This window comes from Limanda limanda, chromosome 5 (assembly GCF_963576545.1).
Source record: "Limanda limanda chromosome 5, fLimLim1.1, whole genome shotgun sequence".
In the NCBI taxonomy this organism is placed as follows: Eukaryota; Metazoa; Chordata; class Actinopteri; order Pleuronectiformes; family Pleuronectidae; genus Limanda; species Limanda limanda.
The window spans coordinates 49,382-118,706 of NC_083640.1; the positions used below are offsets into that span (position 1 = coordinate 49,382).

A 69,325-nucleotide genomic window follows, 5' to 3' on the forward strand; every position below is an offset into this window, starting at 1 on the left:
TGGTAACACACCTGTGACAGGTGAGGTACTGACCAGTTTGAGAGACAGCTGTCCACAAGGAGCAAGAAGGAAAAAAGACAACATTAAAACATACAAATATGTGTGTGTGTGTGTGTGTGTGACTGTGTGTGAGGACCGTTTTAAACATAGACCTACAGAGTGGGGACATTTTGACTGGTCCTTCGCTTTTTCAATGTGCTAGGGTTAGTCAGAATTAGGGTTAGGTGGTTAGGGTTAGAGGGGGTTACATTATATTACATTATCTTTAGCTGACCCTTTTATCCAAAGCGACTTACAATAAGTGCATCAACCATGAGGGAACAAACCCAGAACAACAAAACATTACACTACATTAGCTTCAAAAAGACAAACTACAAGTGCAACTACACAGAACTTATTTTGTAGGGCTAGGGATTGCATTATGTCAATCAGCGTCCTCACTAGGACAGAATAACAAACATGTGGTTGTACCCCTCTCTTCAGGCTGCGCAGACACTGCTTCCTGGTTCTGGAACCAGAGGTCATGAGGTCATTCAGTCGCTGTGTGATTGGGTCTCTTGAGGCAGGGGGTGGAGACTGTGGACAGTTAACCACGTCCCCAGGTGAAGGTGAGGTTGGGGGTGGAGGGGGGGGCTGCCGGGGGGAGGAGAGCAGGGTCAACAACTGGAGAGAGAGAGAGAAACAAAGAGAGATTGAGAGACAGACAGGTTAGAGGGACAGGTATGTCTGTTTTACATACAACTTCACCAATGACGAAGAAAATAATGCAGATTGTATAATGCCGTTTACATACTTTGTTTTTTCGTAAGAAGGGCCACAACCTCCTGCCATGTCTCCGGCCCTCAGTCCGGTTGTCAAGGTAACTGGATTCAGAGATGCTCCTCCTCATGGTGGCGCTATAATCCTCAAACTCTACATCACCTGGAGGGTCAAAACCCGATTTGTACACTTCCACCACTTGACGGGTGTCCTGCGCGCACATAAACACACACACACACACACACACACACACACACACACACACACACACACACACACACACACACACACACACACAGACACACAGATGTGATCTCTGACCTCTCTACATTATTTCTCACCATCTTCTTCAGTGGTTGTATTACTCTGTCATGAAGATAGTTTGGTTGTCATAGGAACCTGATTTCATTCTCAACCAGAACCAGAACCTGAGAGTGAAACAAGCCAAACACTGAACCACACATTCAGAGCCAGTTCCTGATCTGGAACCAGTTGTTTGTTTTTTCACAGCCAAAGTTCTAAAGTAGCATCAACCTGTAGCTCATCTAGAAGAAAGAACCGCCTGCGTCAGAGGCGGGGGGGCGGGATGATTGTGACCAATAACATCAAGCAGGACTTCTTACCGCTCTGTGTGTATAGGTCAGAGTCAGGACATTTTGGCTGGTCCTCACTTTCTGACCCACTTTGAATGGACTGTTTGAGGTGTAAGATTTGGTTTTAGACTTAGGGTAGAATTAGAATTAGGAACACTTAGGAGCACGGACAACAATGTTACATAATATCTACTGTACGTCCTTTTATATATGGTTGTATTACGACCTACAGATATATCCTGATAAATGGGTTATCGGAAGGGTAGGGTTAGAATGAGGTTTAGATTAGAGTTAGGCATTCAGGTGTGGTGGTTTAGGTTAGGCTAAGCGGCTAGGGAATGCATTATGTCAATGAGTGTCCTCACTAAGATAGAAGTACAAACATGTGTGAGCAGCAAAGACAGGAGGGGCTGAATGAATGAGTTCATATATTTATAAATTTGATATACAATAAGTGCTGGTTTGTATATTCATTGATAGAGTTTAATGAATTATCTGATCATTATATCAGCAAAATAAAATGACACAGCAAAAAAAGACCAACCGAGAATGGCCAAACACCAGCAGACAATATATTACTCCTAGGTATCACCAATGTTTCTGAGAAAATCAGACATGTAGACGGTGACATGTACAGTGAGGTCATGACGAGGCTCTGAGGAAACAAACAGGCTCTTAAAAGCTTCACAGCTTGAACCGGCTCCAAAGCAGAACCAGCCCCGATCCTGAATCTAACAGCAGCAGGACCGACTCACTGAGAACCAGCAGAACAACCTGCAGGGACTCAGGTCAACACATCCCACCGAACACTCACCATCCTGGGCTGGATGCTCTCAGCGGCGTCCATCATGGCGTCCAAACAGCCACTGACCACAGGAAGAACTTTTCTTTCAGCTTCTGCTGACGAACGCATGGATTCACAGATTCTCTCGATCCGTCGCTCCTCCATGTCCTGGACACGCTACGAACACGGAACAGAACTCACATTGAAAAACTGTGCATGACCGCCCTCAAGATATCCATGGAATATAACTGGTACCACTATGTGGTACTGTTGGTTTACCTGGTATATGACTGGTACCAGTGTGTGGTAGTGCTGGTGCTGGTCCTGGTTAAACTGGTTTAAACTGGTCACGTAGTCTTTCCTGGACTCTTCAGCTGCTTGTTGTTTCTGTTGAGCCGTGTGACGAGCCTGAAACCAGCAGAAAACTATAATCACCATCCTGTGTTCGTTCACCTGGTCTCTGTGACCTTTGACCTTTGTTTAACATGTTAAAATTCATGCTTCTCAATGATTTACAAGAATGAAGTAAACTCACCTTTAGGGAACAACGCTGAGACAGACAGACAGACAGACAGACAGACAGACAGACAGACAGACAGACAGACAGACAGACAGACAGACAGACAGACAGACAGACAGACAGACAGACAGACAGACAGACAGACAGACAGACAGACAGACAGACAGACAGACAGACAGACAGACAGACAGACAGACAGACAGACAGACAGATTAATTTAGTTGAGTTTCATCTGTAATGTTGGATCATACAATACATGTTTTGATTGGCAGACATTAATTATGTATGAACACTCAATTGGTTTGAATGAGTAAAGTTAGAACAAACCTTCTGTCAGTCATTGCTTTTATATTTATATAAAATGGTAAAAACCTTTTCTCCGTCCGTCTTGTTGTCCAGGTCGATTCTGTCGGAGACCTGTTGAGCTCGTTCAGCTTCTTTACAGTCACGCTCAAACCGACGTTTACTCTGATCAACAAGTAAACAACAAATCAATGAAGCCATCATCAGTGTTTCTGTCGTTACGGCTGAATCTCAAGAGAGAATACAACATTTTTACTTGTTTCTTCTGAATAAACAATAAGGTTTCAACTTTGGGTTTTGTACAGTTTTGAACAAGTGGGCAGGGTCATAAAGGTCAGGTTTATGTGGGGTCAGAGGTCAGAGGTCACTCACAGACTCCAACTGTTTCCACGAGCTCTCAATGTGCTGCTGGGCACGGCGGCCATCTTGGAAATGCTGCAAGAGGATACAAACCATTAAGAAACTGGTGACGTTTGTACTTCCTGTTTGACAACCAATAAGAAGCCAGAGATCCACTGACCACCAAAGTGAGGTGTAATCAACTAATAAAAAGTCTAAATAAACATCAAATCTGTGAATAAAACAAATAATAACCTCATTAAACACTTGATTGATTATAAATCAATTACAAACTTTGAATCATATTCTTGTTTTTTATGTTAACTTTATAATATATTGTCAGTTTTATCTTGTTATTATGATTGATTGCCTATAATGAACATATGAATATATAATTAACCATTTCGGGTTGGGGTCAACCTGCCAACATGTTGTTTACTCACTGTTTTCCTCTCAGTCTTCAGCTCGTGAGTGAATCGAGTCAAATCACAGACGATCTGTGAGTTCAGGTTTTCAGCAAGTTCCTCTCTCTGAACTGCGACTTCACTCAGCTGATGGAGAGTCGCAGCGAACGCCAAACACCAGGTGTACCTGTAACAGCCAATCACACACCCGCTGTACCTTTAACAACAGTGTGTGTGTGTACGTGTGTGTGTGTGTGTGTGTGTGTGTGTGTGTGATGACTGACCTGCTCTCATCTGCTCTGCTTCTCTTAGGGTGATACTTCTTGGACAGACTCCTGCAGACAGACAGTGAGAAAGAGAGAGACACTGTTAGGATGGATGATGCCTACCGATAACCTCATGTGACCCTCATGTGACCCTCATGTGACCCTCATGTGACCCCAGGTGACCCTCATGTGACCCTCATCTGACCCCAGATAACCTCATGTGACCCTCATGTGACCCTCATGTGACCCCAGGTGACCCTCATGTGACCCTCATCTGACCCTCATGTGACCCCAGGTGACCCTCATCTGACCCTCATCTGACCCCAGGTGACCCTCATGTGACCCTCATCTGACACCAGGTGACCCTCATCTGACCCTCATGTGACCCCAGGTGACCCTCATGTGACCCCAGGTGACCCTCATGTGACCCTCATCTGACCCTCAGGTGACCCTCATGTGACCCCAGGTGACCCTCATGTGACCCCAGGTGACCCTAATGTGACCCTCATCTGACCCTCATGTGACCCCAGGTGACCCTCATGTGACCCTCATCTGACCCTCAGGTGACCCTCATGTGACCCCAGGTGACCCTCATGTGACCCCTGGTGACCTCAGATGATGCAGTTACCTGATTTGTTTAGCGTAGCTTAGCTCGATCTCAGCTCTCTCTTTAACAAACTTGGTGTATTTCTCCAGAAAGTCGATTCCCCAGCTTGTGTGTTTTTCCAGATTATCAAACTGATCCTGAAATAAATCAGAAAACATAAAATAAATATTTAAAATAATAACAATAATAAAAATAATCATTATAATTATAATTGCTGTGATTATATCAATAATAAAATGCATGATAACGATAATCACAATAATATTAATAGGAACAATAATAATCATCACAATAATAACAATATTTATATAATCACAATATTATTAATGTCAGAATAATAATTATATGTATTTTGATCCCGGTCTGTCCCGGGTCTCGTGCTGCAGCAGCATCATGGAGGACGCAGTGACGTCACTGATCGTGTTGCTATGGCAGAGAAGCACGAGGGCCTCGCGGCTCTGAACCGGCAGAGACCGGGACCGGAGGGTCCGGGTCCGGGTCCGGGTCCGGGTCCGGGTTCGGGTTCGGGTTCGGGTTCGGGTTCGGGTTCGGGTTCGGGTTCGGGTGCACGTGCAGCAGGTGTACGTACCCACAGCTCGGTTCCCCACGCGCTGCTCATCTCTCCGCTGCGCTGCCTCCGGTCCCGACTCACCGCATCCTCCTGTCTGTCTGACCGACCTGTCTGTCTGTCTGTCTGTCCGACCTGTCTGTCTGTCGGACTCCTGCTGTCTGTCTGTCTGTCGGACTCCTCCTGTCTGTCTGTCTGTCGGACTCCTCCTGTCTGTCTGTCGGACTCCTCCTGTCTGTCTGTCGGACTCCTCCTGTCTGTCTGTCGGACTCCTGCAGTCTGTCTGTCTTTCGGACTCCTGCTGTCTGTCTGTCGGACTCCTCCTGTCTGTCTGTCGGATTCCTGCTGTCTGTCTGTCGGACTCTGCAGCAGCACAACGCAGAGGACGCGTCTCCCCAGAGGTTCCTTTGTCATCAGTCAGAAGATGCTGAGAGTGTGTGTGTGTGTGTGTGTGTGTGTGTGTGTGTGTGGTTACTGCGCATGCTCATTATCAGCCCCGCCCTGCTGTCACACACACACACGGACGCACACACGCACACGCACACACAGATTCTACCAATAAATTGAGCAATCGTTTCTCTCTCTCTCCCTCTCTGTCTCTCTCTCTTGCTCCCTCACACTCTCTCTCTGTCTCTCTACCTGTCTGCCTCTCTCACCTGTCTCTCTCTCTCCACCTGTCTGCCTCTCTCTCTCTCTCCCTCTCTCGCTCCCTCACACTCTCTCTCCCTCTCTGTCTCTCTACCTGTCTGCCTCACACTCCCTCACACACTCTCTCTCTCTCTCCCTCTCTCTCTCTCCACCTGTCTGCCTCTCTCTCTCTCTCTCTGCTTGGAGTGAGTGTGGTGAGTGCTTTAGAGAACGTGTCCTTTTCTTTGCTCTTCCTTCTTTGCTTACAGTAGAGGTGTGTGTCTGTGTAAGTGGTATAGTGTGTAGCAGCAGTTTAGCTGTTTGTTGCTGGTGTGTTTGTGATGGCTGCTGCAGGTGAAGCTGAGGCTCTGTCAGGGCAGGCTGTAGGTGAAGTTGTTGGATATGATAGCGTGAAGTCGGCTTCAGAATCAGAATCAGTATTCTTTTATTGGCCAAGTATATTTTCACATACAGGAAATTGACTTGGTGTGGTTGGTGCATAGGACATAAAACAACAATATATCTAGGTATAAACAAAGCATTAACTGCACATTTGCAAAAGAGCAATTATTAACAAAGAGCGAAAAATAAAAATAAGAGATCAATAAAATAGAAAAATAAATTATTTGAGCACTTGCGGTACTAAGGTGCAGTGATCTGGAATTCCAAATTCCAGACTGAACAGCGCTGCGGTGATTTTTCTGGACAGCACATACAAAGCAAACCAGTTATTGGAGAGAGGAGTCGTGATTCAGGGCTCTTTCACACCTGAAACCCTGACCCCTGACCCCTAACCCATTTAGAGAAAGAGCTGGCAAGACACAGTCAGTTAAAGTCTCAGATAAAGATGATCCCATCAGCTGTAAATCTCCAAGCAATTGAATTTGGTTTACAGGGTTTAAAATTCAAGAATGTTATTACACTGTGCATATAACGTCAGAAACAATGAAATGGTTTGGCTGTGGAGATGAGGGACATTTGATTTGCTCGTGCCCGGGCAGACCTGGTGGGAGCCTGTCAGGTGCTTCTTGGTGCTCTGCTGCCTCCACAGTGGACCCACTGCCTCCGTATCGAGGGCGAACAATGTTCACAAGAGGAAAACAGTTAGGATAACTATCAGGAGGACGAGGTCTGAGATCATTCAATGATTCAAACACAAATGATATTCGAGAAAAAGTCGGTTGCACAGCCACTAGAGTGATAATGCTCACTGATGAAGAAGAGTTTATGATTGATGAGTAAGTTTCCAAACTGTCAACCAAAATAAAAAACCCAGAAAACAAATCAAACAGTGAACAAGCAAACAAAGTGTCAGATATAAACCCACCGTGTTCTTCCTCTCAGTCAGAGGACAGTTTGATGAACACACAGGAGAACCTGCAGGTGGATGAAGAGTCTTTACTCCTTCACCAGAACCCGGACCTTTCTACACGACACTAAGGGCACAAGACTGGTTCGAGTAGAGGACTTCTTTCCCGAGCTTAAACTGTTCATCAACTCAGTGAGAGTTTTCATGAGGAACACAGAAGGTACCGACAAACCCACCTTCACTGATCAGGAAGTTTTCCGCCTCAGGAAACTAATGTCCAAAGTCCGAGAACCAAATGGCCCCTTGGTGGTTAAACCCTGTCTGTTCTCCTCTGTCTGTGAGATCCTCTACGTTTGGTTTAACCTCTCTCTCATCCTCAACATGTGTGACATAAAGCTGGGATCTTTAAATATAAATGGTGCCAGAGGAGATGTGAAGAGAGCTGCCCTGTTCAGCCTGTGTAGGATCAGGAAGTTAAATGTTGTCTTTCTCCAGGAAACACACAGCACAGCTGAGAGTGAAGCTGCGTGGAGGAAGGAGTGGGATGGGCAGGTGTTCTTCAGCCATAAGAGCAGCAACAGTGCTGGAGTGGCCATTTTATTTTCCAGAGACTTTCTTCCTGTTTCCTCTATTACAGAGGAAGTTGTAGAGGGTCGCATGTTAAAAATACAAGCTGTGTTTGAAAATGTAAAAATAACCTTCATTAATGTTGATGCTCCGACTGTAGGCACAGAAAGAGTAACTCTGCTAAACACTCTAAACTCTGTGGTTAACTCGTGTAGTGGTGAAGGGCACATGTTCCTGGGTGGTGACTTTAACTGCACAGCTGATGCAGCTCTGGACAGAAACCATGCAGAACCTCATGGAGCCTCCAGGAGGTGTCTTGTCAAACTGATTGAACAAAATGATCTGTGTGACACCTGGAGGTTTCTTCATCACACTCAGCATCAGTACACTTGGGTTCATACTAGAGACAACACTCTATTTTTAGGCTCGGCTGGACAGATTCTATTGTTTGAAACATCAGGCCAATGCTCTTCAGAGCTGCTCCATACACCCAGTTGGCATTTCAGACCATTCACTGGTTCAGGTTTCAGTTTCTATTAAAAATATAAAATGCTGGTCCTCAGAGACAGATTCAACAAAGGACAGCTACCTTTGAGCTGCAGGAGAGCAGTCCTCACCCTTCTCCCCAAAAAAGGAAATCTTCAGGAGATACAGAACTGGCGACCCATGGCTCTGTTCTGCACTGATTATAAACTTTTGTCCAAAGTGTTGGCCACATATCATGGTCCTTGTTAACAAACAAGATGACATCGATATACTAGTTGGAAAAAGTGAAGCTTTAGAAGTGAGAACTTGTGTTACCGGGGGGGTTGACCTGGAGGTAAGATATTTTGAGAAGATGTGGTGCCGCAAACAAGTGTGATGTTCTGTGTGGAAAGATCAGCTGGTTTTGATCATATGTTGAGCAGGGTTAGGGTTTTTTTTAAAAAGAAATTAGATTTTTGGCTGCTTTGTATTATTTGTATCTCTGTTTATCTCTCTCTCTCTCTCCATATGTCTGTCTCTCAATGAGTCACATTGTTTTTGGATAAAAATGTTACAAAATGGAGAACCTGACTTTAACTTAACAAACTTTATAACAGATGATATGGACAGTATGAATAAAGTTTCCTGATTAAAACAGATCTGTTCAAAATACATAAACTAAACAAACATTTAAATACAAACGGAATAAAAATAGACATTGAGTAGATAATGCAGAAACATATAGTTTCTATTGACTTTTTTATTTGTTCGGTGGATATTTTTTCTTTTTTACTTTCGTTTATATGATGTTTAATGGTGATGATATTTATATTAATTTCTGATGATATTGTGAAGTATAACTTCAGGAGCTCAGAAGATCATATGAGGATTCACATCAGTTCTGTAATGTGTCAGAAAAATAAAACTTATATATAGAAATGTATGTATAAAACTTCTGCAGTGTTGGTTCTAAACCTGCTTGCAGCTAACGCAGAAGTGATGGATACATATTTGATGAAACATGAGATGAAGAGAAGAAAAGAAAATATGTAAAACTTTATAAATTTAATTTATGTATATTTAGCACTTTGTTTCATATATATTTAATCTATAAATAAAATATCATGAGACAGTAACAATATGAAGGAAATATAGTTCAAATAAGGGCTGTGATATTTATATTAAATAATTACTTCAGTGAGAATAGAAAAACAAAATAGTATCATTTCAAATGATATTTGACCTTTTGAGTTTCCTGTAGGAAACACTCAGCGGTCCAATCACCAAACAGCAGGTTGTCTGACTGGTAAAGGTCAGAGGTCATTAATCAGCTGAATATTAATATTAATGAGGTGATGTTTGATTTGAATGATAATAAAATGTGGTCAGACGTTTGCCTCTGATCAATAATTGATAAATGTCAGCGATTATTGGTCTCCGGAGCTTCAGACTCTGCAGGAAACAGACTTCATTAAAAACTCAAGAATCCTTTACGTTCCTGAGGTTATTGAATATTTGATCTATCATGATATCAGGGTAAACTCTAACACTGTGCTTTATTGGGACATATTTATCAACTATGAATAAAAAAAATGGCAACATGACTGAGGATCAGACCTTTGATTTCATTGATGAGACAAGAGACGACAGCAACGTGGTTCTGAATGATAATAATTAAATGACGTAGATAAACAATAAAACTTCCTGTTACTAAAAGCACCTCCATCATTAAAACAGTCATCACTTCATCTGTCAGACTTTTTCTTTTTAAGGTAAACTCTGTCTTTCCTCATCCTAAATCCTGATATTTCATTGATTCTGTTACTCGTGAGTCTGTCCTTCCTGGAGATGGATCCTCTGTGGTTTCTACTTTTTCCTGTTAAAGTTGGTTTGGAAGTTTTAATCTTGTTGAAAGTTGAGATCCGACGATGTTACATCTTTATCAAATTTGATTGATTGAACTCCCAATATCCATTTCACTGTGACCCCGGATGAAAGTCTTTAAATTCAGGGTCGATGATGGAAAAGCTTGAATACAAACATGGTGGACGCTGACAAGTTGCCTCCACCGTCACTAACATGAGACAGTTTACTGGGACAAGTCACATGATGTTGCCACTCTGAATTCAGATACTATATCATAACTAATGTTATACTGCTTCTAAATGGTCGGATAGTTAAATATCTTATCTGGATCATTTCTAGTCTTAAAGACTTAAACATTCAATATTCACTCAGAGAATCTATGTGCACAACTTGCTCGGTCACTCACTATCCCACCAAAAGTCACATTGGGGGTAAGGTAGGAAAACGGGGATCAAACTGCAGAACGTCGCGTTCGTGGTAAACTCGTCAGACCTCCTGAGCCTTTGGCCTCTTCTTGGGTTTTCCTTCAGAGGCTCCGCCCTCCTCACTGAGGAGTTGGCCTCACCTGCTGGGGGTCAGAAGTCAGTTTCAAGATGGCCCTCTCTCCTGATTGGTTTGTGGTTTGCTTGTGTTTAGTTTAGTTTTGGTTAAGGGGAGTTTATGTCAACAAAAAAATAAAAATAAAAAACTAGTAGCACTTTGTAGTTTGTCTTTCTTGAAGAAAATTGTACTTTCTTGATTCTTGTGGTTCTGGTCTGTTCATTAATGGTTGTAACTCACAGCTGCAGTTACACAACACCCACAACTCACTACTGATTACTGACCAAACCTGCTATGCTTTGCTTGAGTTTGATATGATTTTAGTGAATCATTGTTTATTTAAACGGCTGCTGTGTGGACCTCGGTTCTTTGTTGAGCTCTCAAACGAGCGGCATAGCACTAGTTATCAAAACCAATTAGTGAAGTGTCGTCTGATAAACTTAATTTAAATAATATTTTTGACACGTCTGTAAAAAATGAAACTTTATTAAAACTTGAAACCGAAACGTCACGTGTTTGTTTACATGCGACACGTGTCGTGAAACGCCTCCAAGGTCCGAAAGTCCCGCCACGTGGGAGGAAGTCCGTCCTGCAGGAAACGACCACAACGCTGACACGGCGACTGGAAGAGCTTGATGTAGCTCCGCAACCAGGTCTGAGGGTGAGACAGACAGGTCAGAGAGACAGACATGTCAAAGAGGGAGAGACAAAGAGACAAATTGGGGAGAGAGCAACATTCAGAGAGTCAGACAGGTGAGAGACAGACATGTCACAGAAAAGTAGAAGTTATGGGGGTTTAAGTTTCTCACCATGAAGGAACGCACCACGACATCAGGCATCTGGGGCAACTGGTAATGCAGCAGGGCGGTCGTGGCGTGGTCAGTTACCTTCTGGAACACTTGGTACTGAGACTTGGTCCAGATGTCCAGCTGCAGAGGGAAAACAGACACATTGCTATGGAGACAGCCAGACAGACGGGTTACCATGGAGACAGACAGGTATCAAGTGTTCCCTGTCCAGTGACCTCTCACCTTTCCATCCTCGTTGTAAACGTTCTCATTGAATCCTCGAACGACCGTTCTGTCAATGAACAGTGAACGCATCACAACAATCGCTTTTAACACCTTCCCCAGGGTCACCTGAGAGATAGACAGGTGAGGTTAGACAGGTCAGGAAGGTGAGGCCGGTGAGGAAGGTGAGACAGGTGAGTACCAGTAGAACAGCTGATGTCCCGTTAGGTCTGAACAACTCGATGGTCAAATCAGGAAACATCCTGCCGATCCGAGAGATGACATCATCCACGTACCTGTACACAGTATAACGCAGTATTACACAATACTACACAGTACGTATATAGAATAAACTAGGGTTGGCCAATCCGGAATCATGATCTGACATCATCCATTAATAAATAAATAAATGTGATCTTCAGTTTGTGTGAAGAGTGACAGGAACACACACACAAAGAGCTATACATAATAAATAATATATACATATAGAAGTTTGTATCTTCACTAGCCTCATGTTTTTTGCTTTAAAACATGTTATAGACCAGGGGTATTCAACTAAAATTCAAAGAGGTCCAGTTTGAGAATTTCTTGAAGCAAAGGTCCAGAAGATCATAATTTCTAACTATTGAGTGTGAAATATATATTTAAGTAGCTTAGTAGTTGTATCAGCAACTGCATGTACTCAATACCTGACAGTCAAATTAAATGAATTCAGTACGATTCAAAAACCTTTGGACAATATTTATTGTCATGTAACATAGAACTGAAAATATATGTATGATTGCAGATATGTATAATGTTCTCTCATTAACTAAATAAAAGTAGGACTGCATTTCAAAATAAGAAAAAATGAATAAAATGTGCAAATAAAGTGCATCATTTCAGAAAAATAAAATGAAGGAAGCAAAAGCTTGAATTATGTTTTTTCTGTTTCACAACTTGCCTTAACAGTCTTAATCAGTTTCACAGATAATAACAATTGAACTGTTTTAGAATGACTTTCTTCCCTTCTTATATCCCACTCCCCCACTTTTTGCTCAGTGAGAGAATTGAGCTCTAGCTTGTCCGGCCAGGATTTTAAATCTGGGCCGGAATGGAGTCAGGGCCTTTCTCATACACATGTGGAGGTGCTCATTAGTGAGCCTTGAAGGATATTTAGTTTTGATAATGTTCATTGTGGAGAAAGCTGCCTCGCAGTTGTATGTTGAGCCAAACATGGTCAAGATGTGCAGGGCTACTCTCCTCAGACCTGAGAAAACTGTCTCAGAAAGTGGAAGGCTCAGTTCTTGCAAACTGCTCTTTCAGGGCCACATCTGCTTGGAGATCAACCAGTTGCATCTGGAGAGGCCCAGCGTTTACCCATTTAAAGAGCTGTGTGACTTCCTTTGAGAACCCAAATGGGTTCTGAATGAACATGGTGAGAGGCTGTGCAAAGCTGAAGCTGTCAAAACGGTTTCTGAAGTTTACAACCAGCTTGTCAATAAAGTCAACATAATTTTAGTGCTCCCAGTGGGAAGTATGAACAGTAATAAGTTTGTCTATTCCGGATTAAATGCTCTATTTTCGCTGTCCACTTTTCTTTTTTTGAAGAGCGCCATGTGTTCCTTACGTTTCTCTCCTTTTCTCCATCTCACTCCTCTGTTTCTCTACCTGTATCGCTGTATCTGTCTGCACTGTAGAGTCGCAATGTTTACCGCCTGGAATGCACAGAGTTGATTGGCTGAGTAGTCACGTGGGATGCCTTAACTCGCATGCAATTGGTCAATGCGTTTCCTCATCCGCTAAACCACCGGTTAAAAACAGAAGCGCCCTGTCAGGTTTTAATTCATAACCTTCTGTTTTGGCTGTAGGTCCGGGTCCGTATGGGACTGCTTCTGGGTCCGAACCGGACTGGGTCCCCCTGTTAGTGACCCCTGTTACAGACCCCTGTTACAGACTGTTAATGTTATAACAAGTGTGCTGTAATTTACAAAATAAGGTTTTCAAATCAAAAATCAGGCCCCAGCAGTCAGTGTATGACAGAGGTCACTGATCTCATTCAGATACACAAACTGATGGATTTACTTATTAAACGTTGGTGTCGGATCATGAATTCGGATCCTTCTGGTCACTTTAATCCTGATGTCCTGGATGTGCACAGCATGTATTGTGTAGCAGATAAACTACGTACACACATTGTGCACGTGTCTCATAAACTCTGGATTTAATTAACAAACACAAAGTAAAGCTCAGTTCTGGTCAGGTCATTATAACTTGTGTTTATTGTTAAAGTGTAAAGTGAGGGAGGACACTCTGAGACCCTGACACGGTAAAAGACGACTGGACCTTTAATGTGCGTCTGTCCTGATCCTGAAGCAGTGCTTGTTATAATTAAGCAGAGTCGTCCATCTATGCAACACAATGAATCAAAAACAGTTTCATTTCCCCACCACTTAAATATACACATTTATAAAGTAAAGCAAAGATCAGCCACCTCCTCTCCATGGAGGACATCAAGTTGTATGCTAAGAGTGAGCGAGACACAGTCCAGGACAGTGTCAGGGATTCAGATTCAGGATGGGAAAGCGTTCACTGAGAGGAAGAATCGAGCGGCTGGGACAGTGTACAGGAACAACTGTGGATTAGAGGAACCCTAACCCTAACCCGTGGGACTTCAGGTTCCAAACAAATAGCTGCTAACCAATGGGACACACTGGTGGTGGACAAAGAACAGAAGATGGGAGCAGTGACAGATTTGGAAATTCGGGCAGAGAGTAGGGCTGCTCGATTATGGAAAAAATCATAATCACGATTATTTTGGACAATATCAAAATCACGATTATTCAAACAATTATTATGTGCCCTTATTCTGAAGTCAATTTTATTCTTGAAATGACTATAACCAGAAGTACCAGTCACTTCCGGTTCCGGTAATCGCCGATGACGGCTGCGTGTCTTATTCCTCAGTGAAACCAGGATATCGGTGCCCGGTTATTCAAACCCTTAATGATGGCAACCCCAAGACTCTCCAAAAAACACTTTGTAACTGAAAACTTTGAAATGTCCTCATTATTAAATGTCCCCATCTGCCCCCCCCCCCCCCCCCACTACAAGCACATAAGCAGACAGACAGAGAGAGAAAAAGAGGGGTGGGCTATGAGGACCATCATCATTTACCCCCGAACCCCGACATTGAACGGGTTCCATACAACAACAAGCGGAAAATCACGGGCTGATGGGCGCAGGGAAATGCGGGTCCGGAGTGAACAGCGCGGCCGCTGCACTGTGTGCTGCTGCTGCTGCTGCTGCTGCTCGTCAGATTCGAAGAGTCGCGCTGTTTTTGAAACACCGCCACTCTTCGACCACACACAACTCGCCTCCTTCACTTCGCAGCTGCTGGAGAGTGAGTGCCAGACGCAGATAGTCAGCGGCGCCGCGCTGAATGCTTTGGGGGAGGGACTGAATTGCGCATGCGCGTCTCTTTCGAAAAAAAAAGTCAAATAATCGTTTTATCTGGGTTATAGTAGTTTGGAGATCGTTTGACCCCATAATCGTAATCCCGATTATATTTCGATTAATTGAGCAGCCCTAGCAGACAGTAACATGAACAAGATCGAGAGGTACCAAGAACTGAAAGTACACAACAGACGTGGAAAGTGAAACACAATGCGATCCCTGTGGTAGAGCATTAGAGACCGTGACCCTCAAACTGATGTCCAACATCTGGAGAACATCTGTCCAGAAGAGCTTAGTCCTAGAAACACATACTGAACCCTCAAACTCCCAGAACTCAGGTAGAGAGGAGAGGACATACCACCCCATGTGGTGGAAGGGACATTATTACACAATACACACACACAGATATATATTTATATAAATACTATTAAATGAAGAGACTCACTGAGGAGGAAGTACCAGAGTACTGGGTTGGACTTTGGGTCGCCTCTTGGCTGAAGCTCCCATTTGATTTGCCGATCGTTTGAGTGACTGTTGGTTCAACAAACTGGAAGCCAGACCAGCATGGTACTGCAACTACAACAGATACACAACAGACACACACACAAACACAAACATACACAGAGTCAAGACTCATCTTCTGCAGATCCGCTGTGTGAGCGTGAAGTGGTCCTGAGATTGGTTGCCATGGTAACAATAAGTCTTAATAATAAGACACAATTTAAAGTAATAAATTCAGGTCAGTTGATTAATCCACTGAAATTATTTAACTTGTTTTTAGATTTATTTTATTATCATTATTCATTTCATTATTCATTTCAAATATCCAGATAGTGAGGGATGTTTTTTACTTAGAGTTGCAGGAAATGTTTTGGATGGAAATTATGCAATATTTCCCAGTGTCTGAATACTCACAGTAACTAACCCCAACCAGAAAGACTTTCACACCGTTTACTTAAGTATGCGTTTATCTATTGTAATTCATTTAGTCATCGCAAGATTCAACAATGTAATTACATATTACGTTTTCCTGATATAGTGCAGCCCGAATCAAGATGGATGCCTTGTTGGACCGCTTGTTAGCTGTTAGCATGGATACCCTGTTGGACCACTTGTTAGCAGTTAGCATGGATACCTTGTTGGACCACTTGTTAGCTGTTAGCATGGATACCCTGTTGGACCACTTGTTAGCTGTTAGCATGGATACTGTTGGACCACTTGTTAGCTGTTAGCATGGATGCCTTGTTGGACCACTTGTTAGCTGTTAGCATGGATACCCTGTTGGACCACTTGTTAGCTGTTAGCTGTTAGCACGGATGCCTTGTTGGACCACTTGTTAGCTGTTAGCATGGATACTGTTGGACCACTTGTTAGCCGTTAGCATGGATGCCTTGTTGGACCACTTGTTAGCTGTTAGCATGGATACCCTGTTGGACCACTTGTTAGCTGTTAGCATGGATACTGTTGGACCACTTGTTAGCCGTTAGCATGGATGCCTTGTTGGACCACTTGTTAGCTGTTAGCATGGATACCCTGTTGGACCACTTGTTAGCAGTTAGCATGGATACTGTTGGACCACTTGTTAGCTGTTAGCATGGATGCCTTGTTGGACCACTTGTTAGCTGTTAGCTGTTAGCATGGATGCCTTGTTGGACCACTTGTTAGCAGTTAGCATGGATACCTTGTTGGACCACTTGTTAGCTGTTAGCAGTTATCATGGATACATTTTTGGACCACTTGTTAGCATGGATACCTTGTTGGACCGCTTGTTAGCAATTAGCATGGATACCTTGTTGGACCACTTGTTAGCAGTTTGCAGTTAGCATGGATACCTTGTTGGACCACTTGTTAGCAGTTAGCAGTTAGCATGGATACCTTGTTGGACCACTTGTTAGCAGTTAGCAGTTAGCATGGATACCTTGTTGGACCACTTGTTAGCAGTTAGCAGTTAGCATGGATACCTTGTTGGACCACTTGTAGGCCTGAAGCAGTTGTGAGTATAAAGGAGTTTTGTCCTGAACTGGATCCAGACTGAGGAGACCACTGTTATGAAGAGGATGAGACTCTGATGGACGACCCACGAGACCACTGAGACGCTCCAGCTCACTGAGGGACAGAGGTGGGAGACAGGCAGGTCAGAAAGACGGAGGTGAGAGACAGAGGTGGGAGACAGGCAGGTCAGAGAGACAGAGGTGGGAGACAGGCAGGTCAGAGAGACGGAGGTGGGAGACAGAGGTGGGAGACAGAGGTGGGAGACAGATGTGGGAGACAGGCAGGTCAGAGAGACGGAGGTGGGAGACAGGCAGGTCAGAGAGACGGAGGTGGGAGACAGAGGTGGGAGAGAGGCTGGTCAGAGAGACAGAGGTGGGAGAATATCAGAGAGACGGAGGTGGGAGACAGGCAGGTCAGAGAGACGGAGGTGGGAGACAGGCAGGTCAGAGAGACGGAGGTGGGAGACAGGCAGGTCAGAGAGACGGAGGTGGGAGACAGGCAGGTCAGAGAGACGGAGGTGGGAGACAGAGGTGGGAGAGAGGCTGGTCAGAGAGACGGAGGTGGGAGAATATCAGAGAGACGGAGGTGGGAGACAGGCAGGTCAGAGAGACAGAGGTGGGAGACAGAGGTGGGAGACAGGTAAGAGAGACGGAGGTGGGGGACAGAGGTGGGAGACAGGTCAGAGAGACAGAGGTGGGGGACAGGTCAGAGAGACAGAGGTGGGAGACAGAGGTGGGAGACAGGTCAGAGAGACGGAGGTGGGGGACAGAGGTTGGAGACAGGTCAGAGAGACAGAGGTGGGAGACAGAGGTGGGAGACAGGTCAGAGAGACGTGGGGACAGGTCAGAGAGACAGAGGTGGGAGACAGAGGTGGGAGACAGGTCAGAGAGACAGAGGTGGGAGACAGAGGTGGGAGACAGAGGTGGGAGACAGGTCAGAGAGACGGAGGTGGGAGACAGGTCAGAGAGACAGAGGTGGGAGACAGAGGTGGGAGACAGGTCAGAGAGACGGAGGTGGGAGACAGAGGTGGGAGACAGGTCAGAGAGACAGAGGTGGGGGACAGGTCAGAGAGACAGAGGTGGGAGACAGGTCAGAGAGACAGAGGTGGGAGACAGGTCAGAGAGACAGAGGTGGGAGACAGGTCAGAGAGACGGAGGTGGGATACAGGTCAGAGAGACGGAGGTGGGGGACAGGTCAGAGAGACGGAGGTGGGATACAGGTCAGAGAGACGGAGGTGGGGGACAGGTCAGAGAGACAGAGGTGGGGGACAGAGGTGGGAGACAGGTCAGAGAGACGGAGGTGGGGGACAGGTCAGAGAGACAGAGGTGGGCGACAGGTCAGAGAGACGGAGGTGGGGGACAGGTCAGAGAGACAGAGGTGGGGGACAGGTCAGAGAGACAGAGGTGGGGGACAGGTCAGAGAGACAGAGGTGGGAGACAGGTCAGAGAGACGGAGGTGGGATACAGGTCAGAGAGACGGAGGTGGGATACAGGTCAGAGAGACGGAGGTGGGATACAGGTCAGAGAGACGGAGGTGGGATACAGGTCAGAGAGACAGAGGTGGGAGACAGGTCAGAGAGACGGAGGTGGGAGACAGGTCAGAGAGACGGAGGTGGGGGACAGGTCAGAGAGACAGAGGTGGGAGACAGAGGTGGGAGACAGGTCAGAGAGACGGAGGTGGGGGACAGGTCAGAGAGACAGAGGTGGGGGACAGGTCAGAGAGACGGAGGTGGGGGACAGGTCAGAGAGACAGAGGTGGGGGACAGGTCAGAGAGACAGAGGTGGGGGACAGGTCAGAGAGACGGAGGTGGGGGACAGGTCAGAGAGACAGAGGTGGGGGACAGGTCAGAGAGACGGAGGTGGGGGACAGGTCAGAGAGACAGAGGTGGGGGACAGGTCAGAGAGACAGAGGTGGGAGACAGGTCAGAGAGACGGAGGTGGGATACAGGTCAGAGAGACGGAGGTGGGATACAGGTCAGAGAGACGGAGGTGGGAGACAGGTCAGAGAGACGGAGGTGGGAGACAGGTCAGAGAGACAGAGGTGGGGGACAGGTCAGAGAGACAGGAGGTGGGAGACAGGTCAGAGAGACGGAGGTGGGAGACAGGTCAGAGAGACAGAGGTGGGAGACAGGTCAGAGAGACGGAGGTGGGGGACAGGTCAGAGAGACAGAGGTGGGAGACAGGTCAGAGAGACGGAGGTGGGGGACAGGTCAGAGAGACGGAGGTGGGGGACAGGTCAGAGAGACAGAGGTGGGGGACAGGTCAGAGAGACAGAGGTGGGGGACAGGTCAGAGAGACAGAGGTGGGGGACAGGTCAGAGAGACAGAGGTGGGGGACAGAGGTGGGAGACAGGTCAGAGAGACGGAGGTGGGGGACAGGTCAGAGAGACAGAGGTGGAGGACAGGTCAGAGAGACAGAGGTGGGGGACAGAGGTGGGAGACAGGTCAGAGAGACGGAGGTGGGAGACAGGTCAGAGAGACAGAGGTGGGGGACAGGTCAGAGAGACAGAGGTGGGGGACAGAGGTGGGAGACAGGTCAGAGAGACGGAGGTGGGGGACAGGTCAGAGAGACAGAGGTGGGGGACAGGTCAGAGAGACAGAGGTGGGGGACAGAGGTGGGAGACAGGTCAGAGAGACGGAGGTGGGGGACAGGTCAGAGAGACAGACAGTAAACTGCTCTGATCAACACAGATTTTCAGTAAAGATTGTGTTTACATCTAAACTAAACACACTAAATTAAACTTAACTAAACCAATTTCAGCTGAAATTTAGTGAGACACAAGCAGGTTAAAATATGATTGGATTATTTAAGTTATGATATGTAATTTTTAATTAAAAATATTACATTTTTATTATAATAGTATTATATCAAGTTATGATGTTAAATGTATGAGATTTCCACAGTACAGTGTTTCCTAATAATATATAAATCTGCATCTGCCAACCAGCCGCCACTCAACAACATCACAACTGTTTGCTGTCCTGTCCCCAGGGACATCAGGACAGAAAGTCCACACGTCTTCCTCTAAAGACTAAAGACACATCTCTCCAGACTAAAGCTTGGATAACAAATAGAAGAACACTATATTTTAGTTGCACATGTCACCTACATGTTGCACTTCTGAATTCATATTTATGTTCCTGGATAAACAGGAAGACGCTTCTTCTGCATCGAAGAAGTTAAAGTCTCTGTCTCTGTGTGTGTGTGTCTGTCTGTGTGTGTGTGTGTGTGTGTGTGTGTCTGATTTAAACTGTAAATGTTTTCATACATAATGATATATTGCTGATGTATTGATGATATATTGCTGATACATTAATGTTATATTGCTGATACACTGATGATGTATTGCTGATACATTGCTGATACATTGCTGATACATTAATGATATATTGCTGATACATTAATGATATATTGCTGATATATTGCTGATATATTGCTGATATATTGCTGATACATTAATGTTATATTGCTGATATACTGCTGATACACTGATGATGTATTGCTGATATATTGCTGATACATTAATGATATATTGCTGATGTATTGCTGATGTATTGCTGATACATTAATGTTATATTGCTGATGTATTGCTGCTGTATTGCTGATACATTAATGTTATATTGCTGCTGTATTGCTGCTGTATTGCTGATACATTAATGTTATATTGCTGATACATTGATGATATATTGCTGATATACTGCTGATACACTGATGATGTATTGCTGATATATTGCTGATACATTAATGTTATATTGCTGATACATTGATGTTATATTGCTGATATACTGCTGATACACTGATGATGTATTGCTGATATATTGCTGATACATTAATGTTATATTGCTGATGTATTGCTGATGTATTGCTGCTGTATAGCTGATACATTAATGATATATTGATGATACATTGCTGATATATTGCTGATGTATTGCTGCTGTATTGCTGATACATTAATGTTATATTGCTGCTGTATTGCTGCTGTATTACTGATACATTAATGTTATATTGCTGATATACTGCTGATACACTGATGATGTATTGCTGATACACTGATGATGTATTGCTGATGTATTGCTGATACACTGATGATGTATTGCTGTTATATTGCTGATACATTAATGTTATATTGCTGATGTATTGCTGATGTATTGCTGCTGACGGACCGGGACTCACTTCAGGTCTCTGTTGACCGCCTGCAGATTGTCCTGGAACTCGGATATAAACTGCTTCTCTCGCCCCTCCAGCGTCTCCCGGTTCTTCATCCCGTCCTTCAGGGACTCGAACACCCGGCTCACACTGGAGCGAAGGGCCTGGATTCCATTGATAGCGTGAGAAAAAGCGTCAAGATTCACCCCGACGTTCACCACGTCCGCCATCTTGTCTGTCTGCTCCTGGCGCTCAGAGATGACGTCAAAGAGCGAGTAGCAACCTATATATACAGTCTATGGTAGCAACGTCCTTTTGTACAATAATTTGATCAAAAGTTTTTATTTTAAAGATAAAATAAGTATTTAAAACAGTTAAAGATGAATCACAAGTCAAATAATATAGAATAAATAAAAATGTTTAATGTGTTTATTTAACTTTAATTGTTGTTTACTCATCACCCAAATCTGGGGCGTAACCTGGGGTTACCGTGTTCTCATTGGCTCACTGTTGTTTCTCTATAATGTTAACGTCTCGACCTTAATATGCAAAGAGCCTTGAGATAATGTATATTATGATTTGGTTCTTTTAAATAACCAAAAAGATAAAATTACCCTCAGGAAATAAATCTATGTCACTGTGACATACACTGAAGGGAGAGAGAGAGGGAGAGAGAGAGAGAGAGAGAGAGAGAGAGAGAGAGAGAGAGAGAGAGAGAGAGAGAGAGAGGTGGAGTTGAGACTGGGGGGAGAGTCAGTTAAGAGTAAGTCCACAAACCAATCAGTTTATCTACAGGAGAGGGAAAGACAGAGACAGAGAGAGGGGGAGGAGGAGGAGAAGAAGACAGTAAAAGAAAAGATAGACAAGAAAAATAGATGAGATGAAAAAAGAAGAAAAAGAGACGAAGACAAAAAATAGATTGTGAAAAGGAGGAGGAAGAACGACTTGACGTCTGTTTAATCAGCTTAAGAAAGAGAGAGAGACAGGTGAGTAACTCAAAGAGAGAGAGAGAGAGAGAGAGAGAGAGAGAGAGAGAGAGAGAGAGAGAGAGTTGTATAACAACCATCAGTGACTGTATATAAAGAAGATCAGTGACTGTATATAAAGAAGATCAGTGACTGTATATAAAGATGATCAGTGACTGTATATAAAGACGATCAGTGACTGTATATAAAGAAGATCAGTGACTGTATATAAAGATAATCAGTGACTGTATATAAAGATGATCAGTGACTGTATATAAAGAAGATCAGTGACTGTATATAAAGAGAATTAGTGACTGTATATAAAGAAGATCAGTGACTGTATATAAAGATGATCAGTGACTGTATATAAAGATGATCAGTGACTGTATATGAAGATGATCAGTGACTGGATATAAAGATGATCAGTGACTGTATATAAAGAAGATCAGTGACTGTATATAAAGATGATAAGTGACTGTATATAAAGATGATAGGTGACTGTATATAAAGATGATCAGTGACTGTATATAAAGATGATCAGTGACTGTATATAAAGATGATAAGTGACTGTATATAAAGATGATCAGTGACTGTATATAAAGATGATCAGTGACTGTATATAAAGATGATCAGTGACTGTATATAAAGATGATCAGTGACTGTATATAAAGACCAGTGACTGTATATAAAGAGGTTCAGTGACTGTATATAAAGATGATCAGTGACTGTATATAAAGATGATCAGTGACTGTATATAAAGATGATCAGTGACTGTATTCATTGTGGTTTTGTTTCAGGGGGCGGGGCCGAAGGACCCTCAGTTGGTGTTGACCAACAAATGGATGGTTCAGCTGTAGCCATGACAACCACCTGTTTATGTTGGACGAACCTGTGGAAATGTGACTTCCTGTCTAACGTCCTGTTGATTCTCCTGTCTGTGTGACCGTCAGTTCAGCATGTCCCTCCCCCTGCTGCTCCTCTCCTTCCTCCTGCCGACACCGGGCCGGACTCAGGCCGGACCTCAGTTCGACCTGTGTGGCTCTCTGCGCAGCTCGGAGGCGGGGCCAGGGTGGGAATACTACGCTTGTCAGCCGCCGCCCACAAACATGAAAGAAGTTATGCAGATCAGAGTCGACCCCCCAGGGATCACATGTGGAAACCCACCTGAGAGATTCTGTACACTGGTTAGTAACACGCACACACACACACTTACAGACACACACACACACACACACACACACACACACACACACACACACACACACACACACACACACACTTACAGACACACACACACACACACACACACACACACACACACACACTTACAGACACACACACACACACACACACACACACACACACACACACACACACATACACATTTACACATACACATACATAGACAGAGGGAGACAAAAAAAGATCACTCAATTTATTGGTAGAATCTGTGTGTGTGTGTTTGTGTGTTTGTGTGAGTGTGTGGGTGGGGATGTGGGTGTCTTTGTGTGTCTGTGCGTGTGTGTGCGTGTGTTAGTGTGACAGTTGGCAGCAGCAGCTGAAGTTAAAGGATAAACCTCTAACACACTAGTGATCAGATTAACATTAGTGTTAATCTGATCGACACACACACAAACTGACACACACACACAGACACACCAGTAAATATTGTGTTAAAACCTTTGTGAGGACGAGTCCGAGAACCATATGTTGATATTCGACATGAGTTCTCCACAGACTTGTTAAGTCTGACGTGTGTTTAAAGATAAATTATCATTTTAAATGAAACTAAATCATCAGTTCACACCAACATTATGAAACCACATTTAAATTCACTTGATCTTAATGAAAGAGGAGGAAAATAATCCAGATCCTATGATGATCACATGCTGATCTGTCTGAACTGTCTGTATTAAAAAGATCTTTTATAGTCTTCATTCAAAGTTCATCCAAGTTTTTAACCATTCACATGTTCACACTTTCATTCGCACAGTGAATCTAAGGGCAGCACTTTTTTTACTAGGGTCAATTTAGCACACTTCAGCATGCGTACTGGGGAAGACTGGGATCAAACCACTGACCATCTGGTAAGAGGATAACCAGCTCTACCCCTGAGCCAAGCCAGCCCCAACTAACCAATGCAGAGGAAAACATGCCGTCAATAGCAACATTAAAGAATATTTATTCTAAAGTTGTTTTTTATAGCATTGTCTGTGTTTTCTGTGTTCTCAGGAAAACCCGTATCTGTGCAGCGATGAATGTGACGCGTCCAGCCCTGACCTGTCTCACCCTCCTCAGCTCATGGGAGACAGGGAGAGGGGAGGACTCATCACCTATTGGCAGACAGTCACATGGTCCAGGTATCCTGAGCCACTATTGGCCAACATCACTCTGTCCTGGAACAAGAGTCTGGAGGTGGTTGATGACATCACCATCACCTTTGAGTACGGTCGTCCAACCAGCATGGTTCTGGAGAAGTCTCTGGACAAAGGTGATTGGTTGAATTAGCTCGAGTCTCACTGATGTTAAAACTGTTGACAGAGAACTTCACCTGAACCAGTCCCAAACATAACCTTCAGAACCTTGAAGGACTTCAGAACACACCAGATTAAAGAAATAAATTATGTTGATGTTAATGAGTCTTTACATTTTTCTATTAATAATAATAATAATAATACTAATAATGTTTGTGTTTAAGGGCTAACGTGGCAGCCGTATCAGTTCTACGCTGACGACTGTCTTGAGATTTTCGGCATGTCTCCTAAACGAGTGTCTGATTTAACTTGGAGTAATTTAACCCGGGTCATCTGCACGGAGCAGTACTCCCGCTGGGTTGGAGCCAAGGTGAGAAACTGCGCCTCACACTGGTCAAACTGGAAAACATTTCATGTGTTTTTATTATATCTACTGTTCGTGAAATGATCTGGAAAATAAAATTGCTTGATCAATAAGTTTAAAGTTTGATTGACACTTGCTCTGCTGCTGATAGATAGGAAACTGACTGATACTGTTTGACCAATAGGAAGAGAAGGTGGTGGTGTTTGAGGTGCGAGCTCGGTTCGGGGTGTTTGCAGGTCCGAAGTTGATCAACATGGACGCTCTGTACACCCGAATGGAGACGATAAAAGGTCTGAGAGACTTCTTCACCTTCACCAACCTCCGCCTGAGACTCCTTCGCCCAGCACTCGGAGGGACATACGTCCAGAGAGACAACCTGCTCAAGTACTTCTACGCCATCTCCAACATCGACGTACCTGCCAGGTAACGCATCTAACCACAACTAACCACAACCAACTCAAACTTACTATAACAAAGTAAAACTAACTATAACAAACTAAAACCAACCACAACCCACCACATACAACTGCAACATATTACAATTATCTATAACCACCTAAAACTAATAACAAGCTACTACATTTAACTGTATCCAACTTACCATAAGCAACTAAAACCAATCACAACTAACTATAACTAACTACATCCAACTAACAGTTACTATGTCCACCATCATGACCTGTGTGTGCAGGTGTAAGTGTCACCTTCATGCGTCTCGGTGTTTGATGCGTGACGCGACTCTTCAGTGCGACTGTGAACACAACACGTCGGGTCAGGACTGTCAGAGCTGCAGTGACGGGTTCAGATCCTGGAGACCTGGATCTTATCTGCCTCTGCCCATGGGCACTGCCAACACCTGTACGTACACACAGACACACCAGCTCCACCACTGGGTCTGAATGAAGTTCCAGAGTCAAACTATGGGACAGTACTAAATAATAGGTAGACCTGGGCAGATCTAATTGATTGACTCTGATTGGTTGAGTCTGTTACCATGGATACTAAATGTCAGACATTTTGTGTGAGAAATTTCAGTACGACCTAACATCATCTTCATAAATGATCTTTGATCAAACAAGAAACATCATCCTTCATGTCCAGCAGGGGGCGTGTGCTTCATCATCATCATCACCCCCCCCCCTGCTGATCAGAGGAACTGCACTCTCGTTATTCAATTCACGTTTGATCATAAACTTTGTTTTTTCAGGTGAAACAAGAGACACAACGGCCAGTAAGTCACCTGTCTGTCTTTCTGTCTGTTCACCTGTCCGTCTGTCCACCTGTCTATCTGTCCACCTGTCTATCTGTTCACCTGTCTGTCTGTCCACCTGTCTGTCTTTCTGTCTGTTCACCTGTCCGTCTGTCCACCTGTCTATCTGTTCACCTGTCTGTCTGTCTTTCTGTCTGTTCACCTGTCCGTCTGTCCACCTGTCTGTCTGTTCACCTGTCTGTCTGTCCACCTGTCCATCTTTCCACCTGTCTGTCTGTCACCTGTCTGTCTGTCACCTGTCTGCTCACCTGTCTGTCTTTCTGTCTGTTCACCTGTCCGTCCGTCCACCTATCTATCTGTTCACCTGTCTGTCTGTCCACCTGTCTGTCTGTCCACCTGTCTATCTGTTCACCTGTCTGTCTGTCTTTCTGTCTGTTCACCTGTCCGTCTGTCCACCTGTCTATCTGTTCACCTGTCTGTCTGTCTTTCTGTCTGTTCACCTGTCCGTCTGTCCACCTGTCTATCTGTTCACCTGTCTGTCTGTCTTTCTGTCTGTTCACCTGTCCGTCTGTCCACCTGTCTGTCTGTCCACCTGTCTGTCTGTCTTTCTGTCTGTTCACCTGTCTGTCTGTTCACCTGTCCGTCTGTCCACCTGTCTATCTGTTCACCTGTCCGTCTGTCCACCTGTCTGTCTGTTCACCTGTCTGTCTGTCCACCTGTCCATCTTTCCACCTGTCCATCTTTCCACCTGTCTGCTCATCTGTCTGTGTGTCCACCTGTATGTCTGTCCACCTGTCTATCTGTTCACCTGTCTGTCTGTCCACCTGTCTGTCTGTCACCTGTCTGCTCACCTGTCTGTGTGTCCACCTGTATGTCTGTCCACCTGTCTATCTGTTCACCTGTCTGTCTGTCCACCTGTCTGTCTGTCACCTGTCTGCTCACCTGTCCGTCTGTCCACCTGTCTGTCTGTCCACCTGTCCGACTGTCCACATGCCCGTCTGTCCACCTGTCTATCTGTTCACCTGTCTGTCTGTCCACCTGTCTGTCTGTCACCTGTCTGCTCACCTGTCTGTCTGTTCACTAAAGAGACTTAACTCTTCTTCTCTGACAGATGACGACTCAAACACAACATCTGCTGGAGACACTGACTTGACTGCTACTACTACTACTACTACTACTACTACTACTATTACTACTACTACAACTACTACTACTATTATTACTACAGACAATATTATATTGCCTGGCACTGCCACAACTGATGCCACTGCGACTGACAATATGCCGCCTAGTGTCAGTATTTCTACTACTTCGTCCTCTGACCCGGGTCCTACAGGTAGAACGTCTGTTCTTATGGACACTTGGTCAAGTGGTGCAGCGGACACAGGACGTCCTGGTTCTGATTCTCCTGCAGACACACAACGTAGTTCTACTGTACAAACAAGTAGCAGTGATACGACACCTACGTCATCACTAATGCAAACTACTTCTTACACTTCTCTCACTAGAGTTAGTGATACTGACGACTCTCCTGCAACTGGTGAGGTATCTACTACAATGTTTCCTGGAACTACTACTGCAGTCAGTAGTACTGTCAGTGCTGCAGTCAGTACTGCAGGCACACAGGACACAGTTCCATCTAACAGTCCAGCAGTGGACACAACAGACACTTTGTTCGAGTTAGCTCCCACAGAAGCAGACTTCACCTCTCCCCGTAACACTTGTAGAACCTCCAGTTCCACCAGTAACACCAACAACCCCACAACCCCTGGCTGCAGTACTGAAGCTGAGGTGTATACTTTTGACCCAGTGACTCCACTCTCTGACTTCACTTCCTCATCAGACAACACTGACTCCATACTTTTTGGGACGGATACTACCAACCTGATCACCAGCACTTCCCTATTTGCTGATGGCACCAGATCCACCGGAGTACCACCTCCCAATACCATCCCAGAAATAATCCCTCCCAGTGACAGGACTCCATCTGGAAGTTTTCCATTTACCACGTCAGCCCCAACCAGTCCAAACGGAAATGCTTCACCAACAGAGGGAGCTGACACAAGTTCTCCTGTCATTCCTCCAAACAATCAAATAGATATTCCACCCGTGGATGAACCTCCGCCTGATGTACCTCCACCTGATGAACCACTTCCTGATGAACCACTTCCTGATGAACCACTTCCTGATGAACCACTTCCTGATGAACCACTTCCTGATGTACCTCCACCTGATGAACCACTTCCTGATGAACCACTTCCTGATGAACCTCCGCCTGATAAACAACTTCCTGTTGAACCTCCGCCTGATAAACAACTTCCTGTTGAACCTCCGCCTGATAAACCACTTCCTGATGAACCTCCGCCTGATAAACCACTTCCTGATGAACCTCCGCCTGATAAACCACTTCCTGATGAACCTCCGCCTGATGTACCTCCCCCAGCTGTACTTTCTCCAGATGCGCCATCTCCAGATGCACCTCCTCCTAATGTACTCTCTACCAATCTACTTCCTTCAGATGTTCCCCCAGAGGTGCCATCCTCTAGGACTCCAGAATCTCTGATAGATGTAACCCCTACAAATACAGAAACTGTAGAGTCTTTGCCGTCTCCCTCTGAGGAAGGAGGCAGTGATTCTGCACCAGGAACAAGCACCTTAGGTCCGACTGATCCCGCTGGTAATTTTGCTCCTGTGGACTTTACCTTCCCATTTCTGGAAGATAAAAATCCAGCTAAACCTGGATCAGATTCCGCAGCAGAACGAGTTTCTGGACTAGAGCCTGTCGGTGATCCTGGGATCATTCCAGATGATTCTGGAGAATCTGTTAATGCTGAAAGATCAGATTCAGTTGATCCTGGACTGAAATACATCTCAGCTGATCCAGGCAAAGGAGAAAAACAGGATGGTGGACTGGAATCAACTGGTACAGATTCTTCTGCAACAGATCCTGCGAGTCCTGATCTGGAATATGGACCAGATTCTCCTCCAGTAGTGGATGATCCAGGAGTAGGTTTGTCTTCTTCAGCAGGTCAGAAGGAGGGAAAGTCTGGAGAGGATTCAGCTGCTGGATCACTAGGACGACCAGAGTCCAGTGGAAAGAATGACTCAAAACAAGAGAAAACAGGAGAGCAGGAAAAGGAAGAAGGTACAAAATGAAGAGCTGTGATGGTTCAGAATAGATCTTAGGAAACTCCAGTAAACAATATGTTAAATAACGCTGACAGCACATTCAGAGAATCTTGCTGATTTCATTTTACAGCTGTGTAGTTTTTTTTCTTTCATTTTTGGGCTTAGAAAAAGGAGCTTAACAGAAAAAGGGAGATATATTTACTTTCAAAGTTTTCAAACCTATGAATTAGTCTTCCCCGACAGGAGTACTTTTATTTGTTTCACTATAAAACAACATGGTTTCTACATTATAAGAATGTAGGTTCAAGTCTTTTGTAAGGAAACAAGATTCTTTGCTTGTTTGTAGAGTTTGTAAATTCACATTGTGAAGAAGCAGCAGATTAACTGTGAGGATAAAGGAGGTTTGATGAAGGATCAAATCAACTCTGCATTTATACACAAATGTATATCCTCGACTTCTTTGTTAAACCAAACAGCTGCTGAGACCAAAGATGAAACAAGGAAAGAAAAAGAGGAAATACCGAAGGAGAAAGATGACAAAGGCTACGAGAAAAAAGGTAGAAGATGTAGAAGTATCACAGTAGAAGAACAAGTAGTAACAGGAATACATCTGTATCTGCTCACTTGTTATGTGTAGCTCTAACTGGTAGTTGATTCAGACGTGGCTTCCATCAACCCCGACCGTAGAGTTAGGGTCTGTACCTTGCTCGTTGCCATGGTTACACACTTTTCTTTGTGTCCAAAGCGACCCAGAAGATTCTGATTCCAGGAGGATCAAAGTTCAGTCAACTGTCCAAAATCGCCTATGTCACCTTCCAGGGTAAGACTGCCTCCAACAAACAGAGTCCTCCCCGAAACTAGGGCCCCTCCTACAAGAAATGTGTCTCTTCCTCAAAGTGTCTGACTCCTCCCCCCGAGCTTCGCTACAGATGAGTCGCAAAGAAAAAAACGACACAAGCAAACATGTGACAAAGCGAAGGGACGTCACTCAAAGGATCAGCGTTTCCTTACATTACATTGAGTTACATTACTTTACATTACATTGAGTTACATTACATGAAACTGTGTTACATGACATCATGTTTAATGTTTCACTGCTGTAGCTGCAGGTGTGTTTGTGTGGTGCTGACGTCAGATGTGTGTCTGTGTGTGTCTGTGTGTGTTAGAGTGCGAGTGTAACGGACACTCCAACCGCTGCAGCTACATCGACTTCATCAACGTCGTCACATGTGTGAGCTGCAAACACAACACACGAGGACAGAACTGTCAGTACTGTCGCCTTGGTTACTATAAAAACGCTTCGCTGTCGCTAGAGGATGAGAACGTCTGTGGGGGTCAGTCACGTGCACACACACATACACAAATACACATACGTACACTGAACACAAAAAACACGCAAACATCATTACTGCTACTGTCACTACTAATGACTAGAACAACATCAATAATTATATTCTTATTAATAATAATGATATATTTGATCATAATAATAATATTGTCTTTGTCTGTGTCAGAGTGCGACTGTGATGCAGAGGGAAGTATTTCTCCTCACTGCTCTGACTCTGGTCTCTGTCAGTGTAAAGACCGAGCCACAGGGAGGCGCTGTGACTCCTGTTTACCTGGATACACATGGAGAGGAGGCGGAGCCATCTGCACAGGTACACACAGTGAAGGGGTGGAGCTTCAGTAACACGCCAAACAGACGGTTCCGGTCAAGATGGACCTGGTCTGCTGGGCAGAGTTAAGAAACACAGACGTCAAGTCAGACACTTCTGACTTCTCGTAGCTTCAGAGACGAACGATCGCACAGTGTTAGATATCGTTGCAGATAAAACAGATGTTTTTTCAATCCTTGTGTTTTTGAGCAAAGGTGGGTTCAAACTTTTATTAAAGAAAAGAAGATCAACTTATTGGACCATGCACAAACTCATAGGTTAAATCGATCAAACAGAATGACAACAGGTTGCGTGTCGAAGGTAAGCGGTCAACAGAAACAGGTGCTTAAATCAACTATGACCCCCACCCTATCCTTATGATATATTTCCTGCAAACTTAATAGGATCACAAGTAAACAATAAATAACAAATAAACCAAATAATACTCACAAAACACAAACCCATTACATCTTATATCATAACCAACCAAATAATAATAATATCCTTCTTATTTATCAATCAATCAATCAAATTTTATTTGTAAAGCCCATATTCACAAATCACAATTCGTCTCATAGGGCTTTAACATGGTGAAACATCCAGGTAGAAAATGTACCTGTAACATTATCAGGTACAAGAACAGGGTCTGGCTTTTGACACCTTACATTTATGGATATATATATTGAGCAGAAAACACAATAAAAACATACGACACGTTGTCCGCATCAGTGAAATTCAGATTGTGTTAAGAATAGCATAGATCACGCTAAATCAGCAGCGTCACATCAAGACAAACACGCGCAGTGTTTATTTAAAGTAGAAAAGAATCGAAAATCAAATGATTGATGAAACACTTCCTGTCTCCTTAGTGAACATTTGTGACTCCGAACGTTTGATTTGTCAAAACGGAGGAACCTGCGTGGACTTCCAGCGCTGCGTCTGTCTGGAGAACTTCACAGGTAAACACACACGGTGTGGGCGGGGTCTGATGATGTCATGGCTCAGATGTTATGGGCGGGGTCTGATGATGTCATCACATGTGCAGGTTCACTCTGTGAGCAGAGCATCTGTCTGAAGAAGACCGGTTGCCTTGACAACGCTGAGGGATCCTCCTGCTCTCTGACTTCCCACCTCTACCTGCTGGTCCTGAGTCTGCTCATGTCTGCCTTCTGATGACCACGCCCACTGTGGGCGTCACAATATTATTGTTTTTGTATTTTTTTACTGAACCTGTGGAAACAGGATATGACATCATAGTTGTATGGTGTCATCCTCATGGGCTGTGTGCGGAGTCCCCCATTTCTTCCCCATATAATGTATTTCTGTGTAGAGGACAATACACTGAGTTCATCAGTACGATGAACAACAACAACAACGTTACTTGGTGTCAAATCCCACAGTGAATTTTAACAGTGAACTCTTAGTATTAAAACTTTCAGTTTAAAACACGCTCTGCTCTTATTTACATTTACACGACTGCTCGTTCTGTTTCTGCTGACCCTTCTATACCGCAATGCATGATGGGACATGTTACCTTGTGATCAGATGGATCATGCTTTGTGGGAAACAATGACATTTCGTTACATTGTGTGTGGGGGGAAGAGGTGGGGGGGGGGGGTCAGTTTAGTTTTTCATAAATTCAATAAAGACCTGAATAAACACATACACTTATCTCTCTATAGTCATAATACACTTTGTCAGGCCTGTTCGTTTATCCTTAAATATGAGCGAAGCCGATCCAAGGTTTTGGTTCAGTCAAGTGTTTTATTAAAGATACAATGAAGAGTTATTCATAGCCATGGACAATTATCACAGCCTAGGCTAATTAAGTTAGCATTAGGAAGTTAACAATGGCCCCGAACAGCAGAGGTTTGATATAATTATAACAGTAGATTTGATGTGATTGGTTATAAAATATTGGAGGGGTGTCACCGCAAATCACTTTGGATCTCCCTTATTGGTCCAGCCGCAGTGCCACGCCTCTTGTCACCGAATCCAGGAAGTGACATAGCAGCAGCTCTCCGTCATGCTCCTACGCTACTCTGATAGTTGCTAGGCAACTCTCCCTACCCTGACAGTCTGATGTTGTCTCCTAACCTAGCCTTGAGTAGAAAATGTCCTGCTCCAGCCATCTCGGCTGCACCAAACTAACCATAACAAACTCTCTCTAGAGACTCTCCTATCAGACAGCTGTGAGACTGACCATCGTTGTGACGCACACACATTTCTAGCTAATTCCAAGTATTAAATATGATAAGAGAAAGGTTTAACATAATGATTTGTATACGGTATTATACCTGACTCAAACTGCTCCTACCTCCCCTCCCGCCTTTATTGCAAAGAGTGAGTGCCATTGTAATTGGAGAAAATATTATTGTGTTTTTGCTTCATCAAAACAATCCTGACTGTGTAAACATTAGGAACAACTGAACCAAACAATGTCATACTGACTTTGCCCCAGAAAGGACAGTTCCGTGAACTCTATCTGATGTCGAATGCAGCTAAGGAAAATATGCTTTAATATCAAAAAAGTTAATTATGAGGACAAGTAAAAGATTCATTATTGGCACTAAACAGCAACGGTTATTAAAAAAAACATTTCTAGCTAAAACTGTTCCTATCTTTATTTGGTTAAGACTTCAGTCAGCAAAGACTATAATTAAAAGTTTGAAATCCTCACAACTTCCCAAAGCAACACAACTTAAGAACTAACAACAAGTCTTTCAAACAGTCCATTGAATTTGTGATGAGACTAAATGTCCTCACAGAGATGGTATGAACCAAACTTGTCTCATAACTAAAGACAGACACACGTTCCATGTTGTCGTGTGACGTCATCAAAGCGCGCCAGCAGCTCGTCCAACATGGGGTGGCGGTGTCGGACCGGAGCGACCTTGGTGCTGGGAGCGGGAGTCGGAGCCGCGGTCTGCCGCCTGCTGAGCCCCAGAGGCCGGGAGGAGGAGGCGGAAGGAGCCGGTGTCCTGCACAGAGTCCCGGTGCTTCCGGTCCCGAGCGTCCTGGCCTCCGAGCTGACGGTGAGACAGGGACAGACAGGAGGGGGGGGGCACATGTCCACAGCTCTGTGCAGGACACTTGTTGCAGCCCAGGCTTTGTAAACACTGTCCCTCCGGAGCCGTGTCTTTTGTGTGTTTTGTGTCTTTATTGTGTTTTGTGTCTTCCACATCCGGCGCATTCATTTTGTGCCGTTAAGAGATTGTGTTTTTTACCTTTTCCGTGCATCTCTTATAACTTCAGCTGTTCCGCACTGCGCCCTCTAATGGCGCTATGCGGAACAGCGCCATTAGAACAGCGCCCTCTAATGGCGCCTGTCGGGTTAGAATGATTCTGATTTACAAACGTACGCATGGTGGTGAGAACAACGCACGCACTTATTTTCTGCGGAGAGTAAAGGCCGATATATGCTCCTCCGCGGTCCTCCCACCGCCTAGTGGAGAGGTCCGGAGGTGCGAGTGCGTACAGATCGTTCACTGTGCGTGAGGAAGCCGGGAGGAGGTCAATAAACAAACGTGGACTTCTTCTACATACAAAGACGTCATGAGGGCTTCTCTAAGCTCGTCTTCCGTTGCGCCACCTACTGTTCTGGCGGTGAATTGTTTTCAGCACCCCAGCCTTCGGAGAACCAAAAATGAAAAAGAGTCCGTGGGATCATGCGTCTCCCCCCCCCCGCGAGTCGGAGTAGCATCATTCGGCCTTAAGAACTTTTCTCTGTTATTCAATGAGGCCCATTATCTGTGGGCAGGGTTAGAGGAGTGTGTCAGACTCAGGCTCCGCCTCCTGGTCTCGTCTCTGGGCCGTCAAGGTTTTTAAAAGTTCTTTCTAGATCCGCTGCATCTTCTCCAGATCAGACCAGCTTTTCTTTTCAGGACGACTTCATCCAGCTGCTCTGATTGGTTAACAAGCGGATTGTGACTCACTACAGCTGTGTCTGATAATCCAGGTGAGTCCAGGTGCATCAGTAGCTGTGATGAAGTATGGCTTTCCCTCATTGGCCAACATCAAGACCCGAGAGTCCTACGTCACCTCCTACGACCCCCGCACACGCACTGCATCCTGGGTGATAGAGAGGCTGAACCCCGCCTCCCTTAGCGGGTCATCGAACAGGAAGGACTGTGAATTCAGAGCAGACGACAGGTGAGTCCTCAGCAGGAGACGACCAACAAACTCAAGTTCAGATTCATCACTTCTACTAAGACTTAACTCCGCCCTCTCCAGCGTGCACGTGTTTCACCGGTCGACCAATGATGACTACAGGGGGAGTGGCTTCGACAGAGGTCACCTGGCTGCAGCAGCCAATCACAAGTGGAGTCAGAAAGCAATGGACGACACGTTCTACCTGAGCAACGTCGCCCCACAGGTAAAACACACACACACACACACACACACACACACACGCACACACACGCACACGCACACTCTCTCTTACAGTTTGTGTGTGTGTGCTCAGAATCCTCACCTGAACCAGAAAACCTGGAACAATCTGGAGAAACTCTGTCGCTCTTTGACCAAACGTTACCTGAACGTGTACGTGTGCAGCGGTCCCCTCTACCTGCCCAGGTAAGCTAACTCTTCTTCTGTGGTGTCTTAGCGCTCAGGGGGAGGAGCTTCAGGATGACCCCATCAGCTGTGTGTGTGTGTTTTAGGCAGGAGGCAGATGGGAAACTCTACGTTCGTTATCAGGTTATTGGACAAAACCACGTCGCCGTGCCGACCCATTTCTTCAAGGTGAGTACTCGCCATGATGAGGATGATGTCACCTGTCTGTCAGCCAATGACGTCACCTGTCCTGTGTCTCCTCAGGTGCTGATCCTGGAGCAGGCGGATGGTAGAGGGGTGGAGCTTAGGTCATATGTTTTACCAAATGAACCAATAGATGAGAAGGTTCCTCTGGAGCGTTTCCTGGTTCCCATAGAAACCATAGAGAGAGCGTCAGGACTTTTGTTTGTTCCGAACATCATGAAGAGAACCAGCAGCCTACAGGCTGTGACTGACAGACCAACTACAGTACCCAGAATACATCAGTGACATGAACTACAGAGACTCAGTTGACGTTGTCCCGGAAATCAACAGGAAGTTAAGGAAATCAGACTGAATGTGAAAGTTCATCCAGTAGAAGGGGGGGGGGGCTGAGTTTATCCAAATTACTATTTTTATTGTTAATGTATTAATAAACATATTGTCTTGTTTGTTGACTGAATTTACTATTTTGTTCCATTCATATGTTTCTATATTTGTATATCTCTTTACACTTAGGTACTTAATAGATGCACTGTATTAATGTATGGGTGAATGGGAAACTACTGTAAAGTGCTTTGAGTGTCAAGACCAGAAAAGCTCCATAAAAGTACAAACCATTTACTGTTACTTATTACTTACTGACTCTTTCCGCTGTAATATTGCTAATTTCCCCAGTGGGACTAATAAAGGATTCTCTTATCTTAATATGTAAAACATTTTGCAGGTGGGATAGTTTAAACTACACAATGTCACATTTTTTTTTAAATTTCACAACAAAAGGTACTTGTACTTAACCTTTATTTGACAGCTTAAGTTCCTTCTTAAAATGACGATTTTAAACAATAGATAAAGCACCAGGTACGTACACCGGGAAGTATACTGCCTACTCTGCAGTTGGTTGGTTAGTAACAGAAAATACTAAGAACGAAGAACCACGATGTAAAGAGCAGTTTTACACGAATGTTAGACGTCAAAAGTTAGTTTTTCACACAAACATCGCAACAGGAGATTCTCTGCTCAGCCCGTGGGACCAGGCACCTTCACTGCTGGTAGATGTTCTGGTGAAGTGGCGACTGAAAATTATCACAGACAAAGAAAAAAGGTCCACGGCGATGGCCCTGTATTCCCAAAATGGGCAACACCCATAGTTTAGTCATCCAGTAGAACTTCAACCAGCAGAGCAGCAGACTGGAGCAGTGATGTCCACGGCTCAGGGACGTTCCTCTGAGTTCCTCTGAGTTCCTCTGGTTCCTCTGGTTCCTCTGAGTTCCTCTGGTTCCTCTGAGTTCCTCTGGTTCCAGGGACTAAAGGCCAGATCACGGTGACTAAAATGTTAACATGCAGCTAATATTTAGAAGTGTCTGCCCCCAAATCATGAATTTGACAAAGTCCTTTCTAAAATTGATAGATTTCAGAGAAAAGAAAATATCACTTGAATCAAAATTCTAACTAAAAATTTAGTAGCACTTAAATGTCACTTCCTTATAGCACTTTGTAGTTTAGCTTTTTTGAAGAAATTGTACTTTCTTGATCCCTCACGGTTGATACACTTTGGATAAAAGCATCAGCTAAATGAAAATGTAGTGTTTACATTTGAACAATAGAAACACCCTAAATATATATTCATCGTCTAATTTGAGTGTGTTTTATTCTTCTTATGTGGTCAAACATTTGACACAAATTATACTTTACAAAGTTAAAACATCAAACATCTGGTTACATCAGGCAGGAACTTCAAAATAAAAGCTATTCAGTTTCTTAGGTTGAAAGAATTCTAAGTAAAACTGGTTCAACTGTTAACATCCTATTGGTTTGCAATCTTTAAAACACTGTCAGAGGCTCTTGATATTGATCTACAGCCCAGTGCAGTAATGGCCATATTTGGTACTACTGATAGAAGATACTGTACAATAAGTAAAAGATATAAAAACATCATTGCTTTTACAACACTGCTGGCACGTAGAAGAATTGTACTTTATAGGTAAATGGGTACTTTATACAAAATGATGTGAGCATTGGTCTAAAGCTCTTTTGTGAATGTTGTATCATGTACAACTCCTGTGATATGAGTGCTCAATAAAAAATATATTCAAAAGAAAAAAAACTGGTTCAACTGTTGTGACTCAGTTCAGGCTCCGCCTCCTTCAGACCCTCTATTTAAAGATCCCTGCATATGTGCCAGCAGCAAACAGTACAAATGTTAAAAAACCAAGAGCCATTAAAACGTTAACCTTGTCCAACCTGCAGCTCTGTTGCTAGGCAATAGCAATAAAGGCGGAAACTTGTAACGATGTTCATTAATCCTCCGTCGATCAGGCCGTCTCTTTTCAGTTCAGCCTTGGCGTAGACCTGCACCCCCACGCCAAAGGAGATGGCCCCTGAATTTAGACACAGCTATAATTTTTCAGTCTGACAGGAAGTCCTGCCTAGTGGGCGGGGCCTGTTTCGTATGTCGCCGGCTTCTGACTTCACATCCGTCTCGAATTCCCCTCACTGTTGTTCACCTCCTCATAGTCGTCGTCCTGAGAGGCGATGATGTCACACAGCCGGTACCTTTTCTCCTCCTGATCCTGCTCCTCCTCTTCTCTTATGCACTTCTTTAGTTTCTCCTTCAGGTCGGGGAGTTCCCTCTGATACAGGAAGTCAATGATGTCTGAGGAAGAGGCGAGACTGACTTGAATTTAAACAACTTAAAAACTTTAACTTTTTTGAGAACAGGAAAGAAAATAAAACTTCAATTACCACACTGCGCTTGTATGCCTCCATCCACATTCACAGCAACATGAGGACACTGTGACCTTGACCTTTAACCTCAAGGCACCAAAATCACAAAAGGTCATCTTTGGGTCCAAGTGAGCTTGAGTACAAAAAGTGAAGATATTCGCTCCAGCAGTCAGGAGACATCACCTTAACAATGTGTGTGAGGTCACAGTGACCTTTGACCACCAAAATCTAATCCGATCATCTCTGTGGAGATTCTCAGTCCTACAGGCCACGGTATCTTCAGACGTTGCACAAGTGAACGTAACAGGACAGGACTTGTTTGTATATCACCTCTAATCCAAGAGGCTTCTTCAGTTTTGAGAATCACTGGAAGTGAATGTTTGTACCAAATTTGAAGAAATTCCCTCAACGCGTGTTTGAGAGGATGAACGAGCCGAAAACACGATGAAAACATGAACACATGTCTGAACAGACACAAAGTAAATGACCTTCCTACAAAAGTTATGTCTGACCACGACACTCGACCTGGTAGCGGCAGATCTGTTGTAGTGAAGAATAATCCTCCTCAGGTCTGATGACTGTATTCATGTCTCCTCCGTGTGAAAGCATCTGTAAACCTACATACTAACCTCCATATGGTAAACTGGTCCAGTTGGGAACTCTGGAGACTTTCAGTCTGTGAAAAGTCTTCTGTACACACACAGTCGTCACGTCACTGCAACAAAACAACACATTACTACACCTACTACACAGTACTTGATATGTACTACATTAGGTCTACAAAGTACTACACCAGTATGCATAAGTACTACATCAGTGCCTCAATGAGTCATAACTGACCAAATTAAGTGCTCAGACTCATGACCGGTCACTGTGACCTTTGACCTCACCCAACATTCTGCGCCACCTCGTCCCAGTCAATGTCTGCGGAGTCTTCAACACGCATGTTGTACAATCTGCAAAAAACAGACACGTAATTGGTTCACATGTGGTCTGGTTCAGGTGCAGTCAGGTTCACATGTGGTCTGGTTCAGGTGCAGTCTGGTTCACATGTGGTCTGGTTCAGGTGCAGTCTGGTTCACATGTGGTCTGGTTCAGGTGCAGTCTGGTTCACATGTGGTCTGGTTCAGGTGCAGTCAGGTGAAGTCTGGTTCAGGTGCAGTCTGGTTCACATGTGGTCTGGTTCAGGTGCAGTCTGGTTCACATGTGGTCTGGTTCAGGTGCAGTCTGGTGAAGTCTGGTTCAGGTGCAGTCTGGTTCACATGTGGTCTGGTTCAGGTGCAGTCTGGTGAAGTCTGGTTCAGGTGCAGTCTGGTTCACATGTGGTCTGTTTCAGGTGCAGTCAGGTAAAGTCTGGTTCAGGTAAAGTCTGGTTCAGGTGCAGTCTGGTTCAGGTGCAGTCTGGTTCAGGTGCAGCCTAGTTCAGGTGCAGTCTGGTTCACATGTGGTCTGGTTCAGGTGCAGTCTGGTTCACATGTGGTCTGGTTCAGGTGCAGTCAGGTTCACATGTGGTCTGGTTCAGGTGCAGTCTGGTTCACATGTGGTCTGGTTCAGGTGCAGTCTGGTTCACATGTGGTCTGGTTCAGGTGCAGTCTGGTGAAGTCTGGTTCAGGTGCAGTCTGGTTCACATGTGGTCTGGTTCAGGTGCAGTCTGGTTCACATGTGGTCTGGTTCAGGTGCAGTCTGGTGAAGTCTGGTTCAGGTGCAGTCTGGTTCACATGTGGTCTGGTTCAGGTGCAGTCTGGTGAAGTCTGGTTCAGGTGCAGTCTGGTTCACATGTGGTCTGTTTCAGGTGCAGTCAGGTAAAGTCTGGTTCAGGTAAAGTCTGGTTCAGGTGCAGTCTGGTTCAGGTGCAGTCTGGTTCAGGTGCAGCCTAGTTCAGGTGCAGTCTGGTTCACATGTGGTCTGGTTCAGGTGCAGTCTGGTTCACATGTGGTCTGGTTCAGGTGCAGTCAGGTTCACATGTGGTCTGGTTCAGGTGCAGTCTGGTTCACATGTGGTCTGGTTCAGGTGCAGTCTGGTTCACATGTGGTCTGGTTCAGGTGCAGTCTGGTGAAGTCTGGTTCAGGTGCAGTCTGGTTCACATGTGGTCTGTTTCAGGTGCAGTCAGGTAAAGTCTGGTTCAGGTAAAGTCTGGTTCAGGTGCAGTCTGGTTCACATGTGGTCTGGTTCAGGTGCAGTCAGGTGAAGTCTGGTTCAGGTGCAGTCTGGTTCAGGTGCAGTCTGGTTCAGGTGCAGTCTGGTTCACATGTGGTCTGTTTCAGGTGCAGTCAGGTAAAGTCTGGTTCAGGTGCAGTCTGGTTCAGGTGCAGTCTGGTTCAGGTGCAGCCTAGTTCAGGTGCAGTCTGGTTCACATGTGGTCTGGTTCAGGTGCAGTCTGGTTCAGGTGAGTCCTGGGATCTTACGTGTTAATGAGATGGATTTTAGCCTGAAAGCCTGTAGCTCCTCTGTTGAAGATTCTGCCGCCTGGAGACAGTTTGAACTTCAACATGCTGAACCTGAAACACAGAGACAGACATCGGAGAATCTGAGCACAGAAACCAGGTGCGAGAGAAACAGGAAACAGGTTTGGTTGAAGAAATCCAGGTTTTAGTCAAAATGATGCAACAGCTGTCACCACCAATCAAAATCACGCAGAAAATCTAAGTAAAAGACTGAAATCACAAGCTGATCCAACTTGTGGGAATTTCATCACGTGACTCAGTGGGTGTGGCCTCCTCCTGCCTGCATGTTCCCCTGACAACATCTGGACATGATGCTCCTGGGGGTTCTCCTCCCAGATCCTGATCATCAGCTCCTGGACAGTCTGTGGACGGACTTGGTCAGAGGCATCGATACATGACGTGGTGCGCAGCTGGATTCAGGACCAGGAGGAACCTGAGGGTCCATCACTAGCATCAATGCACCAGGAGGAACCTGAGGGTCCGTCACTGGCATCAATGCACCAGGAGGAACCTGAGGGTCCGTCACTAGCATCAATGCACCAGGAGGAACCTGAGGGTCCATCACTAGCATCAATGCACCAGGAGGAACCTGAGGGTCCGTCTCTGGTATCAATGCACCAGGAGGAACCTGAGGGTCCATCACTAGCATCAATGCACCAGGAGGAACCTGAGGGTCCGTCACTGGCATCAATGCACCAGGAGGAACCTGAGGGTCCGTCACTGGCATCAATGCACCAGGAGGAACCTGAGGGTCCGTCACTGGCATCAATGCACCAGGAGGAACCTGAGGGTCCGTCACTAGCATCAATGCACCAGGAGGAACCTGAGGGTCCGTCACTGGCATCAATGCACCAGGAGGAACCTGAGGGTCCGTCACTGGCTTCAATGCACCAGGAGGAACCTGAGGGTCCGTCACTGGCATCAATGCACCAGGAGGAACCTGAGGGTCCGTCACTGGCATCAATGCACCAGGAGGAACCTGAGGGTCCGTCACTGGCATCAATGCACCGTAGAGCAGTGCTCCTCCTGTTCCTCCTGCACAAAAGGAGCAGATACTTGCGGCTGGGTTGATGCTCTTCTTCTGTCTAGCTTTCCTGGTGTCTCGTCTCCTGGTGTCTCGTCTCCTGGTGTCTCCTTCAGGCACTAGAGACTGTGCTGGAAGACACAAACCTTCTTGTGACCACAGGTATGGATGTGTCCTCCTGGAGGAGCTGGACTACCTGTGCAGCCTGATGGAGCAGCAGGTAGCTCCTCATGCTACCAGCAGGTAGGAGGAGCAGGACCCAGAACTAGAAGGAGTCAGGAAGGAGGAGCAGGGAGCAGCTGTCTGTGGATACCACATTAATAACTGGTCCTGTTTGGGGCTCCTCCTGCTGCTCCTCCTCCTCCTGCTCCTCCTGCTGCTCCTCCTCCTGCTCCTCCTGCTCCTCCTCCTGCTCCTCCTGCTCCTCCTCCTGCTGCTCCTCCTGCTGCTCCTCCTCCTGCTGCTCCTCCTCCTGCTCCTCCTCCTGCTCCTCCTCCTGCTCCTCCTCCTGCTCCTCCTGCTGCTCCTCCTCCTCCTCCTCCTGCTCCTCCTGCTGCTCCTCCTGCTTCTACAGGGAGCAGCTGTCTGTGGATACCACATTAATAACTGGTCCTGTTTGGGGCTCCTCCTGCTGCTCCTCCTCCTGCTCCTCCTGCTGCTCCTCCTGCTGCTCCTCCTCCTGCTCCTCCTGCTCCTACAGGGAGCAGCTGTCTGTGGACACCACGTTAAGAACATGTCCTGTTTGGGGCTCGTCCTGCTTCTGCCTCCATTTCACCTGTTCTTACTTTGACCACTGGTTCTGAACCACTGGTTCTGAACCACTGGTTCTGGACCACTGGTTCTGGACCACTGGTTCTGAACCACTGGTTCTGGACCACTGGTTCTGGACCACTGGTTCTGAACCACTGGTTCTGAACCACTGGTTCTGAAACACTGGTTCTTCTAATGGACACATTGATCTCTGAAGTTTAACTTTATACTGTGAACATTAAGGTTCCATTCATTTTTTTGAGCAGTCTATTTCCCTCAGTGCTAAATAACAGTAATTGCCAGGTGTAATATTTTTATTCTGTGCTGGTTCTGTAAGATCTGGATCCAGATATAACACCAGGACCAGTATCAGACCGAGAAGGTGCACTGACCACTTGAGGCGACACTGGGTCCAGGACCTGGTTTCAACCTGCTGACTGATGTCCTTCCACGGCAGGTTGTTGAACAGCTGGTCTCTGCTCAGACCAGCACCAGGACTCTGCTGGACCATGACCTCCAAGTGAGCCTTCAGAGCAGACTTCAACCTCGACTCTTCATCTTCACTCCACAACCCATGACCTGCAGCTGTGGAGGAACACAGAGACACAACAGGAGTTCAGTTAAACCGTTCTCCAACTATGGGTTCCAACAAGTCCTGGTCTCCTTCTGAAGGCTTTCAGAGTTTGATCAGTCCTCAGTGGTTCCCTTGTTTAGCAGCAGGTCACATGAAGAGAGGTAGAAAACACATGTGGAGAAGGATGTTCTTTACAACAAGAGATAAAAGTTAGGATCTTTTAACCTGAGCCGTATTTCCTTATTTTCACTTTCTCACGTTTGAATGAAACTGAAGGGAACAGTGTTCCAGGATCAGGGAACCTTCACTGTCGGAACATCTTTTCATCTCCTCTGATCTCAACTAGAACAACTCAGATGTTCTCACAACCGTCCAGACCTGATGTTGTCATGTGTGCAGAGTGTTGTTATTTGAGAGAATCCGGTTCAGATTGTTACCGATGGTGGCGAAGCGTTTCTCTAGAGCGAACACGCTGCGGTCCATCTTCCCAGCAATCGTCTTCCAGTCATTACCATGAAGGGTCTGTAACTTGATCAGAGACCTCACTTCCTGCTCCGTGAACCTGAAAGACGACACAAAGAACATGAAACATAAGGTTCCACGGGTAGAACATAATGAGACAGCAGGTTCTACAGGTAGAACGCAAACAGGAACATTAAATGATGATTTGACCTCTGACCTTCCCATGTGATTCCTGTCATCAAAGATCTTCTTGGCTCTGGTGCAAACTTGTTGACATGTCCGAGGGATCCCCTCAGCTGAGAGAGAGAGAGAGAGAGACACAGACAGACAGACAGACAGACAGACAGACAGACAGACAGACAGACAGACAGACAGACAGACAGACAGACAGACAGACAGACAGACAGACAGACAGACAGACAGACAGACAGACAGACAGACAGACAGACAGACAGACAGACAGACAGACAGACAGACAGACAGACAGACAGACAGACAGACAGACAGACAGACAGACAGACAGACAGACAGACAGACAGACAGACAGACAGACAGACAGACAGACAGACAGACAGACAGACAGACAGACAGACAGACAGACAGACAGACAGACAGACAGACAGACAGACAGACAGACAGACAGACAGACAGACAGACAGACAGACAGACAGACAGACAGACAGACAGACAGACAGACAGACAGACAGACAGACAGACAGACAGACAGACAGACAGACAGACAGACAGACAGACAGACAGACAGACAGACAGACAGACAGACAGACAGACAGACAGACAGACAGACAGACAGACAGACAGACAGACAGACAGACAGACAGACAGACAGACAGACAGACAGACAGACAGACAGACAGACAGACAGACAGACAGACAGACAGACAGACAGACAGACAGACAGACAGACAGACAGACAGACAGACAGACAGACAGACAGACAGACAGACAGACAGACAGACAGACAGACAGACAGACAGACAGACAGACAGACAGACAGACAGACAGACAGACAGACAGACAGACAGACAGACAGACAGACAGACAGACAGACAGACAGACAGACAGACAGACAGACAGACAGAGATTCATTAAATCAGTGTATAATCAAGTTATTTTCATCAGTGAAGGACTCCAACATTGATCACGATGTTCATGTGGTTTTGTACCGATCTTCTCCAGGAAGTGATGTCGTGCCCTCAGCCTCCTGATCTGCACTTCCTCCTCTTTACACCTCTGAGGAAACAGCAGCTGTGTGGCTGAGTCGATGCCCGTCAGAGCCAGGAAGTCGGACACATTGGTTCTGATTCCCTGGTTCTCCTCCTGAGAGCAGCGCCCCCGGCGCAGCGTCACACCTGGAGAACCAGAGACGTCATCAGCAAGAACACACGACCACTTTCTACTAGAAAGATCTAGTAAATCCTCCAACCTCACTTCCTTTAAGACTCACACACTATGTGGGCGGGGTTAGTTCTATTATGTTAACTCCTTTGAGTCCCTGTTAAGGCCGATTTATAGTCGGATTTTACGCACACACGCACGTTGCTTCGACGGACTCGTTTTGGTTTATAGTTCCCCACGGTTGCACGTTTTATTCCCCACTAGGCGGAGTAACGTGTTTTGTCAAAGACAAAACACACAAAGAAGAGACGTCTTCTACTTCGTCGACTGTTTATTTACATCGCCACGGCGGCTCCTCAGAGCGCTTTTCAGCGACGGGTTATACAAGTGGTCATACTTTCAGATCTCTTCTGCCAAACACTTTTCTATTTGGTCCATATTCGTTCTTCTAAATCTTCCGTGCCGGCATTATGGGGCATGAAACCGGAAACTAGACTCCGGACGGGATGTAGTAGGCGGACCAATCACAGCCTTGTGGGCTGCGTGTTGCGTGTCTTGCGTGCGTGCGTGCGTAAAATCCGACTATAAATCGGCCTTTAGTATGAAAAGTTGTCAGAAGTGTCAGGACCTTGTCGTTTGAAGATCCTGAAGCGTTCCAGGTCGTATCTCAGAAGCTTCTTTATCTGATGGACTGATTTATTTTTGACATCTGGAACAAACTCCTGCAGCTCCTCCACCAACGCAGCGTCCAACCTGACAACACACACACACACATACCTGTAACATTACATTTCATTTAGCCGACGCTTTAACCGCGAGGGAGCAAACCAGCGAACAAGAATCAAGAAAACACATGAGCTTCAAAAAGACAAACTAACGTTTTCTAGTTGACGATGATTATTAGAGAAACATTTTCTTTACCAGCGTGTCACATGTACGTCATTGTTCATCAACATCTTCACTCAGACACACAGTCAGACAGCTGTTAAGGATTCAGAGAAGAAGAAACTCACAGATCTTCATCTCCAGCTCTTTTTGTCAAGCTCTTCTTCTCTTCCCTGACAGCGGAGTTTGTTTCCATGGTTTCTGTGTTGCTGTGGGTGGTCGTCATGACGACGATGGCCTCCCTTGGTCTGTTTTTGTGTCTCTTTTCTTTCTTATTTTGTGTTTCACAGTTTTCAACAGAGATCTCCTCATCCTCCGTTGTCTCCTTTCTCTTCTTCATATCGCTCTCACTGTTTATCTTTCCATCAGCAGGAGGAAGACCAACCTCCTCTTCCTCCACTCTTGTCCTTTTCTTCTTCTTCTTCTTCTTTTTTATCTCCATCTCACTGTCCATCTCTCCATCAGCTTGAGGACTAAGACCAACCTCCTCTTCCGCCACTCTTGTCCTTTTCTTCTTCTTCTTTTTTATCTCCATCTCGCTGTTCATCTCTTCATCAGCAGGAGGAAGACCAACCTCCTCTTCCTCCACTCTTGTCCTTTTCTTCTTCTTCTTTTTTATCTCCATCTCGCTGTTCATCTCTTCATCAGCAGGAGGAAGACCAACCTCCTCTTCCTCCACCTTTGTCTTCTTCTTCTTCTTCTTTATTTCAATGTCCCTGTCCATCTCTCCATCAGCTGTAGGACTAAGACCAACCTCGTCTTCCTCCTTTTGTCTGTTACCTTTCATCTTCTTCTTCCTCACTCTTCTCTCAGGTGTGCTGATGTCGAAAGGAACAGGAAGTTCCTCCAGACTCTGTGATGACCTCTTCTTCCCCTGGAGGGATGACTTCATGATGGATGGAGAGAGGATGATGGGAGGAGGCGAAATGATGAGTCACAGATCAATTTGTTGTTTGTAGCTGAAAAAGAAGAATAAACTTGAGTCAGTTCGGATTGAAACGAGTCAGGTGTGTGTGGAGGGTCGTCCTCCGACCTTTAGATTTAAGGTTGAATCCCCGGGGAGATGGAGCACGGCCTGGCCACAGCTCCACCAGTCCACAAACCAGAGAGAGAGAGATATTGGTATGAACATATAGTTAGTATATGTACTTTCTTGGTTCTTGTTGCTCTGGGTTTGCTCTCTCATGGCTGATGCACTTATTGTGAGTTGCTTTGCATAAAAGCTTCAGCTCAATGAAATGTAATGTAAATGGTTTTCTATATTACTCCTTTGATTTCTGTTGTGCTCGTTGTGTACTTTCTTCACAGCCTCTGGAGAAAAGAGTTCAGTCATTTATATGTAAACTCACCCGGACTCACTCAGACTCACTCGGACTCACCAGGACTCACCAGGACTCACCAGGACTCACCCGGACTCACCCGGACTCACCCGGACTCACTCGGACTCACTCGGACTCACCTGGACTCACTCAGACTCACCCGGACTCACCCGTACTCACCCAGACTCACTCGGACTCACTCGGACTCACCGGGACTCACTCAGACTCACCCGGACTCACTCGGACTCACCCGGACTCACTCGGACTCACCCGGACTCACTCATGACTCACCCGGACTCACACGGACTCACTCGGACTCACTCATGACTCACCCGGACTCACTCATGACTCACCCGGACTCACCCGGACTCACACGGACTCACTCGGACTCACCCGGACTCACTCGGACTCACTCATGACTCACCCGGACTCACTCGGACTCACCCGGACTCTGGTTTTGGATTCTCTCGGTCCCGCTGATACACGTGTAGGCGCCCAGTTGCTTGTTTACTTCCGGTTTGACAACAGCGCATGCGCGAGATTCTTCCTCCTCTTCTTCTTCTTCTTCTTCTTCTTCTTCTTCTTCTTCTTCTTCTTCTTCTTCTTCTTCTTCTTCTTCTTCTTCTTCTTCTTCTTCTTCTTCTTCTTCTTCTTCTTCTTCTCTGGTGTTTATCGGCAGTTTACTCGTCACGGCCCTCTGCTGGCTGCTTTGTGTCACTGGACTTTCAGTTCAGAAACCTTTGTGAACTTTGAAGCTGATGACGAGGATCTAAAGTGAAGCTGAGCAGAAGCTGCTGGACTGTCTCTGTTTAGATGAACCTAACCCTTTATGTTTGCTCCTGTTTCACCAATAAAGATGTTGGAACGTGAATGGTTTGGTTTCAGAACTGCCAAAAGGAAAAGGTTCTGTTTGAGTAAATGATGGAAGGCTTGGGACAGTATTGTTTTCCATTATGATTAAAGATTTGTTTGCTCTTTGCTGATAATGGAGTCTTGTGAAAAAGAAGAATATTAATCATATTATGGGAGAAATACAAGAGGCAATTAAGATGTGAGAAAAGTCATCAGTGAAAAACCTAAAGTGTTAGTGTATTCACATGAGAACAGAGCAGGTGAAGGCTTCAGGTGTTTGGTTTGACGCTCACATGGAATGAACATTTACAAAAAGTACTGTCCAAATATAAAAGAATATTCAATGTGATGAGAAGTCTGTGTGATGTTGAGCTGCACTCAACATCACACAGACTTCTCACGGAACTGTCCCATCTGGGGCAAAGCCAATGTTCCGAATGTTTACACAGTCAGGATATTGTTTTGATGAAGCAGAAACATAATATTCTTTGCTCCACTGGACAACAGTTGTGCCCTCATGGCATCTGCTGGGTCGAGGCCTTTCCAGAAGTGAACAGGTTGCCTAGCAACGATCAAAGTAGGAGCGTCATTAGGAGTGTCTCTCTGTTCACTTCCGTATCTAAAAGCCAGGAGGATGGAAACGCCTGCGCACGAGGAGGAGGAGGAACGAAGATCTACTGTTATAGAATGGACAGGCGCCGGATGTTCGTGGCGCTCTGATACGACTCGTGTACTGGAAGCCCATTGCTGATTCATAACCTGATCATTGCTTTGCTGATTCATAACCTGTTCATTGCTTTGCTGATTCATAACCTGTTCATTGCTTTGCTGATTCATAACCTGTTCATTGCTTTGCTGATTCATAACCTGTTCATTGCTTTGCTGATTCATAACCTGTTCATTGCTTTGCTGATTCATAACCTGTTCATTGCTTTGCTGATTCATAACCTGTTCATTGCTTTGCTGATTCATAACCTGTTCATTGCTTTGCTGATTCATAACCTGTTCATTGCTTCCTAAATAAATATTTGATTGAACAAACCGAGTTCGGCTCATCTTCTCTTAAAGGATAAACGAACACGCCTGACAAGACTCTGACACGTTGTTAATAAATATTTCAAATAAAAATCCAACACAAGACAGTTTCTTGATGTTACAGTTACAGTTAAAGAACTAAAAGAAGACAGGTCCAGGTCCAGGTCCAGGTCCAGGTCCAGGTCCAGGTCCAGGTCCAGGTCCAGGTCCAGGTCCAAGTCAAAGTCAAAGACCCCAAGGTTTCATCTCATGAGAATTTTTTTCTCCTTGACAGAATCAACTTAACTTTAAAAGTTGTGTTGTCAGTTTTTTTTCAATGAATTTCCACCACAGGTTCCTGTAGCTTCTCAGAGCCTAGTAGACCCTGACTCGTTCCCAGTCCTGGTTCATGTCCTGGTCCTGGTCCTGGTATTGGTCCTGGTCCTTGTATAGTTGATGCAGGTGTGGTCTACCTAACAGATCATGACCCAAGTTATTAAACTGGTCCGTCCTGGAGTCAGAACCAGATCCTAGACCTGGAGCCTGGCCACAGATCGAAACATATCAGCACAGTTTGGAACCTGGTTTCAGAAAACCTGTTCTATGTGCTCTCAGGTCTCGATCTTCATCAGTGATGATGGCGATGGGGGGAGGAGTCATCCTCATCCTCAGTGTGTGATGTCATCAGCGACGCTCTCTGCTCATCCATCCTCCTGGACTGGACTCTCTGGATCAGACTGAAGAAATCCTCCTGACCCTCTGGAGCTGATCCCACCAGGTCATCCAGGTCATCCAGGTCATCCAGGTCATCCAGGTCAGGGAGGGGGCACCGCTGGTCCTCCATCCTGTCGGACTACAGCGGTGGGAGATTTTAAAAATAATGTTATTTCATCAGTGTGTCAATTATTTATTATTATTTTTATCAGCGGCAGAAGCTTCGCTTTAAAATTAAGAACTTCGGGGAAAGGTCTTTGTTAACGTTTGTTTATAGAGCTCGTCTGTGTGTTAACCTCCTGGTGTCAAGTCCTGGACTTTGGTATTTCTTTGTGCTGGCGACATCTAGTGGCCGCAGATATGATGTTTTCAGGTTGTCGCCCCCACCACCCCCCCCCCTTACTGACAACCCGCGACCCAAGAGATTTACACTCAATTAGCTGCATTCTAATTAAAAACCAAAACGTTTTTCAGTTATTTAAGTAAACACGTTGGGTTTTACATGTTGAAGAAAAACAAGACGAGTCGTCACAGATCAAACACAGAATATTTTTCTACCTGGAAGTTAATTAACATGTAGTAGAAGTCCACAGTGGGCAGGGGGCGCTGTTCATGGCTGCAGGCTCCACACAAAGGAGCTGGTCCTGGATCAGGCAGGAGAGCAACGTTGGCTCTCTGGTCGTCCAGTCTCTGACCCTGAGACTCCAGGATCAGGTTCAACAAGGCCTCTGGCTCCTCCTGCTGGCCGCCCCTGCGCTGCAACACAAAGGAAAGTGTCGTGATGTGAGAGCAGTCGATCAGTGACTACGTCAGACATGTGTGATGTCGAGTAAATGTTAGAAGAAGTCGTGATGTCAGTCAGAGTCTAATAGACCTGAATATGAGGAGCGTAGGTTCTGGTCCTGGAGGTCAGAGCGGGACTCTGACCTCCAGGACCAGAACCTGGTGCAGGACTCACAAGACACCTGAAGAGTGAGGTGGAGGTTGGGGTGCTGGATGAAGAGGCAGGCTGAAGAACGGGACCCTGACGTCTCCGTCCTCTGTCCAGATGTCCGTTCTGATGAGGAGGTGAAGAAGAAGTGGTGGGAGCCGGCTGTTTGTCAGCCATGATGTGTGGGTTGGGCCAAAGTTGGTGATGTCATCAATGGAAAGAGCTACAGAGAAAAAGTCATCAACTCAGGATCATATCACAAGACGCTGAACTGTCACTGTGTCTCTGAAGCTGCTTCAGACATTAACTGAAGATTTTCCTGCAGGTCTCCAGAAAATGTGTGGAAGCTTCTCAGTGAGCGAGTGGACGTGTGGACGAGGTTTCTAACACGTGACGTGAAACCTGAAGAACACAAAGATCTCAGGATGAAGAAGAGGAGCCGGACACGTAGAAGACGAAGACGTCCACTTGGAAACACGAGGAGATTCCAGATCTTCTGGTGATGAGGCCGACGCCGTGTGGAGGAGCTGGAAACAACAACACTGATCTGTCCACAGCAGAGTTTATACGTCAGGTCCCGCCTCCTGCTGCTCTACAGGCTCCGCCCCTAGTCTGATGTTCCCACATGTTCCTGTTTGAAAGAGTCGGACCCGACAACCTGCTGCTGCTTCACACACACACACACACTACACAACATGTCTGACAGAATGTCTGAATACAACTTTATACTCCATCTAGTGTCTGTCAGGAGAATCTATACACACGGCTGGTATGTAACACACAAACACTTAAAACCTCAGAATATGAATAATTAATGAGACAAATCCAGGAAAATGTTTCACAACAATAAATCTAAATCAACTTCTACTTATTTAAATTTTTCTACCTAAAACCAGCAGCTTGATTAAAGACTTAGTTCACTGAAAAACAAAAAACAACATGTTTTTAGCCTTAACCTCCATATCCAGTGGGACAACTCAGTCAGACACATTGTTTGTTCTACACATGAAAACCTTCATCACTCAGAGACCAACAGAGTTAATCATTTGATGCTGCAGGGGGCGCTGCTGCTCAGTAACAGTTACATCGTGTTGATTTAAGTTCTGTCTTCAACTCTGAAATAAAACTCCACAAATCAAACAAACAACAAACAGCTGACATCACCAAGTTTGCTCAAACGCAGTCTGCGTTACTTCACCTCAACATCACAACTCTCGTCCAACGCTCGTCCAACGCTCGTCCAACGCTCGTCCAACTCTCTGTCCTCGTTACAGGACAAATTCTCCTTCTTCTTCTTTTTCAGGTCTGTGCTCTGTGTGAAGAGTCTCCGTCCACACACAAACTGGGACAATGGAAGAGAAAGAGGACAAACCCCCCCTCTGGGCTTACATCATGGTTACCCTGGTAACCAAAGAGAGGCTCTAAATCCTGCGTCCCTCAGTCCAAACACACACACACACACACACACACACACACACACACACACACACACCAACACACACACACACACACCAACACACACACACACATTCCTGATTGTTGAGAACTATTGAGTCGAGAGCTGGGTCCTTGTCCTACAAAGTTCAACATATCCACGATCTCTTTCCGAGATCCAGCTGAACTCAACAACAAATAACAGTCCGGTGCAGTGGTCACATGACGCTAGTTATCAACTCGTTATGTTTCCTCATCAAGATATGAGCATGTGCACATGAAAGGGGCGGGGTTTATTGCATATGACCAATCACAGACATGGACAGTTTGACTGACAGCAGAGCCTCATATTTCACAACAAGGATCAAACTGTTAAACTAGTTCTCCTCCACTAACACTCCCAGTCCATCAGTACCAGTAAGTGAAGCAGCTGCAGTCTGTGGGACTGGGAGCACTTTACGGGTCAGACTGGTTCTGTTGGGCTCCAGCAGCTGACAGAGGTTCATCCTCTGAGGAGAATCTAGATCTTTCAGGAGCTCATCAGAGGAGCTCAGAGGATCTCGTGGGTCTCTGAAGACCCTGGTCCGCCTCTGAAGACCCTGGTCCTCCTCAGAAGACCCTGGTCCTCCTCAGAAGACCCTGGTCCTCCTCTGAAGACCCTGGTCCTCCTCTGAAGACCCTGGTCCGCCTCTGAAGACCCCGGTCCTCCTCAGAAGACCCTGGTCCTCCTCTGAAGACCCTGGTCCTCTTCAGAAGACCCTGGTCCTCCTCAGAAGACCCTGGTCCGCCTCTGAAGACCCTGGTCCGCCTCTGAAGACCCTGGTCCTCCTCTGAAGACCCTGGTCCGCCTCTGAAGACCCTGGTCCTCTTCAGAAGACCCTGGTCCTCCTCAGAAGACCCTGGTCCTCCTCAGAAGACCCTGGTCCGTCTCTGAAGACCCTGGTCCGCCTCTGAAGACCCTGGTCCTCCTCAGAAGACACTGGTCCGCCTCTGAAGACACTGGTCCGCCTCTGAAGACCCTGGTCCGCCTCTGAAGACCCAGGTCCTCCTCAGAAGACCCTGGTCCTCCTCTGAAGACCCTGGTCCTCCTCTGAAGACCCTGGTCCGCCTCTGAAGACCCTGGTCCTCTTCAGAAGACCCTGGTCCTCCTCAGAAGACCCTGGTCCGCCTCTGAAGACACTGGTCCGCCTCTGAAGACCCTGGTCCTCCTCAGAGACTCAATCCACACCAGCGACTCAATCCACACCAGCTCCACGGATCCTCCAAGAACATGATGTCATGTTTCAAGGGAGTTGATTAGTCAGTGGGCGGAGCTTGATACTGTTTAATCTCTTAAAGCCGATATATGCTACTCCGTTTTGATGACGGACAAATGGGAACGCCCCCCCCCTTGGCTGTGATTGGTCCGCTAACAACATCATTTCCGGAATCTCACATTTCCGGACCTCACACTTCCTGTTTCATTCCCTATATCACAATAAACCCAAACACAACTACGATCCTAATATGGACAACAACATTGAAGAGCCCCTAGTGGAAGAGGTCCGGAGGTACGAGCACCTACACAACCCGTCTATGAGTGTGTACAAAAACGACTTCTACATACAGAGACGCCATGAGGTAGGCTTCTCTAAGCTAGTCTTCGACAAAAAAAAGGTTGCACCACCTACTGTTCTGGCGGTGAATTGCTTTCAGCACCCACAGCCTTCGGAGAACCATGAATGAAAAAGAGTCGGTTGCGTCCGTAACGGAGTCGGACAAATATCATATTTCAGCCTTTACCTCCAACTTAACCTGGAGCAGGTCAGCTGCTCAGCATGAGTTACCATGGTGATTTACCCTGATAACAAGTGAACAGGTTTCATTGAACTGAAAACTATGAATTAAACTTGAGTAATCAGTAAATACTGTGAACAGAGTAATCTGATTACTCTGGATATTCTATATATTCATATTCGATGACCATAGACAGAACTTAAGTCTCTGCAACCACATGCAGGGATACTGCAGTTGATCAAATGTATTTTAGTGTTCACAGTAATCTGATCATTCAAAATAATAGATGGTCATGTAGTTACAGTATTTTTCTATTTTTAGTCCCAGTACATGGTTCTGTATCTCGTACCTCAACAAACTTGATGCTAAAATCTGCCGATTCCACACAAACACTGACGCATGCGTAGGAACATCGAGCCGACGTGAGGAGGTGAACTGAGGCAGATTAATGATCCACTTCATCATTGACAGTAAAACCAACAGCTTCAGTTGTGCTCGCAGGACAAATCTGTTCCACATGAACCTTCAATTGATAAAAGTATAAAACAATTTACAACAAATTACGTTCAGATGATAATAAACAGCGGAGTTACACAGCTGAGTCGTTATAGTTCTTAACAATATCTAATAACACTGTGCGTGTATCATCAAGTGCGAGTTTGTGAGAAATGTCAGTAGTGCACAGAGCGACGAGGAGATCACTATGAAGAAAAACGATTCACTTTCCAAATAACATCCCAGAGGAGCTGAGGATCCACTGATGTGAGGGAACCGCTCCGATGCTCTAAATGAATAAATGCTGACGTGACTCTGGAGCGTGAAGCTGCAGGTGATGATGAGGAGGAGACCAGGGTTCAGTGGTGATCAGCTGATCTAGATTCTATAGATCTGTGATCTCTGAGTCCAGCATTAGATCGACTGACGGAACCGAACCATCCCAGGACCAACACCAGCTTATAATGATAATTCAGCTAAATTCTGTAGATTGAGGACATCGTGTCTGTCTCTGAATTTAATAATCCTGCAGTTTTGGATAATTAAAACATAAACATGAGATACAACAAGTTCCCTCCCATTCTGACAGGGTGTGTTTCTGCCTCCACCTTTGAATTGGATCTTTTCTTATTTCCGGTTCTTTCTCTGGTCTTCTCTCTCTCTCTCTCTCTCTCTCTCTCTCTCTCTCTCTCTGTGTCACAGCAGCAGAGGATCAGTGAGTTTAGTTTATTAATCACATCACTGCTGTCTGTTTTGCAGGTTGTTTTTGTTTTCTGTATATTTTTACTCTCATTATGTGTAGTTTAGTAGTGTATATATTTTGATCTTTCTTTTTTATTGTTGCTTCGGCACTGTTATTTAAATTCTGTTTTTCTCTTTTTGCTGTAACAAGTGAATTTCCCCGTTGTGTGGATAAATAAAGAAATCTAAATCTAATCACATGTGTCTTCACCTCCACCTCACTAACAAACACCTCATGTCAGTGTCAGTTTCTCTTCCTCTTCTCATCTTGATGCTCTGACTCCGTCAGGACTCACGGTGGAAGCCCATTGGTCAGCTGCATCATTTAATATTCATGAGGTGCTTTGCATTGACCATTTATGGTTGAAAGTGGGCGTGTAGAGGAGTAAGATGCAGATCCACATGGGAACGTTTCCAGGTGAACTGGGATTTATAAAGTGAACTTTGTGTTCATTGTCCACGGTTTTATAAATAGGAATCTTCTTTTGCATAAATCATTTCTGGCTTTTGTGTGAACGAACACTTTAGTATGAATCTACGCACTGTTTTATAAATGAGACCCCAGTTCTTTACCTCACTGGGTGTAGGGTGTAGTGTGTGTGTGTGTGTGTGTCATGTGTGATTTGAAGGGGGTGTGTATATATGTGTGTGTCTGTATGTGTGTGACATGTGTGTAGATGTGTGTTTTTGACTTTGTGTGTGTGTGTGTGTGCATGTATGTATTTGTGTGTGTGTGTGCGTGTAGACGTGTGTGTGTGTGTTTTTGAGTGTGTGTGTGTGTGTGCGTGTAGACGTGTGTGTGTTTTTGAGTGAGTTATATAATTTCCCCAACCCCCCTTTGAGATATTATATATTATTTTCACTTCGTGTCTTTGATGTTTTTGTTTTCACTTGACTGTTTTAAAGGTTTTGTCTTAATAAATTGATTCTAAATATTTCTTTGAAATGAAGATGATTTATTTAGAAGAGTTCATTAAACATGTTTGTCAATAAACAACAACACTTGGTGATAAAAGGAATGAAAGTGACGACACATGATTCAGACACATTGACGTTTATTTCCCGTTCATCCGGCCAAGATGTGTTTGACGAACTCGGTGTAGTTGATGTGTCCGTTGGCGTCTTCCTGTCCCACCATCAGTCGGTCCACCTCGTCCTCTGTCATCTTCTCTCCCAGGGTGGCGAGGACATGGCGGAGCTCCGCCCCCATCACTGTCCCGTTTCCCTCCTTGTCAAAGACCCTCAGACCTTCCACGAAGTCCTCGAACGTGCCCTGTTCTTTGGATCTGGCCACGTGCTGCAACATGGGCAGGAAGCTGTCGAAGTCCAGCAGCTTGACGTTCATCTCCTCCAGCTTCGGCCTCCCCAGCAGCTTCAGCACCTCGTCGTTGGTCGGGTTGTGGCCGAGCGCTCGCATCACGTCGCCGCACTGAGCGTAGGTGATCTTCATCTCGCCAGTGGGCGTCTCGTCAAACAGCGTGAAGGCGTCTCGGAACTCTTCCACCTGATCTGGAGAGAACTCGACCACGACGCTCTGCAGGTCGACCTCCGGAGGTTTGGTCTCTGGAGCTGCCGGAGCAGGAGGAGGCTCCTCTTTCTTCACCTCCACCTTCTTCACCTCTGTCTTCTTCGGTTCCACTTTCTTTGGAGCCATCGTGCTGCAGAGCGGAGGACGGACGGAGGACGGACGGAGGTGGATGAGGTTTTATGAGAGCCAGAGGCGGGGCGAGTGAGGCAGGAGAGAATGACAGAGAGAGAGAGAGAGAGAGAGAGAGAGAGAGAGAGAGAGAGAGAGAGAGAGAGAGAGAGAGAGAGAGAGAGAGCAAGTGCATATGACCAAATATGGAAAAACTGGAATAGAAACACTCAGACAGAAGATAAGAAGTTTCCAGAACAAAGAAGCAGTTTGAACCAGAATTCAGGTTTAATAAAAACTCTTTGATAAGTTTAACTCTGAGTCAGTTACTATTGCTAAACTGCGTGAAGATAACATCACTCAATTATCACATTTTAGTTGTGAAGTCCATATTCACCAATCACAGTTTGTCTCATATTCACAGTTTGTCTCATAGATGTTCACAAGGATCAACTTCCTGTTCTCAACTCAACACGAGTCCAACAGAAACTTAGTGATCAGTGAATAAAGCTCAGTCCCATGTGAGGATCCTCTCCCAGGACACACACTGAACACATCAACACAACAACACAACAACACAACAACACAACAACACATCAACACATCAACACAACAACACAACAACACAGCAACACAACAGGATTCACTACATGACAAGAACCAGTTTGTAACTTCATGTTTAAAGTGTTTATACATAGGATGTGTGTGTTTATGTTTGAGTAGGTGTGTGTGTGTGTGTGTGTCTGTATGTGTGTGTCAGTGTGTGTCATGTGTGTAGATGTGTGTGTTGGAGTTTGTGTGTGCGTGTGTGTGTGTAGATGTGTGTTTGTGTATGTGTGTGTGTGTGTGTCAGTGTGTGTCATGTGTGTAGATGTGTGTGTTGGAGTTTGTGTGTGTGTGTGTGTAGATGTTTGTTTGAGTGTGTGTTTGTGTTTGTGTGTGTGTGTGTAGAAGTGTGTTTGTGTGTGTCTGTGTGTGTAGATGTGTGTTTGAGTGTGTGTTTGTGTTTGTGTGTGTGTGTAGAAGTGTGTTTGTGTGTGTGTGTGTGTGCAGAAGTGTGTTTGTGTGTGTGTGTGTGTGTGTGTGTGTGTGTGTTTGTGTAGAAGTGTTTTTGTGTGTGTGTGTGTGTGTGTGTGTGTGTGCGTGTTTGTGTGGATGTGTGTGTGTGTGTGTGTGTGTCTGTATGTGTGTGTCAGTGTGTGTCATGTGTGTAGATGTGTGTGTTGGAGTTTGTGTGTGTCTGTGTGTGTAAATGTGTGTTTGAGTGTGTGTTTGTGTTTGTGTGTGTGTGTAGAAGTGTGTTTGTGTGTGTGTGTGTGTGTGCAGAAGTGTGTTTGTGTGTGTGTGTGTGTTTGTGTAGAAGTGTTTTTGTGTGTGTGTGTGTGTGTGTGCATGTTTGTGTAGAAGTGTTTTTGTGTGTGTGTGTGTGTGTGTGTTTGTGTGGATGTGTGTTTGAGTTTGTGGCTGTATGTGTGTGTGTGGGGGGGGTCTCTTTGTGTGTTGCTCTTGTTGCTCATCATTAACATTCCCTACTGTGATAAGGACTGTGATTACCCATGATGCTCTTTGTCTTTTAGTCTTTAAATAACTTGACATTGTCCAGAAGTCAAAGATAAATTCAACTGAACTGTCACACACACACTTAGCAGACACACACAAAGACACACATGCACGCACACAAATACATCTGCGACAAATAAACCAACGAAGAAGGAGGAAGACAGTCATACATCACATTTATTGTTTCTATTAAAAAACTAGACACGACTAAATCTGAATAATCTGTTACCTCAGTGTATTCACATGTAGTACACAGAGTGCACACAAGTAGTACTCTGTACACATATAAGTACTCTTTGTATTATATGTGTGTACTCTACTCACTTTTGTAATTGTGTGGATTAGATGAGGACACGAGGACAACAGATCAGATGTAGTGAATCCTGTTGTGTTGTTGTGTTGTTGTGTTGTTGTGTTGTTGTGTTGTTGTGTTGTTGTGTTGTTGTGTTGTTGTGTTGTTGTGTTGTTGTGTTGTTGTGTTGTTGTGTTGTTGTGTTGTTGTGTTCAGTTCCATCAGCATGTGTGTGTCCTGGGAGAGGATCCTCACATGGGACTGAGCTTTATTCACTGATCACTAAGTTTCTGTTTGACTCGTGTTGAGTGAAGAACAGGAAGTTGATCCTTGTGAACATCTATGAGACAAATATCATGTGGTAGATTGAGTGACATGTAGTACACATGTAGTACACATGTACTACATGTGTACTAACTTGTACTCTGTCCTTTCATGTTGTGCAGTGTACTCATGTTGTACTATCTGGACACACGAATAGTTATGCATCAATGCATCATCTACAACTGAGTCAATCACCAGGTAACATATCCCATCATGCATTGCGGTATAGAAGGTTTGTATAAATGTGAATAAGAGCAGAACAACCTGAGACAAACATGTTTATTTCTACATTTAAAAATTCAACGTGTTTTTAATTGAGTTAAGTTTTAATACTAAGAGTAAAATAAACAATTAAAATCACTGTGGGATTTTACAACGAGCAACGTTGTTGTTGTTGTTGTTGTTGTTGTTAGTCATGCTCCTGTGAAAATGAACAGATGCAGAGAAAACATATGAAAAATATATAGTACATAGTCATCTACACAGAAGACATGATATAGTGATGACCTCAATATATATAGTATATAATCCTCTACTGCCAACTTTAATATTCCATTAGCTCTGCAGCTCTCTGGTCATGTGGCTTCAGGAACATGAATGTTTATACAACTAAAAAATAACAGAACTCAAAGTCAGAGCAACAATATGTAGCCTACAGTTCCCATCATGCACCTGGATAGATACTAGGGGTGGGAATTGACAAAAACGTGACGATTCGATAGTATTGCCATATTTGGGCCACGATTCAATATTATTGCGATTCTTAACATATTGCGATACAGCAAGTATTGCGATTCGATTCTGCGATATATTGCGATTCATGTCGCCCATATTATTCAAAGGCATTACAAAACATGAGGAAAATAAGACTGCTCAACTCACTTCAAATGTCACATTTAATTCCGGTTGCGATGGTGAAGCCATTTTCATTTAGTTAGTAATTTGTTGTCTTTTTAAGCGTAGCGACTCACTAGCGTAAATGCCTGTAGCTCTCACGGAGCGGACAGATATAATTAACACACCAAATCTCTCTCTTCAGGTCCGATATACAAACACCTGCCGTACAGCTGCGTCCTGATGATGGAAACGGCGGAAACGACGGGACGCCAGATGCACGGCGATTCCATATCTTACGGACGTTTTTAATCCTCGTTGCACATCCTCGCCGAGCGGAAGGAGGTAGGAAGCTGGTTTTTATTCCCTTTGCAGCAGGAAGCGCGGAGTGGGAGTCGCCATGTCACATTAACCCGTCAGACTTGTCTCACATGCTTATTTGTTTGTTTAGCTGATGTTTAGGTATTTTAACGGTTGTATTTGTCTTTTACTAAATGATTATGTTGTACTTGTTGTCTTCTAGTTTCACGGTGTTTCTACGGCGCCTCAATGTGATGTTTAAATAAAGAGCCGTGACACATCAGTCTGAAACTCGCCTCGTCATGCTTTGTCAGCCAGGGGCTGTTACATATATAATTAAATATTGCAATACTTTGTGCTACTGTATCGATATAATTGCGTGTGCAAAATATGGCGATACTGAACAGAATCAATTTTTTCCCTCACAATTAAAAGATACGGTCTTTTATTGTTTTGTTTCTGAATGGATTAGAAAACCCTACAGCCAATCAGATCATCAGATCTAAACTTTGAATGAGATCCGTTCCCTCTTCACTTTGATCCACCTCCTCTTTCTCTCATGATTGACTGACAAGCCCAGCTCCGCTGTGATTGGCCAACTGAGCATAAAGGTGGGACTGTAGGAATCGTGGGTAACTGTCAGTCTCAATCAGGCCGAAAATCTGATCCTGGGCCAACTGGAAGGAGGCGGGGTTAACTCCGAGAAGCAGGCTTTGATTGGTCGATTCTCTGACAGTTGAGTCCAAGTTGACCTAAAAACAGAGGTAAGGGAAAATCACATGACCAATCACAGGACAGACAGACAGACAGACAGACAGACAGACAGACAGACAGACAGACAGACAGACAGACAGACAGACAGACAGACAGACAGACAGACAGACAGACAGACAGACAGACAGACAGACAGACAGACAGACAGACAGACAGACAGACAGACAGACAGACAGACAGACGGTACCTGTCTTGCTGCAGTGGTAGACATAAACTCCTCATAGATTTTCATAGCTCGGACAGCCATGAGGGGGCGTTTCCTTTTGAATCTCTCTACAGCCAACCAGAAATCCAGATTTTCCTCACTGAACTCTGACCTCAAGAAGTGTCGGAACACTGCCAGACCATCTAACCAATGGAAAAAGAGCAGGGAGACTGTTCAACCAATAGGAACACACTGTCATTGTTCAGGCTCCTCCCCTCACTGACAAACAGGAAGTAGAATGCCTTACACTGATTGGTCAGCAGAGCCTCCAGACTCTCCGCCCACCTCAGCACTTCCCCTGGAGATGGTCTGAAAAACAAACGCACCTCAGACGTATGAAACATGAAGATCTGGACTCACATGAAGCTGAGCAGCTGACCTGCTCCAGGAACAGTTGGAGATAAGAGATCAAACGTATAAAACCCTAAGCCATAAATATTTATTTTGGGGACCGATAGTTTCCAGATTTACCTTGTGACAGCCCCCCTCTTTTTTTACACAATTATATGTACTTTTACTTAAGTAAAGAAAAGCAAAACGTACTTTTGCCACCTCTGGTGTGTCCACATCACGTGATTCTAACCAAGACGCTTCTTCACTTCCACTCGTCTTGTTAGTAAACAACACTTTCAGATCTCGTGGCCTTGAGTTATTTATCCCGTTCCCACACGTTATTTTATCAAGGACACGTAATTTATTTTTACCAAATGTCACCAGGGGGCGCTGTAACATACACATTGACACAATCAGATGTTTTAACTTGTTCTTCCTGCTTTAAGCAGCTGTAACTGTGTCCTTTATTCTGGATGTTTCTTCTCCTCTGATTTTGATTATCAACAGTTTGATCCTCAGCTCTGCTGTGACTCAAACTGTCCATGTCTGTTATTGGTCATATGCAGTAAACCCCGCCCCTTTCATGCGCATGTTTTCAGATCTTGATCTTGAATACCTGAGTTAAATTAACAAGTTGATAACCAGTGTCATGTGACCACTGAGCCAGCCTGTGATATTTCAGTGAAGTTCGTCTGAATCTCAGAAAGAGATCCTGATTGGTTGAAACGGATTCTTTGAACAGGGACCAGGTTCTAGAGTCCAGGATGCGGTGCTGGTCCATGGTTTCAGTCTGGGAGTGGGTGAACCTACCTGTTGTTTCTAAGAGCTTTCTCCAAACTGTTTCCATGGAAACGGGTACAGTTTTCTGGAAGCCGTAGAAATGACCGATTACACCGAACATCAGCAGCTCTGAAGAGACCAGTCAACAAGTGAGGCAAACAGGAAGTGTAAACAGGAAGTGTAAACAGGAAGTGTAAACAAGAACCAAATCAAAGTGTGTGTTTACGTACAGACTCTCAGTCTTGTTCGTTAGGTGAAGGTTCCTGAACTCAGAGTCCTGAAGAAACAAAACAACGGTCAGATTCTGATAGAACAGGTTCCCTCAGGTTCCATCAGGTTCTATCGGACTCAGTCTGGTTCTGGGGTCTCATTTATAAAACAGTGCGTAGGATTCATACTAAAGTGTTCGTTCACACAAAAGCCAGAAATGATTTATGCAAAAGAAGATTCCTATTTATAAAACCGTGGACAATGAACACAAAGTTCACTTTATAAATCCCAGTTCACCTGGAAACGTTCCCATGTGGATCTGCATCTTACTCCTCTACACGCCCACTTTCAACCATAAATGGTCAATGCAAAGCACCTCATGAATATTAAATGATGCAGCTGACCAATGGGCTTCCACCGTGAGTCTTGACGGAGTCACGGCTTCAAGTGATGAGAAGAGGAAGAGAAACTGACATGAGGTGTTTGTTAGTGAGGTGGAGGTGAAGACACATGTGATGGGACAGCAGTGATGTGATTAATAAACTCAACTCACTGATCCTCTGCTGCTGTGACACAGAGAGAGAGAGAGAGAGAGAGAGAGAGAGAGAGAGAGAGAGAGGGAGAGAGGGAGAGAGAGAGAGAGAGAGAGAGAGAGAGAGAGAGAGAGAGAGAGAGAGAGAGAGAGAGAACCGGAAATAAGAAAAGATCCAATTCAAAGGTGGAGGCAGAAACACACCCTGTCAGAATGGGAGGGAACTTGTTGTATCTCATGTTTATGTTTTAATTATCCAAAACTGCAGGATTATTAAATTCAGAGACAGACATGATGTCCTCAATCTACAGAATTTAGCTGAATTATCATTATAAGCTGGTGTTGGTCCTGGGATGGTTCGGCTCCGTCAGTCGATCTAATGCTGGACTCAGAGATCACAGATCTATAGAATCTAGATCAGCTGATCACCACTGAACCCTGGTCTCCTCCTCATCATCACCTGCAGCTTCACGCTCCAGAGTCACGTCAGCATTTATTCATTTAGATCATCGGAGCGATTCCCTCACATCAGTGGATCCTCAGCTCCTCTGGGATGTTATTTGGAAAGTGAATCGTTTTTCTTCATAGTGATCTCCTCGTCGCTCTGTGCACTACTGACCTTTCACACAAACTCGCACTTGATGATACACGCACAGTGTTATTAGATATTGTTAAGAACTATTAACGACTCAGCTGTGTAACTCCGCTGTTTATTATCATCTGATCGTAATTTGTTGTAAATTGTTTTATACTTATATCAATTGAAGGTTCATGTGGAACAGATTTGTCCTGCGAGCACAACTGAAGCTGTTGGTTTTACTGTCAATGATGAAGTGGATCATTAATCTGCCTCAGTTCACCTCCTCACGTCGGCTCGATGTTCCTACGCATGCGTCAGTGTTTGTGTGGAATCGGCAGATTTTCCCGTCAAGATCATTTAAAAAATCCCAACGTTTGCGTGAGAAGTGGCGCTCGCACGTTTCAGGCCGTGTGTACGCAACAGTTCTACATGAGACCCCCGACTGACACCCTACCTTGTTGCTGTTGAGCAGCAGTAGAATTTGTTGCAGAGACCCCCCCTCACTGGTCAGCTGCTTCCTCAGAGTGCAGGGGGAGGTGGGGAGGGGGTCTGGGTCAGAGGTCAAAGGGTGGGTGAGTTGGTGGATGGCGCTTTCCGACAGGAAGTGGGGTGATGGAGGTTCCCTCAGCAGAGAACCCTCGGAGAGCGAGCGACGCAGAACTGAACAATAATCAATCAATCAATCAATCAATCAATCAATCAATCAATCAATCAATCAGGAAAGAGATGACTCATCAGCATGTGACATCACTGATGACATCACTGTGACTCCTCAGCTGACTCACCTGCAGCTCTGTGGGCGGAGTCGAACTCCTCTACTGTTTCGTCCCTGTCCTGTGAGGAGAGGTGGGCAGGGCTTAGCAGGAGCCCGCCCCCTCCCACACGCTCCGATGTTTCAGAGGCACTCTCCCCCTCCCCCTGCTGCCGCTCTTCCACCAACTCATCTTCCTCCTCCTCCTTCCTCTTCCTCCTCTCGTCTTCGTCCGCTTTCCCCTTCTCCTTCCACACTGCACTCTGGGTGGAGGAGGAGGGGAAGGAAAGGGGGGGGGAGAGAGGCAGGCCGTTGATCGTCCTGGAGGGGGTGAAGGAGGGAGGAGGAGTAGTGGAGGAGGAGCTGGGGGAGTGGGGAGAGAGGGAGGGGGGGATGTCACAGAGGGGGGAGTAGGGGGAAGAGGGGGGGAGCAGGGGAGGGTCAGTTGAGGAGAAAGGAGAGGACGAACGATAGAGGAGGTCCGACTGATGAAGAGAGAGAAGACCGAAATCTTGGGGGAGGTGCGAGAGCTGAGGGGGAGGATGGGAGGGGGTCACAGAGGTCACAGGGGTCACAAAGTTCATAGAGGTCACAAAGTTCACAGATGACACAGAGGACACAGAGATAATGGGGTCACAGAGGTCACAGAGGACACAGAGGTCATATAGGTCATAGAGGTCACAGGGGTCACAAAGTTCATAGAGGTCACAAAGTTCACAGAGGACACAGAGGTCATATAGGTCATAGAGGTCACAGGGGTCACAAAGTTCACAGAGGACACAGAAGACACAGAGGTCATGGGGTCACAGAGGTCACAGAGGTCATGGGGTCATAGATGACACAGAGGTCACAGAGGTCATATAGGTCATAGAGGTCACAGGGGTCACAAAGTTCATAGAGGACACAGAGGTCATAAAGGTCACACTTGATTTCTATTGACCCAAATAACAATATTTCCTAAGAAGGTGAAACCTTAAAAAAAACAAGAGGTCGTAGGTCACAGGTGAAAAGTCACCAGTTTTCTGTACCTGCTGACTCGGCGCCATGGCGACCAGCTGGATGTTGTCGCGGAGACAGAGACGGATTCGGATCTTTTGCTCGATGCTGAAACACTCGAGTATGAAGGCGAAACGAAAACACGTCTGAGACGACGGCACCAGGTGGATGAGGAGGGGCTCTGACGACACTACAACACATCAACAACAACACAACAATAACAGAACTCCTTAATAACACAACAACACCACAATACTACAACCTTCTTACCCTCTCTGAGCTGCAGTGTGTTCAGGAACACTGGACTCTGCAGGACGTTACAGCGCCCGACCTCGTCCTCTCTGGTTAACAGCAGCACGTCGTTGTAGATCAACACTGTCACCTGAAACACACACACACACACACACACACACACACACATTGGAGTGATACACACGCGGCCTCTTGAGTCCATGTGACTCTGAGGACTGTGAGCTGGTACCTTTGCAGGCAGCAGCCCAGCTTGGTGCAGGACGAGTTCCTCTGACATCAGTAAGGTTCTGTCGGCGCTGCACAGATCAAGAGGCTGAAGTCAACGAGAACAAGAGCAGAAGATACAAACAATTACAATTTATACATCAATCCACAAGAAATCCTGAGTGCAAACAGAATTTACAGCTCGAACATGAAACTTGAAAAGTTTGGTTGTAACAGTTAAACATTTTGTTAAATATTTGAGTTCAGGGTAATGTGTTGAGTTGTTGTTGAACTGATTCTCCGTTCGGTGGCCGCGCTTCATGTTGGTTCTTTGTGAAATCTTGGGAGTTGATTTTCCTTTTGTCCACTTCCCTGTGTCCGCAGTACAGAGCTGTTTCCTTCCACTCGTTCCATCCTTGGTATCCAGCAATAAGCTCTTTATTTATCTCCCGCTGTATTCAGTCTCTGCTTTGGGGTCTGAACTAAGAGTGTAAATGAAGTGTTCATTCATTATTTTACATTTCTTCAGCCTTTGAGTTTATAACTCAAAGGTTCTAGAAAAATTAAGATGAGAAGGAAGGTTCAAGCTTTGATTCTGCTTTAGGATATCATAGTTTATGTTCCAGTTTAGATAGTTAGTGATCTTGACTTTATTCAGTATTTTCTAGAATATCATTCTGTACTCAGACCCTAAAACAGATTCTCTAATATTGAATTGTCAGTTCTAGGTCAGGGTAGAGGTTACGGTGAAGGCTCTTGATCAGATGAAATACTCTTGAACTATTTCTAATTTCTATAGATTTTGGGGTTACATTTAAGGTTCAATCAGGGTTTTTATTTCTAATATTTTGTTATTAAGCTCCATGTTAGCTTTAAGTTCTCTATACCTTTCGAGTTTCCAGGATGACTAAGATATTGTAGGATGTGTTCTCTATTAAGCTGATTTCAAACATGCAATGAACTCAAATGTCTGAGAGCCTCTGGTATAAAGTCCACAGAAAGTTAGAATAATCTGATTGGTGAACACAGCAGCAGATTTTCTGCAGCAAGTGGCGTGATGACGCTTCTATCACATGACGGAGTTAACACGTCACTTCCTGTGTGTGTCTGCCCCCCCGGCTGCTCCACCTCTCACCAGAACCATGAGGAGGATCTGATGCTGAACGAGTCAGTGCAGAAAACCTGCTGCTGTGTTGTTCAGCTGGGAAAGACAATTCCGGATTTGACCTTGAGGTCAGGTCTGTTAAGTTCAGTGTGAGATTCGAGGTTCCGATGTAGAAAAAGACGTTGATATTAAAGATCATTGGTTCTGACTCAGGTTAAAGGTACAAGGTTCTAACCTGGACAAAGATGGGGAAGATGAGAGTTTTTGGTGCCAGTGTCATGTAGCTTTCATAAGAAGAGCACGGCAGATGTGATTGGACGATGGTACAGTTCTGGTAGTTGCCATAGTCACTGGGCGTGGCCGAAGAAGAGGAGGAGAGGGGCAGGGTGGTCGTGCGGCTTGTAAACAGTTGCTGTGATGACTCAGGTCGAGGGTCGTGGAGAAGGTTCTGACCTCTGCTGGGGTGAGTCCGGTACAAAGGACCTGGTGATCAATGACACAAATATAGAAATGAATAATTGATGTGTTGATCGATGTTTAGGATAATCAATATTTAGATCGGAGAACCTACTGATTGTCGCGTTCCTGTCATGACAAACTGGATGCAGGTGCTGAAACAGAGACGGAACATGGGAATGGTTCTTTTCACTGACAGACTGTTTCTATGGCAGGAAGAGAAGAACTTATCTGGTTCGGTTCTTTGTCTGACCAAGTTCTCAGTTTTGTCCTTTGGGTTAGATGAGGTTCTATGTGAGGCCAGGGCTCGATCAGTTATGTTTCAGTGATAGATTCTATGATAGTTTCATACTACCATTAGAATATTGTGCGGTTCTCTGTCGGTGACGTGCTTGTTCAGGTGAAAGGTTCTTTGCAAAGTTCTACTGGAAACAGAGTGCTCTGATTCTAGTGAAAGGTTCTATGTTCTACGTCCTGGCTCAGACTCACTTGTGCTGCTGGATTGACAGGTGACAGGATGATGTAATTGTCTCCATTTGATGATGTCACACGGGTTCCCTTTAGTGTGGTGTTGCTGCAGGAGTACTCAGTCACTTCCTGTTCTTCCTCCTCATTCTCGTGCTTCCTGTCCCTCCACAGAGAACCCAGAGCCGCTAGACTGGCGCGGACCCCGGAGTTCTGACCCTGTCTGCGATCCTGTTTGCTGTGGAACGGGTGAGGCAACAATCTTCTGCCTGGCGTCTAGGAGACAGACGGAGATCACCATGACGACCGTTAGCTCTACTCTCACGCCTGCTTTGTCTGTGTGTACATACAGGAAGACTCACGGTGTTGTGTGTCCGTCGGCCGAGCAAAGCTTCACTTCCTGCCATGAGGTCCGGTAAACCTCTCCACACAACCAACACTATCTGAGACGGACACGTCCTGAAAAGACAGACAGGTATAGAGACAGAGGGAAAGGGAGAGGGACAGACATACAGGTAGAGAATCTGTGAAACAGCTGACTGAGCGATGTCAGTATGGGGGGGGGGGCCTGATCAATAATCAATGTTGGTGTCAGCAGGGTCAGGCTATGAGGGGGCGGGGTTACCTGATGGTGTGGGCGAGTTCCACACACTTCCAGGTTTCCACAGGAAGTCCGTTCAGCTGCAGGACCAAGTCTCCCTGACGGAGTCCAGACCGATGAGCTGGACCTGCTGCAGACAAACAGGTGATCAACCCAACGCTGCAGGCAGCCAATCAGAACAGCTGTAGATCACATGACTCTGCTCAGGGGTGTGGTTCTCACCAGCATCGACAGCCTGGACTCTGACTGGACAGTCGGAGCAGATTGTGAATCCAAATCCATCTGTTCCTCGTACGATGTTCACCTGAGAGAACAGGAAGAAGCTGTCAGCTGCTCGACAGCGCCCCCTCAGGACAAAGTGTAAAGCAGTTTCCAACTGAACAACTTCAAGCCTCAAAATAGTTCAAACAGTGTCAACACATCTAATCAATACATTTATTTAATCAATGTGTTTGTCTTTTCAATACATTCAACCAATAACTATTGATTATTAAGCAGGAATCAAAGCATGAAATAGGTTTAGTTCCTGTTTGTGTGCTGCAGCGCGGCCTCCGTCCTGCAGGTGGCGCTGCTCTCAGCCTTGGTTTCCATGACGCTCGAAGGAAAAGGTCAAAACTTTTCTCTACACAAAGGAGGTTTAATGTTCTTGAGTTCAGACTGGAAGGCAGAAATGAAACTGAGCCTGAGGAGACGAGCCCTGGGGCGAAGGAATTTAAACACTATTGTTCTCTACTGGATCGGGCCGGACAGAACCGGGTCTCCGGCCTGAAACTGGTTTACAACCATCAGCTTCACCTGCCTGCAGACAGAACCTGAGAAGAACTGAGGCAGAACCACAGTTTGCCACCAGGTGAGAAGGTCATGTTACCATGGAGACGAAAAAAGAGGAAACATCATGAATCAAACAAACTGTTTGAACAGTTTGTTTAACGACACACACACACATACACACACATATACACTCACTCACACACACACACACAAATACA

The 69,325-nt window shown here is 45.3% G+C and overlaps 7 protein-coding genes across 11 annotated transcripts in view; 2 read left to right on the top strand and 5 right to left on the bottom strand.

Moving 5' to 3' along the window:
- The window catches only part of LOC133002282 (formin-binding protein 1-like), a 10,820-nt gene extending 5,626 nt beyond the window's left edge, over positions 1-5,194 (bottom strand). The window contains exons 1-12 of the mRNA XM_061072062.1: positions 5,165-5,194; positions 4,597-4,712; positions 3,987-4,037; positions 3,742-3,889; positions 3,332-3,394; positions 3,029-3,124; positions 2,672-2,686; positions 2,416-2,544; positions 2,167-2,313; positions 794-970; positions 472-663; positions 34-48 (exon numbers count right to left, since the gene is read on the bottom strand). Of these exons, the coding sequence (XP_060928045.1) occupies positions 34-48; positions 472-663; positions 794-970; positions 2,167-2,313; positions 2,416-2,544; positions 2,672-2,686; positions 3,029-3,124; positions 3,332-3,394; positions 3,742-3,889; positions 3,987-4,037; positions 4,597-4,712; positions 5,165-5,194 (1,179 nt within the window). The remainder of the gene's footprint in view (positions 1-33; positions 49-471; positions 664-793; positions 971-2,166; positions 2,314-2,415; positions 2,545-2,671; positions 2,687-3,028; positions 3,125-3,331; positions 3,395-3,741; positions 3,890-3,986; positions 4,038-4,596; positions 4,713-5,164) is intronic.
- Positions 5,195-10,987: 5,793 nt separating this feature from the next.
- On the bottom strand, positions 10,988-21,341 carry med27 (mediator complex subunit 27). The gene is made up of 7 exons (XM_061071451.1): positions 21,127-21,341; positions 16,924-17,068; positions 15,408-15,538; positions 11,730-11,823; positions 11,549-11,656; positions 11,327-11,446; positions 10,988-11,172 (listed from the first exon to the last, which is right to left on the bottom strand). The coding sequence occupies exons 1-7, from the start codon at positions 21,327-21,329 to the stop codon at positions 11,038-11,040; spliced, it is 936 nt and encodes a 311-aa protein (XP_060927434.1). The 5' UTR covers positions 21,330-21,341; the 3' UTR covers positions 10,988-11,037.
- Positions 21,342-23,020: 1,679 nt separating this feature from the next.
- Positions 23,021-32,069, top strand: ntng2a (netrin g2a). The gene is made up of 14 exons (XM_061070952.1): positions 23,021-23,248; positions 24,297-24,555; positions 24,763-24,908; positions 25,087-25,325; positions 25,594-25,760; positions 27,956-28,044; positions 28,211-28,557; positions 28,659-28,789; positions 29,718-29,798; positions 29,987-30,061; positions 30,408-30,575; positions 30,756-30,899; positions 31,766-31,855; positions 31,942-32,069. The coding sequence occupies exons 1-14, from the start codon at positions 23,021-23,023 to the stop codon at positions 32,067-32,069; spliced, it is 2,292 nt and encodes a 763-aa protein (XP_060926935.1).
- Positions 32,070-33,751: 1,682 nt separating this feature from the next.
- endog (endonuclease G) lies at positions 33,752-36,115 on the top strand. Of its 2 annotated transcripts, XM_061071750.1 has the most exons (6): positions 33,752-33,931; positions 34,855-35,048; positions 35,130-35,271; positions 35,362-35,471; positions 35,558-35,639; positions 35,715-36,115. In XM_061071750.1, exons 1-6 carry the CDS (start codon positions 33,761-33,763, stop codon positions 35,937-35,939), a joined length of 924 nt encoding a protein of 307 aa, XP_060927733.1. In that variant the 5' UTR covers positions 33,752-33,760; the 3' UTR covers positions 35,940-36,115. The 2 variants fall into 2 exon arrangements, with proteins under 2 accessions (XP_060927733.1, XP_060927732.1); XM_061071749.1 differs by having other exon boundaries at positions 35,130-35,471.
- A 1,170-nt stretch (positions 36,116-37,285) lies between these two features.
- LOC133001616 (transcription termination factor 1-like) lies at positions 37,286-47,782 on the bottom strand. 4 transcript variants are annotated; one of them, XM_061071233.1, is made up of 11 exons: positions 47,614-47,782; positions 45,999-46,829; positions 45,614-45,738; positions 44,814-44,999; positions 43,847-43,925; positions 43,605-43,729; positions 42,986-43,178; positions 40,781-40,873; positions 39,266-39,331; positions 39,005-39,090; positions 37,286-38,304 (listed from the first exon to the last, which is right to left on the bottom strand). In XM_061071233.1, exons 2-11 carry the CDS (start codon positions 46,760-46,762, stop codon positions 38,120-38,122), a joined length of 1,902 nt encoding a protein of 633 aa, XP_060927216.1. In that variant the 5' UTR covers positions 46,763-46,829; positions 47,614-47,782; the 3' UTR covers positions 37,286-38,119. The 4 variants fall into 4 exon arrangements, with proteins under 4 accessions (XP_060927216.1, XP_060927215.1, XP_060927219.1 ...); XM_061071232.1 differs by having other exon boundaries at positions 47,634-47,781; XM_061071236.1 differs by lacking the exon at positions 47,614-47,782 and adding an exon at positions 47,491-47,510.
- An 8,402-nt stretch (positions 47,783-56,184) lies between these two features.
- On the bottom strand, positions 56,185-56,800 carry LOC133002431 (myosin light chain 4-like). Its single transcript, XM_061072250.1, has one exon. It carries the CDS (start codon positions 56,798-56,800, stop codon positions 56,213-56,215), a length of 588 nt encoding a protein of 195 aa, XP_060928233.1. The 3' UTR covers positions 56,185-56,212.
- A 2,422-nt stretch (positions 56,801-59,222) lies between these two features.
- LOC133001386 (regulator of G-protein signaling 3-like) overlaps positions 59,223-69,325 on the bottom strand; it is an 11,026-nt gene continuing 923 nt past the window's right edge. The window contains exons 2-18 of the mRNA XM_061070953.1: positions 68,559-68,640; positions 68,361-68,466; positions 68,098-68,194; positions 67,760-68,011; positions 67,386-67,425; positions 67,050-67,297; positions 65,735-65,818; positions 65,524-65,635; positions 65,286-65,443; positions 64,690-64,787; positions 64,292-64,578; positions 63,961-64,166; positions 62,415-62,461; positions 62,215-62,313; positions 61,319-61,380; positions 61,054-61,214; positions 59,223-60,844 (exon numbers count right to left, since the gene is read on the bottom strand). Coding sequence (XP_060926936.1) covers positions 60,650-60,844; positions 61,054-61,214; positions 61,319-61,380; positions 62,215-62,313; positions 62,415-62,461; positions 63,961-64,166; positions 64,292-64,578; positions 64,690-64,787; positions 65,286-65,443; positions 65,524-65,635; positions 65,735-65,818; positions 67,050-67,297; positions 67,386-67,425; positions 67,760-68,011; positions 68,098-68,194; positions 68,361-68,466; positions 68,559-68,640 — 2,334 coding nt within the window. The 3' untranslated portion in view covers positions 59,223-60,649. The remainder of the gene's footprint in view (positions 60,845-61,053; positions 61,215-61,318; positions 61,381-62,214; positions 62,314-62,414; positions 62,462-63,960; positions 64,167-64,291; positions 64,579-64,689; positions 64,788-65,285; positions 65,444-65,523; positions 65,636-65,734; positions 65,819-67,049; positions 67,298-67,385; positions 67,426-67,759; positions 68,012-68,097; positions 68,195-68,360; positions 68,467-68,558; positions 68,641-69,325) is intronic.

Excerpts from the sequence above, each read along its gene's own strand:
- med27 (XM_061071451.1), bottom strand. The coding sequence starts at position 21,329 with ATGGCGGACGTGGTGAACGTCGGGGTGAATCTTGACGCTTTTTCTCAC. Across the intron at positions 11,824-15,407 it reads ACTCTGGTACTTCCTCCTCA|GTACGTGGATGATGTCATCT; the intron begins GTGAGTCTCTTC and ends TACTGTGTACAG. Across the intron at positions 11,447-11,548 it reads TTTACAACGAGGATGGAAAG|CTGGACATCTGGACCAAGTC; the intron begins GTGAGAGGTCAC and ends TTCCCTCTGCAG.
- ntng2a (XM_061070952.1), top strand. The coding sequence starts at position 23,021 with ATGTCCCTCCCCCTGCTGCTCCTCTCCTTCCTCCTGCCGACACCGGGC. Across the intron at positions 24,556-24,762 it reads GGAGAAGTCTCTGGACAAAG|GGCTAACGTGGCAGCCGTAT; the intron begins GTGATTGGTTGA and ends TTTGTGTTTAAG. Across the intron at positions 30,900-31,765 it reads AGGCGGAGCCATCTGCACAG|TGAACATTTGTGACTCCGAA; the intron begins GTACACACAGTG and ends CTGTCTCCTTAG.
- endog (XM_061071749.1), top strand. The coding sequence starts at position 33,761 with ATGGGGTGGCGGTGTCGGACCGGAGCGACCTTGGTGCTGGGAGCGGGA. Across the intron at positions 33,932-34,854 it reads TCCTGGCCTCCGAGCTGACG|GTGAGTCCAGGTGCATCAGT; the intron begins GTGAGACAGGGA and ends CTGATAATCCAG. Across the intron at positions 35,640-35,714 it reads TGCCGACCCATTTCTTCAAG|GTGCTGATCCTGGAGCAGGC; the intron begins GTGAGTACTCGC and ends GTGTCTCCTCAG.
- LOC133001616 (XM_061071233.1), bottom strand. The coding sequence starts at position 46,762 with ATGAAGTCATCCCTCCAGGGGAAGAAGAGGTCATCACAGAGTCTGGAG. Across the intron at positions 45,739-45,998 it reads AGAGCTGGAGATGAAGATCT|GTTGGACGCTGCGTTGGTGG; the intron begins GTGAGTTTCTTC and ends GTGTGTTGTCAG. Across the intron at positions 39,332-40,780 it reads AAAATCCATCTCATTAACAC|ATTGTACAACATGCGTGTTG; the intron begins GTAAGATCCCAG and ends TGTTTTTTGCAG.
- LOC133002431 (XM_061072250.1), bottom strand. The coding sequence starts at position 56,800 with ATGGCTCCAAAGAAAGTGGAACCGAAGAAGACAGAGGTGAAGAAGGTG.